The 72,089-nt window shown below is 34.4% G+C and overlaps 2 protein-coding genes and 1 pseudogene across 2 annotated transcripts; 2 read left to right on the top strand and 1 right to left on the bottom strand.

Moving 5' to 3' along the window:
* The first annotated feature begins 25,327 nt into the window (after positions 1 to 25,327).
* On the top strand, positions 25,328 to 26,011 carry LOC120155684 (ethylene-responsive transcription factor RAP2-1-like). Its single transcript, XM_039167181.1, has one exon. The coding sequence runs from the start codon at positions 25,344 to 25,346 to the stop codon at positions 25,827 to 25,829; it is 486 nt and encodes a 161-aa protein (XP_039023112.1). The 5' UTR covers positions 25,328 to 25,343; the 3' UTR covers positions 25,830 to 26,011.
* Positions 26,012 to 30,169: 4,158 nt separating this feature from the next.
* Positions 30,170 to 31,180, bottom strand: LOC120155698 (annotated as a pseudogene).
* A 4,907-nt stretch (positions 31,181 to 36,087) lies between these two features.
* LOC120155683 (protein SRC2-like) lies at positions 36,088 to 37,763 on the top strand. Its single transcript, XM_039167180.1, has 8 exons — positions 36,088 to 36,175; positions 36,226 to 36,278; positions 36,358 to 36,462; positions 36,564 to 36,690; positions 36,779 to 36,850; positions 36,923 to 36,974; positions 37,061 to 37,373; positions 37,516 to 37,763. The coding sequence occupies exons 2-8, from the start codon at positions 36,245 to 36,247 to the stop codon at positions 37,554 to 37,556; spliced, it is 744 nt and encodes a 247-aa protein (XP_039023111.1). The 5' UTR covers positions 36,088 to 36,175; positions 36,226 to 36,244; the 3' UTR covers positions 37,557 to 37,763.
* Positions 37,764 to 72,089: the final 34,326 nt, after the last annotated feature.

A 72,089-nucleotide genomic window follows, 5' to 3' on the forward strand; every position in this document is an offset into this window, starting at 1 on the left:
AAGAGGCCATAAATGCTCACCCTAGTTGTATGAGTTCCTCATAAGAGCTTGAGATTTCAAAGAGAGGAAATCGGAGGCCCTCTCGGCCTTTGGGGGGAACCATCCTCGTATATAGGACTTATCTGGTGGGTCAAGTTAGAAAATGGGTTAGTTTTTGTGTCTAGGTCTTCAAGGGTTATATTCAAGAGATAATCGAAGCTTTAGGGGTCTTTTAGAGTTCATTTGGGGTTTAATGGACCATGGGCGGTGGTCGAAGGGAGGAAGGACCACTGATCCACGTTGCCCATTTATTGAGTTGAGAGTTTTGGCCTTCGGCTGAGAGAAGAGATGAAAGGGGATGAGAGAGAACAAAGAGAGGAAAACATAAAAGGGTGGCTAGGGTTTGAAATGTTTCCAAATTTAGCAAAAATTAGGTTTTTATAAAAAAAATTATGGGATAATATCGCTTAGGACTTTCCAGTTTTAACGTGTTTTATGAAATGGTCCCTCTCTTCCTTTATTTTTCTTGAACTATTTGAACGTACTGCCCTGGTTGTGCAATTTTTCCATTTAATGTTAGCTTAAAATAAAAATGAAAAATCACGTTTAGACACCCCTATTTTTAGCGTATTTTTGCATGTTAATCACTAATCTTGATTTTTTAGGCTTAATTTTAAGTTTTATAATTAGAAACCTATATTTTAGATTCAAATCCTTATATTTAGATTTATTTTAGATTTAATCCCTAATTAGAAATTTAGTTTAGGTTCAATCCTTTAAACATAGAATATTGGATCTTAAACTCTAAGATTAGGGGAATTATTGATTTGGTCCTCGCCTTCATGCCCAATGACTCAAATTGGTTTTTTGAATAAAATAATTAATCAGGTTAATAAGTAGAGCCTTAAATTATAGATTTAATCCCTAAACTTTATACTATCACCATTTTAGTCCCTGAACTTTAAAGTAGATTACCCAATTGACATAATTAATTAGGTTAACTAAAGCCTTCACTTCAGGTTTAGATTTCAATTTAGTCTTTTAATTTCGGGAATAATTTGATTTGAGCTTTCGCATTAAATGTACGATTGTTTAAATCGTTTATTTCAATTCAATAATTGGCTAAAATAAACTAGGATTAATATTAGAGACTTCATTTTCTAGGTTTAGTCCTCTAGTTTCTTCAATTTACATAATTTGACACTTTAAATTAGGAATAAGCCTTTAATTAACCCACCTAGTGTAATTAGGTCTTTAACCGGTTGATTGATTGCATTTGATTTCCAATATAAAGACAATGTTCACTTATTAGGGAGTGAATAGTATATCTCCTGCAATCGTGCTCAGTGGGTGACTACTGGTGATTTCCAAAGTATGTCAACATCCTTTTCAAAACTACATCATAATTTCTCAATTCTCAAGGCAATGCTCGTTTATGGGGACAATAAATTGATCTTCCACATTTATGATGGGGTGAATATTATTGGCCTTACTAAATGAATATCCTCTTTAAACTTTGCATCCATAATGATATATAAATTAAATAAAGTTTTGAACTCAAATTTCCAAATTTTAAATAGTGTAATCGACTAGGTAACAATTTCTCTGGGCATTGTGGGGGTGTTAACCCTTCCCCACGCGTAACCGACTCCTGAACCTATTTTCTGGTTTTGTATACCCCTAAACTTGGTGTTTTAATATAAATGACATGTTTTATTAAATTATCTGATTTTTATAGTTTCTCAATCGCACCTTAAAAGGATTGGTGGCGACTCCCAACATTTCATTAAAATAATTTCAAAATCATATCAAAAACCCCATCGTTGCAACTAGTTGACCTTTCCCCCAAAGGGCCAATTGCAACACTACTCATGTGGGTGTAATATCATTTAAAGAAATTCAATTTTAGTGTTATTTTTTTTTAAATGCTCATTTGTTATAAACAAAATTTTAGTTACTTTAGTTTAAGAACATTTTAAGGTTATTTTCTGTAGAAATAAAGTTTATTTTGGTTTATCCACACTCTGACTTTGGTAAAATCTATCTCACTAATTTTTAAAGAGGACCAATTGGAAATAGACATGTTTGGTTCACATTGCATGTAGTTTTCATACTACACTCCATGATTGATTCATGTCATTTGATTGTGTTTGTATACGTAACCACTGATGGGTCTAGTTATGATTGATATAATGAAGACTGATTTGATCCTATATGAGTATTGATGATGGAAGAGATTGTTATAAAAATATCTATTATATGATAGCAAATTTTGAGCTCATAAGGTTGTAAATTTGTCATGAAATATATGTTTCCCAAGTGGGCACATATGTATAATGTAAATTCTATCGTAAAGTATGATTCAAAATTAAGTGAGCAATTATGTTACGTGTGTCATATATTGATATGATCACAGCCAATAGGAATCCAGAGGAAATTCCTAGTGGACCCATGACTCGTGCTAGGGCAAAGAATTTTAAGAAGCCATGAAAAATGTGTTTTGTCAAATCTGGAATTTGAAGGATGGGACACCAATTTCGATCGAACACTACGATCTTCTACTTGTGCATGAGTTTGCATGAGCATTAATCAATTTGCATGTTTAGTTTTGCATGGTAGTTCATTTATTTCACATGAATAAATATGCATACTATTCATTTTAGCATGTTTAGTTCATTTAAGCGTGTTAGTTTATTTATGTATACTGGTTAATTTAGGTATGCTAGTTCATTTGAGTATGCTAATTCCCTTGGAAGCTCAAAGAGTTCTTCCTTGTAAACAAATGGGTGTTTATATTTGTCCTGGAGTTGTCCACATTCATCCTAGAGTTTCATTAAGTCTTTTCGGCTACCAAGGGAGAAGGAATGACACAAGCTATTATGTGCGTCTTCATTACCATTAAGATTAAGACTTTACTTTTAGTTTGTGACTCAATTCTAGCCTTGAAACTATAAATAGGCATCCCTTTCTCCACATTAAACACAACTTTGATTTATAAAATGCATTGGGAGTGTTCTCTTTTATAGTTCTTCAAAAACTTTATCGGCTCATCAAGCCTAGTCTCGTAGCATCTATTCATCCATTTTGTTATATAGTTGGTTCCTAATTCACTATAATTAGTGGATCACAATCCATCCTCTTCCATATTGGTTCAAGAACATGTAAGGTCCGGGTTAACAATCATTATATTGTTGGTTGTTCCTTGTTTTTAAGCCAACATATACCCGCCAAAACATTTCCAATAACCATTATCTCCTTCACCTTCCATACATTTCCTTTTTCACAATCCATCCATCATATTTACCATCGCATCATACAAACCTCTTCTTAACCTTTTACGAGTCATACCTATCATCTTTTGAACTTGAAGTTACTTGTCAAAATTTTTACTAGAATCGTGGTCCGACAAATTCAAATATAATTCGAGAATCTTCACAATTATATTCATATCATATGTATTAAAGTGTCATGGAATTAAAGATTGACATAATATTCAATCTATAATTTGATGATGAGCATAAGTTGTATTTATAATTTGATGATGGGAAGAATTATAAAAACTTAAAAGATTAACCTATTATTCAATCTATATAAATAGATAGTGGTCCTAAAAAATAGGTTAACTTGCTCATATCCTCATCAGAGAGTTTTTACGGCAAGAGAAAACATATTATCTTGGAAGACCACAACTAAAAAAATACTCAAAGATTTCAACTTATCAATTAATTCATGTACGCTTCCACATCTATTATTTTATGCTCGATGATTTATTCAATATGATAGATCTTAAGTTTTGATTTTATATTTATTATGATTTGGTTCTAACAAAAGCATTGATATCTAAAGTTGGACAAGTTCAAACTTTTAGATGATACACAAGTTATTAGTAGATTATAAGATTAATATTTCACACCTACAAAAGAAGACAGCACAAGCGGGCCATGTCAGTTGAACATTTTGGCTTGGCAGACACGATCCTATGCTGGTTTGTCTATAGAATTAAGACGGTTCGGTTCGGGGGCCAAGCTTTCAGATTCTGATGTTTTGCTTAGAATCGAGTCTAGCTTTCCTTTATGCTATGTGTTGTCTTTCTCATGTCCACCTACTTTGGTTGTAATATTAGTTTCCAATAAAATTTATCATTGCTGAGGAAAAAAATAGAAATCATTTATCTGTGTGTGTGTGCGTGAAGAAAATCAACCTTTAAACTCTTTAATAAAATTCCTTCTCGTGTACAAATATCACAAACTCCACTTTAACATTTACAATATAGAGTTACAAAGTTTTAATTTTTTAGTTGATTGAGTCTTAATTTTATTGTCATTAAAAATCGTAATAGGTAGAATGGATAGTTTTCTTTATTTAAATTCGACCTAAGTTTTAATAAATTTTACTTATTTGAATTCTATTAAAATTTTAATTGAAAATTTAATCTGATTTGACTTCATATAATTTTCATTTTATTCAAATACTTTTTTAAAAACTAAAAAATAATTAAATAAAATGTTAATTTAACAAATATAATAATATAAAATCAAAATAAAAGTTAATTTAATATCATAGTTCGAGTATATTTTTTTTAATATTGCTAAGGCTTATGTATGATTTGATCTCGAAACTATACTTTTTTTTTATTTGTATCCTTTTACTTTGATTAGAGGTGTCATATGACGCGTTCTAAAAAGGTTTTTTTTTCTTCTGTTTATCATATTTTAATTGCATTAATAACGATAGTTTAACTACATTTCTAAAACCTTAATCTTCCTATTATTTTAACCTAGTTTTTTACTTAATATTTTTTACCGCTTTCCTTTCCTTTTGATTTTTTGTCCGTAACATCAATTTTAATGTTAGTTATTGATTGTTAGTGATTATTAATTCTCTTATTTTTTTTTCATTTTATATCTTTTGTTTTTTATTTTTTTTTCGATTTTGAATAATAACTTAGATTCTTGTAATACATTTTTCTTTTCTATTGTGGTACATTTTTTTTTTCTACTCTTGTGGCACGATCCTTTTGGTTTTTAGTTTGTTTTCCGCATACATTTGTGATCGTTTTGGTGCTCACACAAAGATTCTCACGTTATTTGTTTTCTGATTGGTTTGTCAGCGGTCAAATATTGTCATTAGGTAAAAGATTGTTTGCCGACATAATTAAAGTTGTGTAGCGAAGTAGCCTACTATATTTTTTGGTCCGTTCAGCACTCTTTTATCACTTCGTAAAGCATCTCATTCGATAGAGACACATTTTTTGTGAAGGTTATTGGGTTCCTTTTATGAAGGTTATTAAATTATTTTAACGTTTGTCATTATTCTCAAGGAAATATTTTATTTTTCTTCGTATCTTTGGGTTTAGTATTTTTATTTTTGTATTATTTTTTTTGTGATTATTGTCCCTATTTTTCTCTCTTTACTCGATTGCATTATAATTCTATTTTTTTATTATTAATGAATTTTAATTGTTATTGTTAAAAAAAATAATGATAGATTAATTTGAGAAAATAATAATATTAAGTCTTAGTTTCGGAAAAAATTAAACAACCATAATATATTTAAGGGACCTATGCGTTAAGCCTAAAAAGAATTGACCCCATCCACAAAATCTAGTTGCTATTAGTACTTCATAGTCTGTACAGTCCTTGTCCCGCCTTCCCGCCCGTCCGCCATGTACGTTCCTATTTAATACTAATAATGGATGAATTGCCATTATAGTGTTGTAAAAAAAATTGGCTAAAATTATTTTATGGTCTAGTGTGAAAGCTATAATATTTGACGAAAATCGTTAAGAATACAGTATATCTTTGAAAAATCACCGAAAACATAGTGCGTCTCAAGGTAAGTCGTATTGCAGTTATCGGAACCATATTTCAGTTGGATCCGGGAATTAGGCTTCGACGTAGGAAAATGGATTGGGAGTCGCCACCGATCATTTATTTTTATTAAAAATGGGTTGATCGGATACCTTATTTCTTACCTGATCTGCGTCTTACCAGTGATATGTCGGATTCGGGAGTCGATTACAACCAATGAAAGGTTAGCACCCTTAAACTGTCATTTCGGTACTACGTAATTTTCAGTTGTCTTTAATTAAGAAAGTTGTAATTTTCAATTGAAAGGTAAAATAACGATTCAAATTTCTTACCCTATATTGATTTGAAATTGTCCTTAAAAAATCGAGAAACGTGTTGGATAAAAAAATGACAATAACAACAAAAAAATTAATGAAACAAAGAACATAAAATAAATGAGTGAATAAAGCTAAGCTAATAATAATAATAAAATAAAGACAAAGAAGTAAATAACATAGGCAAAATGAAAATAAAGAAACATAAATAAAAATAGAAAATAAATAAAATAAATAAATAAAATAAACACAATCAGACAATAAATAACAATTAAATAAAGACAAGAGGGGAAAAACGAAATGAGTGGAATATAGACAAATATAGTAAAAGTAATATTCGTAATAACAATAAATAAAAGAAAAATAAATAAATAAATAAATAGTATTGGTAAAAAGAGAGAGAGAGAAATGTATATACAAAGGTAAAAACTAGAAAATTAACATAATATAATATAATATTAATAAATAAAAACAAAAAATAAATAGAATATATATATTATATATATATTTATATATATAAAGTTATAAGATATAATAATTAAATAAATAAATAACCATTTAAAAATAATTTAAAATATATACACATATTATAGAGTATAAATAAAAATATAAAAAGGTACGTACCATATATATAACCAAATAAATAATTTAGAAATAATAAAAATAAGAACATAAGGATCGAATTGAATTTAAAAGCAAGCTAGGTGGCCAATATCGGGGTTTTAAAATCGGATTTGGGATCAAAATAATATAACTTTAAAATTGGAGGGACCAAAAATAGGTTCACCCCTTTTTAGACAGAAACACGCGGATCCTAAAGTTATTAGGTTGGGTTATCGGGCCGATATGTGGGTTGGTATAAATGCCAACTTTAATAAACAGGTTTTCATTTTCCATTTGGTTTCAAAACCGATCAAAACACCCCCACCCCAAATTCTCTGCATTATTTTTGCTTGTTCTTCATCTTGAAGAACAGCCACCGCAGCAAAACCCAGCACACGGTGGCGTCGTCTCACCGACCGCCCTTGATCGACGTCGGCTGCCAGTCATCGACGACGATTTAAAAAAAGTTTTGTTTTTCTCGGTAGATCTCGAGTCCCACTTCTCCAAAAACATCTCGATTTCAAAAAATTAGCCTCGGGGGAGCGTGAATCTAAGAATGAAAGTTCGAAAAACTCCCCCTTTATCCTCAGCCAAACACTCCTACGAGTGGTTTTGAGTCAAAAACGCAGCCATCACACGCATACAAGCATAAAAAAGTAAAAGATATGAAGTTTACCTTCTATTGGTTTCGCAAATGTTGAAAAAAAAGCTTTGGTTTTAATTCGTAATCTCTACTTCTATTTCGTATCAATTGTGTGTTACAAACAAATGGATTACATGTATTTATAGCCTCAGATTCGGCTATTTTTTGATAGAGTCCTATTCCGATTATGATGCTTATTTGTTGGTTGTGAATGAATCCTGCTAACACACGTTTGGTTGTGCCTGTTGAAACGTGAGGAAACTGGTTGCGTAGGGCGAGGGAATTGGTGGCAGTTTCGGTTTGTTGGAGAAACGGCATTGAAGAGGATGCGGCGCTGACTTGGAGCGGAAGAGCTACGGTTCTAGAAACCCTTGTTTTCCAATCCGTGCTATGTGTTTGGGTCGCTGTTGGACCACTGAGCATTGTTGGGCCATGTAACGGACTGTTTGAGGGGCCTGTGATATGTAAAATAAATATATGTGAATGTTTGTACAACATATGTAATAAATTATTATATAATATAATCTGTAATATAAGTATATTATATAATATCAAATGACAAAATTTGGTGTCTTCAGTTGCCCCTCTTTGCTCATTATTATGTAACGAAAATGGAGCAAAGATTACAAGACACAAATTTTATCTATACCGAACATTCTCCGTCGTAGAGTTAAAATCCGATATGAGATGATATGTCAAAGTGACTCCCTCGCTGTGAGGTTGAGGAGACCCTCTTTGCTCATTATTATGTAACGAAAATGGAGCAAAGATTACAAGACACAAATTTTATCTATACCGAACATTCTCCGTCGTAGAGTTAAAATCCGATATTGAGACTGATATGTCAAAGTGACTCCCTCGCTGTGAGGTTGAGGAGACTGTTGAGAACGATATCCCTCGTTGTGAAGTTGAAATCGAACTCAAAGCTCTTAGTGAGCGGCCTCTGAATCGTCTTCTGGCTCAAGATACTTCATTGTGAAGGTGAAACTTGGCCTGAAGACTTCGGTGTTGCTGTGTTATAGATGACTTCTTCGTCGTGAAGTTAGGTCAATATGTTGGGGTACAATATCATTTGCTGTGAAGTTGTATATGGCCCCTTCGCCGTGAAGTTGAGCCTGGGAATTGGATATCCTTCGTCGTGAAGTTGAAATCCAATGTAAGTTGTGTTGTTTCGAGACCAATATCCTTCGTTGTGAAGTTGAAATTGACTCTGAAACTGGAAAGTGTGTTGACAGACACTCATTCTTTGATTTGGATATCCTTCGTCGTGAAGTTGAAATCCAACCTAGAGATAGATGCTGCTTATGTGCACGATTCCCTTCGTTGTGAAGTTGAAACCACTAGTGGCCCCTTCATCTTAAAGTTGAGCCTGGTAATTGGATATCCATCGTCGTAAAGTTGAATTCCAAGTAAGTTGTATTGTCCGAGTCCAATATCCTCCGCCGTGAAGTTGAAATTGGCTCTGGAACGGGGAAATTGTTTGTTGACAACCAGTCACCCATTTGTTGTGAAGTTGAGCTTGTGTTGTCTTGAGTCCAATAACCTTCGCTGTGAAGTTGAAATTGGCTCTGAAACTGGGAAGTTGTTTATTGACAATCAGTCGTCCCTTCGTTCTAAAGTTGAGCTTGTGTTGTCTTGAGTCCAATATCCTTCGTTGTGAAGTTGAAATTGGCTTTGAAATTTAGAAAGCCCCTTCGTCGTGAAGTTGAGCCTCAAATGGCATGATATCCTCCATCGTGGAGTTAAAATCGTGGATGTGTGGGTACGATATCCTCCGTCGTGGAGTTGAAATCGTGGATGACCCCTTCGACGTGAAGTTGAGCCTTGACTTGAATATCCTTCGTCGTGAAGTTGAAATCCAAGTATTGTATATTGTGGGTGGACACGATTCCCTTCGTCATGAAGTTGAAACCGTGGATGACCCTTTTATTATGAAGTTTGGCTTCGAGCTAGATATTCTTCATCGTGAAGTTGAAATCTACTCTCGAGCAAATTGTGCCGTTTTGAGTCCAATATCCTTCGCTGCGAAGTTGAAATTGGCTCGAGATAAAACCTGCAAAGATATGCATATATGCTATGTTATGGATGCAATGCTCCTTAGGTATGCATAAAAAGCATATGCAACATATGTTATTCAGGGCTCTGGAGAGAAATCTCGATCTCCGGTTGAATGTCTGAAATCTTGATTATGGAATCTTGAAGTTCTGATCCCTGATCTTGAATTCATCAAACATTCAAATCTGATGTGCACATTCTATTTGTTTCTTGATTTGGGAAATGCTTCTCGACCATCTCAAGTATGTGCATGAGCCTTGATCGGTTTCCGGGTACTTGTACTTTTCAATGAATCTTTGTATAGTAATATGCGATTATCTCTTGCAAAAATAAATAAATCATTAGGTTTAAACTCAATTCAAGATGCTCAAAAGGAATTGATTTAGAGAAAAGATTGTCTTTATTTATAAGGGAAAAAATAACAAATAATACATGACAAACATTTTGGAAAATGAATACATGATGAAGTGTGAATGAATGTCTCAGATCTCGATAATGTGGGTACTTCTGAGCTGAAAAGTTGTTAGGTGACTTTGAACGCAGCCTTTGCCAAGGGATCTTTGAAAATACGACAACATTTTGAAGAGTGCAACCTTTCTCCGACTCATTGAGTCTGTAGAAGATTCAGATGCTGGGATGTTTCCACTGTCTGGATTTCTTGAACTGATATCCAAATCGCCCTTTCGGGTTTTCAACTTGGACCCATCCTTGGTTGCAAGACGCCCTTTGCGGGTTTTCATCTTGAACTCACCTTATTTTTCTTTTCTCTTTTTCTTTTGTTCTTTTTTCTCTTTTTCTCTTTTTTTCAATTTAGAGCGCCCTTTCGGGTTTTCACTCTAAACATTTTCTCTCTTTCTTTTTTTTTGTTTTTTTTTCTACTTAGGACGCCCTCTTGGGTTTTCATCCTAAGCGAAGTATTTCTTGACTGCATCTGAGTTGATGGGATGTGGTAGTTCAGGTCCGTCCATTTCAGCCAGGACAAGGGCTCCTCCGGAGAAGGTCTTTTCACGACATAAGGTCCTTCCCCAATTTGGCGTCCATTTTCCTCAAAAATCTTTCGGAACTGGCCAAATTCTTTTTAGTACCAGATCTCCTTCGTGAAATATTCTCGGGCTCACCTTTTTTTCATGTACTCGAATCATTCGCTTCTGATAGATTTGACCATGATGAATGGTTTTCAGTCTCTTTTCATCTATCATATTAAGCTGATCATATCTGGATTGCTCTCATTTTGCATCATCCAGTTTGACTTCTGCCAAGACCCGGAGTGACGGAATCTCTACTTCAATGGGTAGCACTGCTTCCATTCCATAATCTAGTGAAAATGGAGTTACTCCAGTCGAGGTTTGTACCGAGGTTCGATAAGCGAACAAAGCAAAAGGCAACTTCTCATGCCAGTCTTTGTAAGTTTTAGTCGTTTTCTCCACTATCTTCTTAATGTTTTTGTTTGCTGCTTCTACTGCTCCTTTATCTTTGGTCTGTAAGCGGTAGAATTGTGATGCTTTATGTTGAACTGCTCACAAGAAGCATTCATCATTTTGTTGTTCAAGTTCGCGGCATTATCGGTGATGATCCTTTCAGGTAGACCATACAGATATATGATCTTTTTTTCAAAAACTTGCAAATAGTGGACTGAGTAACACTGGCATACGATGCAGCTTCTACCCATTTTGTGAAGTAATCGATAGCTACAAGGATGAAATGGTGACCATTTGAAGCCTTCGGATGGATTTTCCCGATAACAACCATGCCCCACACAGAGAAAGGCCATGATGACATCATTATATGAAGTGGATGAGGTGAAACATTGATTTTATCTCCGTAAATCTGACATTTATGACATCTTCTAGCATAGTTGATGCAATCACTTTCCAGTGTGGACCAAAAATATCAGCATCTCATTATTTGTCTTGACATCTTATGTCAATTTGCATGTGCTCCACAAACTCCATCATGTACTTCTTCCACTGTCATTTTTGCCTCTTCAGCATCAACGCACCTTAACGGGACTTGATTATGGCTTTTCTTGTATAAAACCTTTCCGTCAAGGACGTATCCAGCTGCCATCCTTCTAAGGGTTCTCTTATTGATTTTGGTGGCTTCTTCTGGATAATTTTGATGCTTGATATACTGTAGAATGTCGAAGTACCAAGGATTAGTGTCTTTCACTTCTTCAATTTGGTAACAATGAGCCGAGTACTCATGCGACTGCATGTTAATTGGCATCATTTCATACTCCCCGCCAGCCTTGAATGCGGCTTCCAAGGTAGCTAAATCGTCAGCCATTTGATTTTCTTCTCTAGGCATGTAGCGGAAGGTGACTTCATCGAATTCTTCGAGCAGATCCAGTATTAGTCTCCGATATTCCATCAGCTTTGTGTCCTTGGTTTCCTATTCTCTGCGGAGCTGATAGATTACTAATATTGAATCTCCATATATCCACAAGGTCTTTATGCTTTGCCCAAGTGCAGCTCAGATTCCCAAGACACATGCTTCATACTCTGCCATGTTATTGGTGCAATCGAAGTTCAGTCTGCTGGTAAATTGGTAGTGATTCCCTTCTTGAGAGATCAGGATTTCCCTAATACCATGTCCTAATGCATTTGATGCACCATCGAAATGCATTCTCCAAGAACTGCCCGTTGAAGTACTTGCTTCTTCTAAGGATATAGCCATCAAGTCTTCATCTGGAAAATCAAAGTCCAATGGCTTGTAATTCTCATCGGTTCTACTAGCCAAGAAATCTGATATGGCACTTCCTTTGATTGTTTTTTGGCTCACATACTCGATGTCAAATTCAGACAGGATCATCTGCCATCGGGCTAACCTTCCAGATAGAGCAGGTACACCCATCATGTACTTCATGGGATCTAACTTGGAAATCAACCAAGTAGTGTGGTACAACGTATTGTCAGAGGTTTTTTGTGGCCCAGACTAAAGCACAACAAACCTTCTCGATAGGAGGATATCTAACCTCGCAATCGGTGAACTTCTTGCTTAAATAGTAGATGTCTCTTTCCTTCTTCCCGGATTCATCATGTTGACCTAGGACACACCCCATGGAGTTCTCGAATATGGAGAAATACAAGAACAGAGGTTTTCTCGGGATAAGGGACATAAGGACAGGAGAGTGAGACAAATACTCATTTACTTTCTTGAATGTAATCTGACATTTTTCATCCCACGCTCCAGCGTTGTTCTTTCGGACAAGACGAAAGATTGGGTCACACTTGTCAGTTAACTAAGATATGAACCGTGCTATGTAGTTCAATCTGCCCAGAAAACCTCTGACCTCTTTTTGTGTTCGTGTTAGAGGTAGACTTTGAATAGCCTTAACTTTATCGGGATCGACCTCGATGCCTTTTCTGCTGACCACGAAGCCTAATAGTTTTTCAGATGTTACCCTGAATGTGCACTTGCTAGGGTTCAATCTCAGTTGGAACTTTCTCAATCTCTGGAAGAGCTTCATCAAATTCTCGACATGTTCGTTCTAGGTTTGTACCTTGATAATCATGTCATCGACATAAACTTCGATCTCTTTGTGTATCATGTCGTGGAATATGGTCACTATAGCTTTCTGATATGTTGCCCCAGCATTCTTCAAATTGAAGGGCATCACTTTATAATAAAACGTTCCCCACATTTAACGAACGTGGTCTTCTCCATGTCTTCAGGATGCATCTTGATCTGGTTATATCCCGAGAATCCATCCATGAATGAAAAGAAAGCGTTCCCGGTTGTATTGTCTACCAACATATCAATGTGAGGTAGAGAAAAGTTATCTTTAGGGCTTGCCTTATTAAGATCCCAGTAATCGACGCACATGCAAACCTTCCCGTCTTTTTTCGGAACTGGCACTATGTTGGCCACCCACTCTGGATACTTGGCCGCTTGAAGAAAACCAGCATCGAATTGCTTATTGACTTCTTCTTTAATTTTAAGGAGTATCTCAGGTCGCATCCTTCTCAGTTTCTATTACACGGGTTTGCACTCTGGCTTAATTGGCAGTTTATGAACTACCATATCTGTGTCTAGTCCCAGCATGTCTTGATATGACCAGGCGAACACATCTCTATACTTCTGAAGTAAGACTATCAGGTTTTGTCTTGCTTCAGCCGAGAGAGTTGTGCTGATTTTAACTTCTCTTTTGTCATCTTCAGTGCCCAGATTCAAGATTTCGATCACCTACTCATGTTGTAGTATTTTCTTCTCTTCTCTTTCTACCATTCTCAACAATTCGGTAGGCAAGTTACACTACTCTTCAGTGTCGCATTCATTAAATTCCCCAAGACAAATGGCCGATTCAAAATCCACTTTCGGATCAAGATCATCAGTGCCTACATTATCGTTATCTGGGGTCCTGAAGGAACAAAGAAGATATGTGTGTGAGAAAGGAAATATCCCACACGAAACAGTCAAAGAATTAAATTTGAAAGAGAATATAATAGAGTACTACAATGAAGAAAATAAACAATGAATTCAAAAAGAAATGAAAATAAGAAAACTTGTTTTCCATAGAGAGGAAAAAATGAATCTTTTATTGAACTTAAACAAAATGTTTATTCACCCTTACAAAAGATCACCTATTGCCCCGGGTATAGAAAAATAGGGATAGTTCGAATATTACTCTGAAAGACTATTGTAAACCACAAGTAGTTCTTCTACCGACCAACTTCTAGGCACGAACCCATGTGGCAGAGGGCATATCCCGGATCTATCTTCGTTGTCAACATCTTCTGTGGTCACGTCATTAATGGTCAGATCTTCTAGAACTGCTTCTAGATCGGAAGAGGTGGTCTCGAACACATAACCACCCAACTTGAATGTATTGTAAAGAGGCGGGAATACCATGGGTTCCCGTTGAAGTTCACCTCCAGTTAACCTGGCTAGTCTTCTTTCTCGGTTCTTTTGGACTTCCTTCCTTTTTTCATGGTAACCGGGCTGAAAATCGAGCCCAAACTGATCTAACTTCAAAACAGGAAGGAATGGATTGATCTTTCCTTATAGAAACTTCCCAAATCCTCTTCCGGTCTTGGCGCCTATTCCTAAGGTTTGCTTGATCTTCATCTTGGTGCACTGGGAGAGTCGGGGTTTAGGAATCCTTCTTCTTTCTTCCACGAATATGACATTCACGAATTCTAAGGAGCGGAATGAGCATTCCACCACTTTCTCATCTACTTTGATGTATGGGGTCCCCGTGGTCACACTTGCCACGATATCTTCCTCACCATTGATAATTACTAAGGCCCCGTTAATAACAAATTTAACTTTTTGGTGCAGCGTGGAGGGTACTGCACCTGCTTGATGAATCCATGGCCTTCCCAACAGAGAGATATAGGACGATATGATATCTATCACAAGGAACTCAACATCATAGTTGGATGGTCCGATGGTCAAAGGTACCTCGATCTTACCGACTACCTCTCTTTTGGTTCTGTCAAATGCTCAAACCACGTTCTGACAGACTCTCATATGAGAGGTATCTATTGGCATCCTCTTCAATATCACTAAAGGCATCACGTTCAAGGCTGAGCCATTGTCAATCAATACACTCGGTAAAGCGTGCCCTTGAAATACGTAGTGATATGCAGTGCCTTTGTTCGGCCTCTTCCTCCGGATGAAATCTCATCATCTGAAAACGAGATGAGATTATCAGCTTGAATATTGTTCACCAGTCGATCCATCTTGCTGACTGGAATTTCTTGTGGCACGAACGTTTGATTAAGGACTTTCAACAGTGCTTCTCAGTGTGCCTCCGAGTTTAAAAATAGTGCTAGTATTGAAGTACGCGTAGGTAAGCTGTGGAGTTGTTCTACAATGTTGTACTCGTTGTGCTTCAAGATCTTGATGAACTCTTTAGCTTTTCCTCCTTTATAGGTTCATTGACAACTAGCACATCTTCTTTGAATGTCTCAAGTAGTCTTGGCCCCACTTTGCTATCACATCCTTTGGAAGTACTCACCTGGCATTCGTACTTCCATGGCACTTACCGATTGTCCTTGTATTGAAAAGGCCGAGGTGTTGTGATCACCACTTTGGCTGTTGTTGTTACTGTCATATTTTTCGTAGGGGTAATTATCAAATGACTACCCCTACTGAATCTTTTGTATGATGATTCTCCGGTGGCACAAACATCTACTACCAAAGAATCTTAAATTTCTTCGTAAAATTCCAGCTCTTTCTGGTCTATCATGAGCTGGACTATCGATCTGAATTCTGGGCACTGTTGCACTTCATGCCCTTCTTCGTTGTGGTAACAGCAATGATTACCACCTTCATTCCTTGCTACATGTGACTGGGGTGCAAGAAGCCCCGCTTTTACCATTTGGCTCCATACCCAAGCCAAAGAAGCTTTAACTTTCAAAACACAAGTTTTGATTCTCTTACCATTCTCAGTAGTGATTGCATTGATTTCTGTCTTCTGATGATTGGGTAAGGAATTCTGGGCGACGTTCGGTGTTCTAGAGTTGAAATGGATCCAGTTCTTGTTCTGCATTCGTTGTACAAGCCTCTTAAATGCGAGAAAATTTTTGATTGAATGTCCCTGCACACCTCCATGATATTCACAGTGGGAGTTCTCGTCAAACCATTTCGGATAGGGGGCTTTATCGGATCCATAGAATAGGGTGACACCGCGTGAGTGTCGAAGAGTTGTTGATATTACTCTTTATATATCATAGGAATGGGATCTAACTGCTCCATTTCCCTTTCTTTCCTTGGTTCTCTCTGAGTTTGGTTAGAAGTACCGGATGGTACAACTGTAATGGTTTTTGAACTTGAGATCGTAACACATTTGCTAGCGTTGTAGGTGTTGACATTGTTGATCTCGCGGTCCTTGTTCTTCATGGAAGGCTTCTTACTGGAGTCCCCTCCTTCGATTTTTCCTTGTTTTATGGCCAGTTTGACCATTTCACCGGCCATGACCAGATCTGAGAAACTTCCCGATGTGATTTCCACCTGATGCCCGAAGTAAGGTGTCTTCAGGGTCTGTATAAACAGCTTTCTAGTTTTCTTTTCATCCAATGGTGGATGAACTTGCACAGATAAATCCCTCCATCTCTGTACGTACTGTCATAAACTTTCGTTATGCTTTTTCTCCAGACTTTGTAGCATAACTCGGTCTGGTCTCATATAAATGATATGCTTATACTGCTCTAAGAAAGACTTGGCTAAGTTTTTCCACGTCTTGATATGAGTTCGGCTGAGCTGGTTGTACCACCGAATAGCTAAACATGATAGGCTCTCTTGGAAGCAGTGGATCAGGAGTTGGTCATTTCCCCCATATCATGTCATCTTCCGGTAGAACATAGTGATATGGGCTAAAGGGCAGCTATTTTAGTCGAACTTCTCGAACTCCGGGACTTTGAACTTTGGTGGAAGCACCAGATCTGGAACCAGGCTCAGCTCTATTGCGTCCACTCCATAATAATCATGGTCCCCTTGGACCATCTTCATTTTATCCTCTAGCATTCTGATTTTTTCTTCCATCTTTTTCGCCTTATCCTCATCGTTAAAATCTGGGATAGGGTATTCGTCCGAGTGAATGTCAGGATTAGTTGCAGAAGTTTGTATATTTACACCCAATACAGCTTTCCCTTTGGTAGCAGATGAGTCCCCTTGTAGTCCGGGTGAAATAACCACCTGTGGGGTCGGTGGTATGGTTACCCCCTCAGACGTACCTACTCCGGGTACACTGGCCTATTACTGTAAACCAGACAGCTTAGCCACGAATTAATCAACTAAGGACTCTTGGCTTTTTGTTATTGAATCCAAAGTACTCTTACTGTTCTGGGCCATTTTGTCCTCCAACTTTTTCTGCAATTTTGCCATGTTCTCTTCGATTTTCTCAATTTTGGCTTCCATTTGTCTCTTCTTTGCTCGAGTATTATGCGGGTGATGCGTATCTAATGCTTGCGGTGGTAAGCTTGGTGTCTGAGACATGTTCTGTTAGTTAATATGAATGTAAAAACATGGAAAATATTTATATAAAAACAAACATGAAATATAAAATGAAAAATATGCAATGTATGATGAATGCAATTTGGAGACATTGATCCAGAAAAGTGTCCATTATTATAAATAATCCTTATTCAGACAAAAATGTTTTATCTTTTAAGAGACATAAAAATAAATTAAAGGTATATCCGGACTAAATCCTCTAGACCCCGAACAGCTTCTAGTAGGTTGACAAGTCTTCTGCCTTCATCTGTCACTGGTTGAATGCCTTGTCGAACCACTCCAGCTTCTCGTGCTAGGCCGTGAAGATGACGAGCTGCCTTCTGCACTTGATCCAGGAAATCTCGGATGGTTGCGTCTCTGGCCTTCACCCTTTGTTGTGCTTGCTCCCAAAGTAAACGCCACCGTAAACCTCCGTCGAAGAGTACTATCTGAAGCTCGTTCACTTGGCTCTTGAACCCATCTACAATAGCTTCTAACTCAACTATTGTTTTCCTATCTTTTCATGTTGTTTCTCTATATGAGCCAACCGGATTCTCAAGCGTTGGTTCTGATGTTGACTATCTGCTAAGCGCCTCTTAACAGTCTTCAATTATTCCTTCCAAGCTCTTTCATCCGGTCTCTCGAACTTTATTTTCAGACTGTGAGCTTTGTATTTCTAGTATTCAGAGGTTACTTTTAACTTGGAGTTATCTTTGCCTTTATCTTGATACCTCTTTCTCAAGTCTTCGAGCTCAAAACATACTCTTTTTTGTTCTCTTTCCAGTTTATCTGCTCGATCTTTCTGAGAGTCGGCATCTAGCTTCCACTGATAACGTTTAGCTTCAAGTTCCCTTACCCTCTACTTCAACTCATTTTCACAGCTTCGAACTCTGCCTTGGCTATCTCAAGTTCATAAGGGACAGACCTGAGATGTTCCTCCATGGTCTGGGTGTCTTCACAGTCTGGCACCGGGATGTTTTCATTTTTTCTCAATCTTCGCCACTCCACATAATCCGGAGTAAGCATGTCTCTGGCAGCTACAACATCCATCCGAAATACTTTCTTCCATGAATCGGCTGCTTCCTTGATCATTCTCTTATAGCTGTCACTGTGATACAAAAACTCTGATCTAGCTAGTCTGCTTGTTGCTGGGACAAACTGACGTGCCCCATATTGTCTAAATGCTAACAACGGAGCATATCCAACTGCGCCCCAAAGTCCGAGTAAGGCCATAGTATCAGAATTTCTACACCGAAAAAGAACGTCACCGAGGAACAACCAAGGGGCTCTCCAGGTAATATCTCGATCCTGAAGATGTGTAAAGACTTTCATCTACTTTTCCTTTGAAACACCTTCATGCCATTTCATTGTGTTGAATTCTCCCAAAGGTGAATAGGTGGTGCTAAATCAGTGGTAGGCAATTCCGTTAGTCTTCCAAAAGTGGCTGTGAATCCAGACTTGAAGGAGCTGAACACACCCAATGAAACTTCCTCCACCAGCTCTTCTGTAATGATTGATAGACCGAAAGGTCTCGGCTAAGATTGTCGGTATTGGGTTGACTCGCCTTGGGAGTTGTTCAAATAGTTCCACCACTGCTGCGTCGATACACCCTAAAGTCTTCGAAAAGATAACCAAACCGTACAGACCTAGTGCAAAAAGGTCTATAGTCTTCTATTCATCAGGGTGGTTCTTCATTAGTTACCTTATGTGGATCCACTCGATTCCTTCCCTGCTACCTTTGTGTCGGAGTCGATTAGTCACCCATTTTTCATCAACTTCTGCAATCTTGGCCAGTCCGTTCTTGAAAGGCTGACTCTTGATGTGTTTGATATATACCCTCTCTAGTCTGACGATTTCGCAGTACAATAGCGTAGTGTACTCTTTGATAATGGGCACCATGTCCTCCCGGTTAAAGGTGAAGCAACTATATCCCGGGTTCCAGAACTGAATCAAGGCTCGGAGCAAGGGCTCATCAGTCTTAACATGAAGTAAGAGGGCAATATCACCATATCGTTGGCTGAACTTCTTCTTTCTGTCATTCTTCCAACTGTCCCAAATGTCTCGAAGATCTTGCACATTGTTCTATTTTAGGCTGATAGATGCGTAGTTAACCAGCTCTGACACATAACTTCCTTGAAGATTGTCTCCCTTTTCCTTCTGAGTCTTCTCAGACCATAGTCGTACCTCGGGTTTTCAAACTCTTGTATTAAAACACCTTTGTCCATTAATTCAGATTATTTTATGTGTAACAAACGCTTTTTAAGGATCAATAGCCTCTTGTAATGATGCAAATGCTAAAAAACAAACACAAAGGCAAACAAGTTAGTAAAATAAAAATAAATAAATAAATAAATAAGAAATGATGAAAGAAAAATAAGAATAGTAAGAAGGGAAAAAATATGGTTATGGTAAAAATGTCCTAGGGTTTGAAATGTGGTTTTGGGGTAGCTCTAATTCTCTATAGTCTCTCGGTTTAGGTTCTAAAAAACGGTACTCGAGTTCTCCTTGCCGGTACCCCCTTAGGCTTGCCAGACCCTTAGTCTTAAACTCATCACAGGCTTGTGTGGACTAAGTTAAACTCGAGAGGACACATTCCCTTATGCCCGCACGATGAATAAATTCACACGAAGACATAAGGTATATGAATCCCGAAGGCTACTTGCTAGGTCCGCACGGTGAATAAATTCACACGAAGGTGTCGCTTTCACCCCTACTTAAAACAAGGTTCGGAGCTCGGGTATAGAGCCTTAAGTGAAAAAAAGCTTTGAAGGCTGAAATCATTAGAAAACGATTAGTACAACTATTTACTCGAAAATATAATCAAAAGTAAGTAATAAGGATCGAAATGTTACCTTAAAATTTAAACTTACCATTTTCGTTAAAAAGACAACTAGAAATTACCTTAGCCTGACTCACTTACCTGTCTCCAGCGGAGTCGCCAGGCTGTCGGAACCGTCTTTCGGTTGGGCCCGGGAATTAGGCTTCGACTTAGGAAAATGGATTGGGAGTCGCCACCGATCATTTATTTTTATTAAAAATGGGTTGATCGGATACCTTATTTATTACCTGATCTTCGTCTTACCAGTGATATGTCGGATCCGGGAGTCGGTTACAGCCAAGGAAGGGTTAGCACCCTTGAATTGCCCTTTCGGTACTATGTAATTTCCAGTTATCTTTAATTAAGAAAGTTGTAATTTTCAATTGAAAGGTAAAATAACGATCCAAATTTCTTACCCTAGATTGATTTGAAATTGTCCTTAAAAAATCGAGAAACGTATTAGATAAAAAAGGGTAATAACAACGAAAAAATGAATGAAACAAAGAAGATAAAATAAATGAGTGAATAAAGATAAGCTAATAATAATAATAAAATAAAGACAAAGAAGTAAATAACATAGGCAAAATGAAAATAAAGAAACATAAATAAAAATAGAAAATAAATAAATAAAATAAACAGGATAAGACAATAAATAACAATTAAATAAAGACAAGAGGGGAAAAACGAAATAACAGAAATATAGACAAATATAGTAAAAGTAATATTCGTAATAACAATAAATCAAAGCAAAATAAATAAATAAATAGTATAGGTAAAGAGAGAGAGAGAGAGAGAGAGAGAGAAATGTATATACAAAGGTAAAAACTAGAAAATAAACATAATATAATATAATATTAATAAATAACAACCAAAAATAAATAGAAAAAAGATATATATATATATATATATATATATAAAGTTATAAGATATAATAATTAAATAAAGAAATAACCAGATAAAAATAATTTAAAATATATACATATTAATAATGAGTATATAAATAAAATATATAAAAAAGGTATACGTACATATATATATATAACCAAATAAATAATTTAGAAATAATAAAAATAAGAACATAAGAATCGAATTGAATTGAATTTAAAAGCAAGCTAGGTGGCCAAATTAAAATAAAATTAGGGTTTTAAAATCAGATTTAGGATCAAAATAACATAACTTTAATATTGGAGAGACCAAAAGCGGGTTCACCCCTTTTTAGATAGAAACACGCAGATCCTAAAGTTATTGGGTCGGGTTATCAGGCCGGTATGTGGGTTGGTATAAATGCCAACTTTAATAAACATGTTTTCATTTTCCATTTGGTTTCAAAACCGATCAAAACACCTCCACCCCAAATTCTCTGCATTGTTCTTGCTTGTTTTCGTCCTGAAGAACAGCCACATTAGCAAAACCCAACACACGGTGGCGCCGCCAAGCCGACCGCCCTTGATTGACGCCGGCCGTCGGTCATCGGCGACAATTTAAAAAAAGTTTTATTCTTTTCGGTAGATCTCGAGCCCCACTTCTCCAAAAACATACCGATTTCAAAAAATTAGCCTCGGGGGAGCGTGAATCTAAAAATGAAAGTTTGAAAAACTCCTCCCTTTGTCCTCGGCCAAATACTCCTACGAGTGGTTTCGAGTAAAAAAACGCAGCCATCACACGCATACAAGCATAAAAAAGTAAAAGGTATGAAGTTTACCTTCTATTGTTTTCGCAAATGTTGAAAAAAAAAGCTTTGGTTTTAATTTGTAATCTTTGCTTCTATTTCGTATCAACTGTGTGTTACAAACAAATGGAATACATGTATTTATAGCCTCAGATTTGGCTATTTTTAGATAGAGGCCTATTCCATTATGATGCTTATTTGTTGGTTGTGAATGAATCCTGCTAACACACGTTTGGTTGTGCATGTTGAAACGTGAGGAAACTGGTTGCGTGGGGCGAGGGAATCGGTGGCAGTTTCGGTTTGTTGGAGAAACAGCGTTGAAGAGGCTGCGGCGCTAACTTGTAGTGGAAGAGCTAGGGTTCTGGAAACCCTTGTTTTTCAATCCGCGTTGTGTGTTAGGGTCGCTGTTGGACCACTGAGCATTGCTGGGCCATGTAACGGGCTGTTTGAGGGGCCTGTGATATGTAAAATAAATATATGTGAATGTTTGTACAACATATGTAATAAATTATTATATAATATAATATGTAATATAAGTATATTATATAATATCAAAGGACAAAATTTGGTGTCCTCAGCAGTCAATGCGTCTCCACTAACAATGCAAAATATATAAATTGATTTACAATTGGATGAAGTGCAGTGCGTCTTCATACATGACCAACCACCAACAATGCTTGAGTGCAATGTCTCTGACAAAGATCCATGAAGTGCAGTGCGATTTTGACCCTGACACATTGAGTGTAATGTAACTCCTCAACTTGATAGGTTGAACTGTAAAAAGAAATTTATTGAAAAACGATTGCATGTATTATATAAAGCAATGTTACAATCCTGATATTGTTAAATATGTTTAAAGAATATTGAATTATTTTTCTTATTTACGATATATTTGATTCAGCGTCGACATGCGATGTAGAAGCCAATTGGAAGAAGCAAACGGTGCCTACCCCTTGCAGAAAACTTTGAGTTTTTGACCCAAAGGAAGATGGAACGTTTTGTGTATACACTGTTCTTGTATTTTGTACGGGTCGAGTATTCGATTGAGTGAGCTCGAGTTAAATCAAAATGTTTTAAGTTACCTGGTTGGTTGATGACTCTTGTTTTAGGTTTTAAATTTTTATTTAATTATTTTAATAGAACTGAATTTATAAAATTATAGTTAGATTTTTAGATTTCATTAAATTCAATTGTAAATATTTATAATGTTAAGATCTTGATTAGTTCAATTTAATGAATTGTTTTAATCATATAAAATATACAAATAGTTTTCTTTATATTTTTCATGTAATCTCATTTAATAAATCAAAAGTCACTTACACTTTTAAATTATATTATAATTTCTTTTTTTAAAGAATATATTTTAGGAAAAATTATTGACGATAGTATAAAGGTGTTAAAGAATTGACGAGAACAAAAAATTTACATTTAGCAATAAAAATAAAATAAAATAAATATAAAGTTGATAGACTAAATTACAAAAAGAGTAAATGGATTACAAAAAATAGAAATTAGAGTACATAGATTTCATATTGTTAGAGGAATATGTGATTTAAATTTAGTCAAAATAAATTTAAAAATGACATATGAATTAAGAGTGAATTTTTAAATTAGTCGAATTTAATCAAATTAAAACATTTTGAATTAGTGGATGAATCAGTTGTTATCATTCAAATTTTAATTAAAATTTTCTAAACCAAACCAATTCAAATTTTCAAATGAATCAAATTTTTATTCACTTTAATCTTATAATTAATTCAAAATACAACAATAATACTCAAATGACTTCAAAGGTAACGTTTTAGGACACGGTGTTAATAGTCAAAGTGTTGGATTGTGGAGTGAATGACATTTTTCTAATACTAAAATCAAACAACCAATTAAAAGATCACACATTAAAATGATGTATTAAGCACTCACAATTGTGGGAAATTGGACCACCACTCTCTTGTTTTTTTATATAATTACCGATATTCGATCTATTGGTCAATTAATTCGGATCGGATACTGCATAGGTAAGAGGGATCTTCCCAATTCAATTTACTCTATTCACAATCGTTAAGATTTAAATCTTTAACTTTACTTAAAGGATCTAGTATCTCATACAACTAAACTAATTGATTATTAGGTGCTATCTTATTTTTAAAAATGAAAAAGGTCTTAAAATATAATCAGATGATTATGATTCACAGTTGACACCCAAAAAAGCCAGTTCAATATGTTTGAAGCATAAAGGAACAATCAAATAATAATAATTAACCAATTTGCTATTTCCATTAAAAATAGATGGATCCATCTTTATTGCGTGGACGAAAAGCCACTCTCAATGTCTATCCACCATCCACCACCGACTTTCTTTCCTTCCCTTTGCTTCGACATAAAAAAATTATATTTATTTATAATTTTAATAGTTATTTTTCTTTAATTATTTTGATTCCTTTTCTAGTTAGACCTAAAATATTAAATTATTATTTATAATCAAATTCAAACGGAGATATTTAATGTCAACTATTATTATTTTATTTAATGTTATAACTAATCGAATAAATTCATTTAAAATTTTAATTTTTATGAGATATTTTGATATTTGATAATAATATGAATTTTAATTATATCTAAAATTAAATTAGATCAAATCTTAAACAGGAAATAAAATTCTCCAGACACTATCTTTTATTTATAATATTAAAACCTGAGATTTCTAATAAAATCTTTCTCCACCCAACTTGGATTGATCCCTTCGCCACTTGACTAACATTATCATCCTAAAGGAAAAACAAAGCGAAATGCTGTTATTTCAGTTATACAAAAAGCAACTTTCTTTCTTTCTTTGATTTATAAAATATTCAAGTAACATATTAGATGTTAACCAAACATTGATATCATCCCATAAATAAAAGAAAAACAAGCTCTAAGTTTTTTTATTATCATCCCTCCTTAATTTTAAAATTTCGCTAAAATTAATTCGAATAAATCTACGTCAAATACTTAAATTGATACAAAGTAGTATAAACGTTAAATAAAAAATAAAATTGGGAAATGATTTGCTTGCCAATAGGATATCCCAGACTAAAAATACGTCGGCTATCACATGCCCAGAACTGAGAAGCCGCTACTTGAGTTGATTTCGGTTAAGTCACCAAACAACCTTTCGTATTCACCAAGAGAAAAGTAGTGTGTATGTAATTTCGTTTATTATGTTATAAGTATATTTATATATAGCATTTATAAGTTACTTAAGAGAAATTAAGAGGTAGAGATGATGGGTTATGTCGGCCAAATTTGGATTTATCTTTAAGGATGATCAACGTGGCGGCCGTGCCCAGACGACAGACTAGCAGCCAAGTGGGAAACTATACTCTCCCCCACTTTGATTTTTGTATATATTTACTACCTTTTGAAGCAAAGGCAATTCCTATTCTATGATTAAACAAATATAGTTATCTTTTATTGTTATGCCTTACAAGTTTTAATTTCTGGGAAACCAAGACCTCGTTAAACGGTTTTCATTTTTATGTTGTTTAGCATGGACGGTGATTGTTGTTTAAGTTCAAGTTCAAGTTGGACAAGCGGGGAGAAGAGGAAGGTGCAAAGGCAGCAGAAAACGGATAAACCATTTAGAGGGATAAGGATGAGGAAGTGGGGGAAGTGGGTGGCTGAAATCAGGGAACCCAACAAGAGGTCCAGGATTTGGCTCGGCTCTTACACTACACCCATAGCCGCCGCCCGTGCCTATGACACCGCCGTTTTCTACTTGCGCGGCCCTTCCGCAAGGCTCAACTTCCCCGACCTCGTTCTACAAGAAGAGGACAAACTTAGGGACATCTCAGCCGCTTCCATACGAAAGAAAGCAACCGAGGTCGGTGCTAAAGTCGACGCCTTGCAGACGTCGCCGTCGCTACATAAGCATGCTTCCGCATCGGAATCACCGGATAGTACTCGTCGAGTTTTCCAGAATCCTGATTTGAATAAGTACCCTGAAAGTTCTGATGAAGATTGAATCCATGTAATAGCGATGATTGATGGAAATAACAGCCCCCTACGGGCAACCCCCGAAAAACAACTGTTCATTTTTTTCTTCTTTTGTGTTTATCTCATCGAAATGGAATCAATGAAAAATGGTTTGATTCTGTTTGATAAGTTTGTATTTTTCTTTGGAATACAATTAAACTTTAGTTTATGGAACAGGAATTTGGCTAAGCATAGGTAGTTAACTGCGTTGGTAATTACTTCAATTTTTTCATCTTCGGCAAACATATACGATACTCTATTTGCATGCGTCCAACAAATTTAATGGTTAGATTCTAAAAACAAACCTATTTTAGTTTTGATATCCGTTAAAATAGGGTTTTAATGACCGATTTATCTGCTGAAAACCTGTTCAATTTCCGAATGACAGTTAGAAAATCCCCTTCAATCTCGACTTTTCGAAATCCTAACTCGACTGTCAACATATTGCCTTTACGTATACCCGCGCATATGCAACACTCTCATGATATTTCCTGTACTGTTGGGAGCTAAAACAAGGGAAATAAAACTCAGGATATAAAACGATGTATCAAAATTTGATGCAATCCGATGTCGGTGGCCTCCATCGTTCTTGCTTAGCCGTTATTTTTCTTTTAAAATATCACGATTCAATCAGAAACTATCAGCACACGTAATAAAAAAAAATATTGTTACACCCCCCGCTGGAGAGTTATCTGCGAGTCTTCCGCACATCTTGTTCGCGCCTCACAATCATTGGAGGTCCTCAAGATTCTTTTGAATATTTTACATCCCGAAATTTTGGAAGACATAAAAAGAACAACTTTGGGGAGGAACTAAACAATTTAATATCCTCAGAAAATCATTCGGAATCAATATGGCCTCTAACAAACCGATGGAACCAATTAGAGTCAAATCCATTGTCACCAAAACGTATCTACCAAACCCGTCAACCAATAGGTAACAATTATAGTCAAGATGCACCCCAAAAGACAAAATACACGACATCATCTCCAACCTCATCCTAAAATCTTCCACGTACTTGGATATTTCTAGTCGATGCCTACGTATTCAATTTGCAGTAATTACATGTGTAGGCGAAGGACCCCTAAAAAATAATGAGGATAACGTGACAGTCTCCTCATCTGGATCACCATCCTAACGAGCACTCGAGAATTGACGTAATAATGTTGACCTTTAAGTCTACTGAGGCTGTTCGTCAATAAGCAACGAATACCACTACCCTGGAAGCTCGTCATAACAGCACAAAGAGTAGAAACTAAGAAAGAAAAACGACATTGACAAAGGAGCTCCCTAGATGTATGCAAAAAGCTCCTTCTAGAAAGCAATACCCGACTACTCGTCGAACGAATAACCCTGCTATATCACCCAAGTAACTTTATAAACTAACCATTGCAGAAGATGCTACCTCAATCACACTAGAGGTAGCTTTAAAAAGAAAGAGAGCCTTATCTTGAAAAGTAATACCACGTATATGATCCCAAAGAATATTTCATGACCACTCCTCTGAAGTAAGCCACGGATGTAACATTGTTTAGCGTTGATAACTCTATGAAAGGAGTATCATTTAGAGCCTTTTTACTACAATTAAACTTGCACTTTAACATTGTTTGGATCATATTTAGGTTACTTTTAGCATATTTTGTATAATTTGAATATTGAGAATGAGTCTGTAATTCTAGGGCTAATTATGATTTTTTGCTATGAATTTTCTACTCTGATGATGTGAAGTTATGTGATGCCGCAGGCGTTGCTGTGAGAAGGCAAAAAGGCAGGATTGTTGAGTTGTTGCTATAGCAACTAAGGACTTAGTAGGCCATTAGAAGGAACCTTCTAGGACGACAAGATGTCCTTTTATGGATAATATTAAGGCTGGAAAATGTAGAAAAAATAGGAATTTTCATATTGGATTCAACTTTGACTATTGGAGCTTATAAATAGGGCTAGCCTTCACACTTTTCATGCTTTCATTATTTGCTGATTTTATTTTCCTAGCCTCCTTCACTTTTCCTCCACCGTAGTAGCCATGACAGCTTGAGCCTCTTGGAAAAGTAGAACAAGGACGTGAAAGTGGGTCGAACTCAAGAGAAGTGGTCGGATGTTGATCGGGCATCAACCTAGCATCGTTGAATCAAGACCGAGAGGGAGATTTACTTTGTTTTGAGTTGAAACGCTTATTTTATATTTGGGATGATTAAACCTTGGATGTTATGCTCTATGTAACACCTTATACCTAACCATGTAGGATGACTCAGATATTTTCAGTCTACATTAGATTTCGAAGCGAATTAGAAAAAAATCCTAATCATGGTACTAAGAGGAAATGACTACGATAAATTTTAAACATGCAACCAACAAAAACAGAATAACACAAAATCAGGCTGTCAACAAACAATCAATCATGCAGTGCAAGAAAATTGAAGTTATTAACTTAAGGGTAAAATAATTATTTCACATGCCATTATCGAATATCGATTAAATGCTAACTATAGAAATTAAAATCACCAATAGTCATTATTAACACCCAATTAAACACATAAAAAATTCAAGATCAATCGAACATCAAACAAGGACCTAATTGAATATGCACTTTTAAGGACCAAAATGTAAAATAAAAAGTTACATATGAATAAAAAACATGCGATTGACTCTCCCCTTATGTAATTCAATATATTAAAGGGCGATAAAACAATTTTCATCAAATTTCGATCTAAGATCAAGTAATAATTAACAATTCAATTTTGGGACCATTTTGAACTCACAAAAACATCTGAGGGTCAAACAAAAACTTTAGAACACTTAGGACCATTAATAAATCAAATTTTAACGTTTTTCATTTAGCACACTACAACACCCTAAACCCAATTGGGCCTAAAATTCCATATTGGGCTACCAAGGTTACCCTTGGTTTTCAAAAACTATTCATTTCATTTCAAAATATACTGAATGATGTCATAAAGACGTAAATAACAATTATAAATACACTTTTATAATCAGAGCCCCGTGACACATTTTCTAAAACCAAATAATACAAAATCAAATTTCGATAAATTAAATACATGAGTAAGGTTATATGAATAATTATGCCCACTAAAGCTACAGTACAGTACTCTGAAGGAGATGCTGGAAGTCTTGCTGCGACAATGTTCCACGAACGGCTCAAGCTATTAAAATGCAAACGAAAAACATCAGAACAATGGGCTTACAAAGCCCAACAGTATAATTGCTATTCTAGAGCAGCATTATGAGTCTCATAAATATAAGCATGCTAAAGACATGGTACTAAGCAGTAGGTACATGCATGATCTTAATCAAGTGTTACCTATTTAAGGTTTAACTGTTCTATCACTGAAGTAAGGGTCTCATGCTTCCCTAAGTCCTCTACTAAGGGCCTTTTCATGAATACACCTCTATTGGGTCTCTACCTACACTAACTGTAGTTGTTGTGCATTCTCTAAATGCGACACATGACACATTAACTTAAGGGTGTTTTAGTCATTTTCTATCTCTAAAGAAGTCTATACGTGTTTCGTGATTTTACGACGATTGCAGTGTTTATTGTTCACTTCCTGAAATACCATATAGCTCGATACTTGACTCAGGATCATTATTGGGTAGTGACACTCTAATCGCTCTTATCGTACTTCTCCTCAATACCCCTTGAATTTGAGGGACGACTCATACGTTCTTGGTTCACTGAAATTCCCAAGTACATGATTTATGCCATCACTTAATATAACTTACTCATTGTATCGCTTTTTGGTACATCATCTACAATAATCTTCGTCCTTAATTATTCAATATGTGCTCGACTGAAGATACTTGAATGTAGCTTGCATAACATAGTTACTTCGGTTATACCCCACTTCTAAGTGTATTTCTAGGCATTTTTTCCATTTAAGTCCCTTACAGACTAAGGCCATCATTACGAGACATCCTTAACTCTTACAAGCCTTAACATAGTCAAATTGAACCATCCAAAATGAGTAGTATTGATACCCTACATGTAGTATTGTTAGGATAGATGAAGCTCAAATTGAAAACCGAAAAAAAAATTGCCAAGAGGGGTGAATTGGCTTTTTGAGAAAATTTAGAGAGTAAGAAGATTTAAAGGATAAGGAAAATGATGCACAAGAATTTATAGTGGTTCAACTCTGTCAATGAAGTCTACATCCACTACCTAAGCTCCCCACTTAGGATCTTCTAACAAATTCACTAATTTGTTCTTTCTTTTTCAATGATAAAGAGATAACTTTTACGAACTCTCTAACATTCCAAAAGCTTAGCTAGAACCAAAACCCCTTTCTACAAATGAGAATTTTAAAAAAAAAATCATGTGACATTTGTGACTTGTGTACGTAAACTTATACGGGAAACGAGTGTTACACCATCAGACTCACTCCTCTCTACTAAAAGCTCATTCACAACACCATCCAATTCACCGACACTCACATTCCCATCATCGAATTTCGAAGCGGAAAACAACCCATCATCACTCCTCATTCTCCTCTTCGGCACCAAATCTTTCTTCGTAAGCTCCCCATTTTCCACCTCGACCCAAGACACCCATGAATCAGAATGTCTCCCCAAACCCCTGTCCCAATCCCCTACAACCACAGTCCCCAAATTCGATTCCCTTGCCCTCCTCAACATCTCCACGAAATCTTTATCGTCCGAAACCGAAAACAACTAATCAATCCCTCTACGCAAAGGATGCTGCATTTGTTTTTCAATGCCCAATCCGCCGCTTGGGGCTTATCCTCCACTGTCTTAACATAAACCCCAGCTCTGCCTAGCTCACTCGCCAAACCATAACCAATCTTCGGCTTAATTGAACTCCTGGCAGCTTCGTTGTACTTAGGGTTTCCACTTATATGCCTTTCCTTAAACCGCTGACGTTTCTTAGCCTTCAGCGATTTCATTCTGTTCGACTTCTTTTGTCGTTCCCTTTAACTGTTTGAAACGTTTCTTCAAATCCAAGTTCGTCTTGCATTTCCGGCCGAAAACTCCACAGATGTAAGGTTCGGCCGGACTTAATATTCCTTTGCGTTCGAGGATGCCGAGGCTTCTCCTCTCGCGGCGTTTTCGTAGGACACATTGAGGCAAATGGATAAACGCGTGACGGTTAGAGTAGGCTGACATGTCAACGACTTCCCCAAACTTCTGGGCAACTGTTTTCAATGCCAACGCCGCCTCGTATGGCGGTCCGCGCGGAGGTTTGTTGTCGAGGTCCTACAAGACGACCACTTTCTTCAGTCTGGGAGCGTAAACGCCTTCTTTTTCCTCACCATATCGATTTCGATGACGTTCACGTTGGCATCGGCTTTGATGGTGAGGCGGCATGGGCGCGGCGAGGATTTAGTTTTGAAGGTTGCGGTAGAAATGGGAGAAAAGGAAAAGTCTGGTTTGGGGGTGAAAAGGAGCAGATCTGGGATGAAGGGAATTTAAGGAGTTGCAAAGAGGATTTTCTCTTATTTTTAAGTTTCGAGTTCGACGAGTGTGTGTTTGCTGAAGATAATTGGATAATCAAAGCCGAAAGTTGTAAATATCAACAACTGGTGATTTTTAACTATCGGGCCATTTGCAGATCCATCAGAGATGCTAGTTTAGGATCCAATTGATATCAGGCCTGTTTATTCGGTCCATCCAATTCTTTTATTTAGGCTCCTCTAATACTACGTGAAAACTATAATTAAAATTGGGTTTAAGAATAAGGAAAAATGTTCTTAGCACAAATCAAATTATATCAGTAGTTAAGAGATTATTATTATTTTTTAAACTCTCGATTTCGAGTATGATATCTGTCGGGATATACGAGTAGTCATTATTAAATGATTGAGCATCTTTTAAATATATATTATTTTATATTCAATACATATTAATAAAAACAATAAAAAAAACACAACATAATATATAGATAAAGGATAAAATATTAAAATATTATCAAATAAGTTAACATTAACTGTTAATTGAATTGTTGCATATATATATATATATATATATATATATATATATATATATATATATATATATATATTCCTCATTATTTGTATTCTTTTAATTTGATCTAATTAGAGTAAAATTGTGAAACCAAAATGGACACCGACTCGAATTAAGATGCATGAGTAAGCTTTGAGAGCTCCAACCGACAATGTGTTTTATTAAAGTTTAGAGTAATTGTACCATATGTCCTTAAATTATGATTCTTATTTCAAATTAGACCTTCAATTTTTTAATATTCTAATTTCATTCTCAAAATATGATTTCATTTTAAATTAGACCCTAAACTTTTGAACAGACCTAATTCATCAAGAAACTATAACCCTCATTCTATATTGATCCTCAAACTTTTAAATATTCTAATTTAAACTTTGAAGTTTTGAATGATATATATGGGGATATTATTAGAATGTTGAAAATTTGGGGACTAATTTAGAATAAGGGTCATAGTTTGAGGATGATATTGGAATGCTCAAAAGTCTGGAGACCAATTTAGAATGGGAGTTATAATTTAGGGATGAAATTAAAATATATAAAGTTTAAGGATCAGTTTAAAATAAGAGTCATAGTTTGGAGATATATATTCGAATTATCTCTAAAGTTTATCTTATTAGTGAAAATAAAAGAAAAAATGACATTAAGGAGAGTAAACCTACAATAACAAAAATAAAGGATTGCTTAACGATTTAGTCAAATTTAGTAGATGATTAACCATTTACAACATATTCTATAACATTTTTTTTACCTTATGAAATGAATTATAATACAAAATTTATTCAAAATCTCTTTTAACTATTGATAATGCATATATATTTTACACCTACATGTATTAAAATCCAGAACTTTAAGAGAAAATAATACCATCTTTAACCACTAAGATCACTTGATGGGATCATATTCTATGTAACTTAAACTGTAGTTAATAAAAATTAATATAATCATATATAATTTTACAGTTTTATAATTTTATTTCAATAATGTATAATAAATTATTAATATAATTTAAAATATTATTTATTTTCATAAAAATATTATTTAATAAATAAAATATATTCATCAAGAATTTTTAATAACTTTTAAAATAAAAATATTATATTATTAAAAATTATTAATGAATATATTCGAGATTGTAAGTCGGATTTAAAATGTTATATATCCCTTGAATTATGTCAATTATCTTTGAAATTATGACATAGACTTTTCTGTAAACTATTACCAAACATGATCATTGTTAAATAGATGATCACTTCTACATTTTATCATGTCACAAGAGCTGAACGATGAAGGATAAGCAACCAGAAACTTTCGTGGGGCTTCTGTAGTTGAGTTATTGGTTTTAATATTGTCACCCACCCTAGTTTCCTTAGTGCTTTGCTAGTGCTACCCCATAAAATACTTAATGAAAATTATATTTTTTTCACATATCAAAATTGGATTACCACAAATGGGTTTCCATTAATATGGTGGCCTCCCACTACCTACCATATGAAACCTTAATTGACTGCCAATTTATAACATGGATTGATGGAAGCCATAAAATCAAAGTCATCGGGAGCTGTTTACATATATGGAATCATTGCTTTTGAATAGAACACCAAGATATCTAATTCCTCAAATCTTTTATTGGTTAAATAAAATATTATTCTTTTTATTAAATTTTAAATTTAATTGTTCAAACTAATTAATGATAATATTAATGATTTTTGTTAAATTTATCTGACGTGATAATTGTGGGCAAAATCATGATTTTTTTTTTTGGTTAGAAAGATAGGATTGCCAAAGCAGTGGAGATGCCAACTCCTCACTCGGTCATGTCCATTGTAAGAAGGCTTCTTACCCCATCAGGTGGAGTCGCTAAGATGCAAAGACCAGTGTGGTTATTTCTTTCTATGTGAGCCAGCACATCAATAACACCATTGATTTCCCGAGGGATATGGGAAATTCGCACTCTCCATTGACGTTGGATCATCATCAACAAAATCGGGAATTTTGAGTTGCACGAAGTAGATTTATGAAATTTAAACTTGGAATACATGTACCGATTATAACTGGAACATGTGGATTAATTTTCCATCTAATATTCACCGAAAGGACAAAATGGGCAGACATGGAAGGAAAATCCTCCGAATCAGAGGTGAAACTAGGACCTCGTTGATTTTTAGCTTCTTACAGTGATACAATTGTGCATAGGTCCTTCTAATAGTGTACGTTGGGGAGTTGAATAATGGACTGCAGTCTGCTGTTTAGGATGGCTGTTAACTAGAGAGAGAGTACAAAAAACGTATGAACTTGTATTATCAGAAGTTTGAGAAATACACAAAAATGGTAGCTATTTAAAGAGTCATAGAAGAGCTACCCTAATTACCATTGAGCTGTTGCAACAACATAACTAACTCGGAGTACACGTGTCAAATACATTCATGTGATAATAAATGCCTAAACAACTATACTCTAACATTCACCCCGTTTCTTACATAACTTCTCTTAATTAAAAAACGCACAGTTTGCTTCTAAACAACTCAAATTTGCTTAGAGCAAGTGGTTTTGTTAACACATCTGCAACCTGACTGTCGGTTGGTACATAGTCGACTTGTACTTCATGTGGTTAATGCAAATTCTCTTTAAAATGCAAACACTTTCCCTACATATACGCAAACCTGAATGCCTGAACCTCCCAAGCCTTTCTGTTGCTTCTTACAGGATAAAAAACTGGAAAATCAGGCTTTTAACTTGCAGGAAAAGTTACACATTGTTTTAAAATCATACTTAACATACATTTTATTGTCTTACTACCATTAAAAAATTAATGGCGAAGATGATGTGAAATTTTAAAATTAATTTTTTACTTTTCACTTAATTATTGTTTTATTACTTTTTGTACAAGATGAAAAAGGTTAAAATTTAATATGTAGCCTTTTATAAGGGAATCATGCCTGTTTTGTGTGAGTAGTTCAATGTTTAATAAATTTTTTTGATGTTTTCTATTTAAAATTTAATGTATTTATTAGATAGTTGATTAAATATAATATAAAAAAGAATAAATTACACCAATCATCATTGAACTTTAGTTTATCTCATATTTCACTCATTGTACTTTAAATCTCATTGAACCTAATACATTTAATTTTTTGGTCACTCCGTTGTTTTCTCACTAACGACGTTATAAATTGGTTGTTATATAGATGCAAAACGACGTTGTTTTGATAAAAATTTCATTTTTTTTGGAACGAAATCGTTTTAATGACATTAACTATTTAATGATCGAGTGACAAAAAAACCAAATGTATAAAGTTCAGTGAGAAAATTGAACGGATTTAAAGTACAGTGAGTAAAATAAGAGAGAGTGTAAAGTTCAGTGATGATTGATGTAATTTACCCTATAAAAGAATTTACAAGCAAATTTATTTAGTTTTGTTTGTTCTTACAATTCAATATTTCCGTACTTATTATTAAATGCCTAATTTTTATTTTCATCCCATGTCACTAAAATATCATAAATTGGCCTGATAACGGTTAGATGAAGTGATATAGATGATATGAAGTTTTAAAGATTTTAAAAAACTAGAAAGAACTTGATATATGAAGAACTATCAACGGATCGGAAAAAAAAATTAAAGAAGGTGTAACAGTTTCAAAATAGAACATCATGTTATATGAATTTTTTAATACAAGTATATTATATTTTTAGATTCATGGTTATGCCTGGCAAAGGAAAGCAATGGGTAAAAACTTGGATATTTACCAAAGCAGCAACTAGGTGTAAGCTATTTCCTTGGCCAATTTGATTTGAAACAGTTGGCGTGGATAAAGTCGTTTGAACCAGTTATTGCCTACGAACATCTCAAGTAAGTCAACGTTTAAAACCCAGAATCGACAAACAAAACTGAATTAGTATGTTGACAACGTGGCCATTGACTTTCCCCCTCCTTCGGAATGAGTTCCAAGTCAACTCTAGAGGAAGTTATCAAGCAATTCTCCTCTTTATTCTGTCGTTAGATCCACCATCTTCAAAATTTTAGCCATTGACTTCATCTACTCTGCACATGGATCTGGAATATATCCTTCAATGACTTCATTTATGAACAGAACCAATCGAGTTTAAAACTCCCAGAATGTAGCTTTAGTCAACCCGTATATGGCTATTTTAAACTGGTTTCCACCTTGCTTTGCTTTGTGGGTTAAGTGATAAAATTTAACAAGTTGATGGTTTTCTCCCATTAACAAGTCAAAGCACCCCTTGATTGATACAGCAAAGAGCAAGACTAAATCAATCGTCAACCCTTACCAAGGGAGAATATGTGTCCTCCATCCCTATAAATGCTAGCCGTACCAGTTTCTGTATTTTCGTAGTAAGAACATCATTTTCATCAGTAATATTCAAGCTAAAGTTGCTATATACTTGCATTCATGTCGATCCAAGGTCTGCCTATCGATGTTACAGGTACGATATATATATATCTACACACACATATATGATGCACCTTACAGGTACCACTGGCTGAGATTTATTTGTTTTGCAGTTGTTGGATGTTACAACTTGGAGGACAAGGAATGGATATCAACACAAGATCCTTATGTTTGCATTGAATACGGAAGTACCAAGTACAGTACCAGAACCTGCACAGGCATCTCTCAGTCTATATAAAATCGATTTTGATATTTATATTTTGAAATTCAAAGTAGATCCCCTAAACTAACAGATCTCTTTCAAACAAATTTTGTTTAGATGGAGGGAAGAATCCTACCTTCCAGGAGAAATTCGTGTTTACGCTCATCGAAGGCCTCAGGGAATTGAATGTAGCTGTTTGGAACAGCAACACTATCACTTCCGATGATCTTATCGGCAGTGGACGGTGAATGATCTCATTCTGCACTCAAAAAAAGGAAAAAAAACCAACTTCAACTCACTGTATAACAGAGTTGTTCCTGTTAATGTTGCAGGGTTCAACTCCACAAAGTCCTCTCCCAAGGCTATGACGATTGTACCTGGTCACTTCAAGGCAAATATGGCAGGTTAGCAAAATACAAGCCTGTATAATCTTTAATACATTTTACTGCCTCTCTGATAGATTTATTTGGGCACAGGCACTCGGGAGAAGTAAGACTCATATTACACTACTCTAACGCCAAAGCCACTGTAAGTTAATTAATACATTTGTATATATGTATAATGAATACATACATATCTGACCATTGACAATATACCATGGTTTCCAATTTTAGGCACACACACAACCACAAAAGTGCAAGACAAAATCAATTTCAGAACATGCACCGTCTGCCCCCTTCAGCCAGGTTTCACCATACGGTTACCCACCGGCAGCGCCGCCGAATCCTTACCCGACAATGCCGTATGCAGCTCCGACTGAATACAAGTCATCATATCCTACTGCCACAGCGCCGTATCCGCCTACTCCGATCGGTGGTTATCCTCCACAGTTCCCTGCCGTAGCTTATCCTCCACAAGCCCCTCTGACTGGTTATCCACAACAAACATACCCACCTCACCCTCAGGCCTCAACTATTTATCCACCAGGTACGTTTTTACCATGTAATAGTAACTATATCATTTTTCTTCCATTATTATTATTATAGTTTGTGATAATCAATGCTAACGCTTTTATTTTGCAGCAGTTATTTTACTAACACTTGATCTGAACTTCTGGTTATCGCTGCAGCTCCAGGCGGAATTTATCCTCCTCCACCGCCGCCCTATTGAGCTCCTTCAATCACATCGATAGAAGCATCAAGAATTCCTGGTCTGAACCACAATGGTTCTGCGGTTATTATGATCCATGAAGAAAATATCGTTGTATTGGATGAATATATTTTCCTGTTTTGATCTGTTTCAAGCATCATTATGTTTCTCTTGATGAATTGGTTTCTTGCATTCTACTGTCTTCCTGCAGTTCTATATAATAAAAGAGCGCCCTTTTCACGTTGGTGGTATTGGTATTAATGTACTACATTATTTATAAAAGGGTAAATTACGCATTTAGTATATAAATTATTAGTTTTATTCCGTTTAGTATTTAAATTTTTAATTTTTTAAAAAATCATATTTAACATTTTTTTTGTTTCGTTTTAGTACCCCGCCGTTAAAAAACTTAACGGATTATTTGCATGTGGCACCTTTCTATGGGTAAATTGCATATCACTCAACTATCTTCTCACTCCTATTTTGATCACTAAAGTTTACATTTTTTTAATTTAATTAGTTAACTTTCAAATTACTCCTAATTTAATCACTCTAACTTTCAATTTTTTTATTTTTAATTATATATTAATAAAATAATAATAAAAATGTCATGTCATAAAAATTATTAATAAAATAAATTAGAGTGATTACAATAAAAGCAATTTGAAAATTGAGTAGTTAAATTAAAATTTTTAAAACTGTGGTACCAAAATAGTAGTGAAAAGATAGTTGAGTGATGAATGATATAATTTACTAAAAAAAGATAGTGTGGTTAGGTTTTTAATGACGAGGTATTAAAATGAAACAAAACCTAAACATTAAATATGGTTTAAAAATTGAAAGTTTAAATATTAAAACGAGCTAAAATTGATAATTTAAATATTAAATATGTAATTTTCCCTTTATAAAAACTAATTGTCATGTTATGACATAAAAGGTTTCATCTCTATTAAAAAAATTAAAAAATACATAACATTTTAGTAACTTCTCTTGAAAACTTTTAATATAATGTTGAAAACATTTTTTCATGTTTTGATATAACAAATAAAATATAAATGAATTTTAAGATTTTATATCCGATTTTCAAAAATTAGATTAAATTATTCGAATATCAAAAATATTACTTCAAGATTTTCAAATGTCAATTTTAATCCTTACTAAAGTGTAAAATTATATTTTAGTCTTAAAATATTTTTGAAACAATTTTTACAAAGTATTTCGAACCTTACTCGAGCCAAAAATAATTTTTATTAAGGGATGTACCGATACACTCTTGGATGTATCAATACACACCAAACATCGAATGCATTTTGTGTATCGATACACAACTAATGCATCGACACACTCCTGGCTCAGAGAAACATCGAATGTAATTAGTGTACCGATACACCTCAAGTGTATCGATACACTAGGTCAATCAACTGTCGAAATATTTGAATTTTACACGCAGTGTACCGATACACCCTTGAGAGTGTACCGATACACCTACGCTCCCAACAAATTTTTAAATGATAATTACACCATAACGACTCTATTGACTTCACCAATGATCCCCAACATTCAGAATCAATTGAAGGTGTATTTAAACAAGTTAAGGAGCCATTGATCAACAACAATTGTGAGAGACACAAAAAGAAAGCCTTAAACATCAAGTTTGAGCAATTCAATCCAATTTTCATTCAATATTCATTTTTGCTTTCAAGAACACTACTTGTACTCAATTGTATTATTCTTTAGTGTTATTTCTTTGTTCTAGAATTGTTCAAACATCTTGCCTAGTGAGGTTTTTCTGTAAGTTTGCGAAATTTGTATTCTTCTCTTTGGGAGAGAGTGTTCTCAAGAATTTGTTCTATAATTCTTGAGAGAGTTGTAAGGTTACTTTTTGTCCTCAAAAGAAAGAACAAATTAGTGAATTTGTTGGAAAATCCTTAGTGTGGATAGCTAAGGTAGTGGACGTAGACTTTGGTTGAGAAAGTTGAATCACTCTAAATCGCTGTGTAAATATTTTCTATTTTCTGTAAAAGTTTCCACCAAAATTTTAATTGTTAGTTCACCCCCTCTTGGTTATTTCGTCGATCGATTAACTCAATATATAATTTTAATAATATTTTTCCTAAGAGCTCATAATTTTAATAATCTTTTGAGGAGCCGCTTTTTTTATTTTAAATAAACATTTTCTTGAAAAATACATTTAATCTAATTTTATTAACCATTAGGCGGATTTGAATCTTGGATATATTTTACTGAATATAATATTATCCAATTTCTTTATTATTTGCATTAAAATGTGGACTGAGTGCATTAAACTCACTTTTATTCATTTCTATATTATTTTATCCCTCTATTATTTTAAACAAATAAATTTATGATCTTTCTAGATAGAGACGCATTACATTAAAATATCAAGATTTAAATATTCATAAAAATAGGATAATATGAACATCCTTGATTATTTGACAAATTAATATATATCATAAATGTATTTTTTTTATGTGTGATTAATTTTTTCTCTTTAAAACTTAGAGATTATACTTATATTTGAGTTTTTAAATATACTTTTGGTTATCTGAATGGGACAATGGTTTTATTGATTTCTTTATGTGTATTATGATTTGATCAAAGCCCAATCGCAAAATCTAAAGATGTCTTCATGTTGCTGCCTTTTTATTGATTGCTTGATGGTATACGTGTGTTATGATTGGATCAAGGCCCAATCACCAAAATCTAAAGATATCTTCATGTTGTACCCATAGCTTTATGGTATATGTATGTTATGATTGGATCAAGGCCTAAACACAAAATCTAAAGATGTCTTCATGTTGTACCATTTTCACAAATTACTAGTTATACTCGTTATATATAAACTAATGCATTCAAATGATCCCTCAACTATGAGATGTGGTATTGTTGAATCATCTGATTATTAAATGTTATAAAATGATCTTTCGATTGTAGAGTATTGTTTTGTTAAGTTCTCATACTATTAGAAGTTACAAAATGGTTATTCGACTATTCATATGTTCCAAACTTGTCTTTTTTCGTTAAAAATTGGTAATCGTCTGAGCTAGACGTTAACCTACTGACTGAGATATGATAAAATCATATCCTAATACCACCATTTGATTTGTATTTTGGATCAAGTCTTCATTTATATTATGCCATTGAGTAAGTGATTGGAATATTATATCATCGAGCTAATGCTTAAAAGCAACGATAGTGTCAATAAATATCATTAAAATATAATTTTATCATATCTCAGTCAACAAACTAACATTTAGCTTACACAACAACCAATTTTTTTTTAAAAAAATCCGAGTTTGAAACATATGGAAAGTCAAGTAACCATTTTATAACTTTTATTAGTCGAGAGACTTAACAAAGCAATGCTTTTTAATCAATGAGTCATTATGTAATTTTTAATAGTCATGAGAATTAATAAAATAATACTCTATAGTGGAAATATAAATTGTATATTTTACCCTTATATATATTAAAAAATAATTTAAAGAATGTATTTTAGATTATTTCAATGATAAATGTAATATTCAAATTTCAGTCATAAGGTACGAGCTAGGTTTATGAGGTTATATGTTTGGCCAAAATTCACGTGTAAAATTCAAGGGGTCTTTAATCTAGGTTGTAACGTGGCTAAGGTACGAGTTGGAAAGTTTTTAAAAATGCCAAAATAAGAGATCAAAATAACTAGGAATAATTCATGAATTAACATGAAGCACAATGAAAATTAAAACAAGGAAAAAGAATAGATGAAAGACAATTCAAACAATCAAAAGTGTCTATTTTTTTATTTTCTATTTTTTATTTGCTGTTCGAAACAATGAGCACTATACATTTTTTTACGAAATTGTTTTTTTCATTTCCTTTCTTTTTTTTCGTGGAACAAGAATGATACAAGATCTCAAGTTTCGGCAAAGGTGTAAAAAAGAGAGGGAAAAATAAAAATAAAGGCTTCGGGTTTAATTTGGAAAGTTGAAAATCAAACAAAGGGAAATATGCTCAAATGTGGTTCACTAGTGGATATATAAATGATTAGGTTTTTTTAGGAAAAAGTGGGTTTAATCCTAAGTGTCTCTATCACATTAAAACATTATGTCCAACATGTAGTCTCGATATGCATTGTGATTACAAGATCTAGAATATCATAACTAGTCTGGTACACTCAAGTCAAACAATGAACAAGAAAGAAAATGTATGCTCATCAGGCTTGAATCTCACAAGAAAAGGCTTATATGTACTGAGTCAAGTTCATCTCCATCAACAAATGCATGAAATATCAATACTTAGCAGAAAATCACCAGCTATACTAATCACCATCATGCGAATTAAATTCAATCAAAACATGGTCACAATCCAAAAAGAAGCAAGAGTATAAAGTAAATTTCAAGAATAGAAACTAAAGATTCCGACACAACAATATCATAACAACTTAATTCCAAACAATCAAATAAGCAAGCAAAGAATTTGATAGCTTCTACCCCTCCACTTAAACCATATTGTCCCAATATGAATATTAAAACACAAGAGAGGGAACATAATTACTCCCCTGATTTAATGGTGACAGCGGCCACGACCACGACGAGATAAACTATTGAAGAGTAGATTGTCCGATCGAGAAGCCACCAGAAGATATATTAAAATTTTACTGCACTGTTATGTTCGAACTTTTCTGCACTGTTTGAACCAAAACTATTTTTTTGCACTATTTTTTTGTACTGCATTGTTCGAATTTGCTGTGTATTTTTCGGTACTGTTCGAACCAAATCAATTTTTTCTGCACTGTCCGAACAGTGTATTTCGAAATTCTTCTTCCCTTTTTTCGAATGATTCTTCATTTTTTTTCTGCCTCACGATCTCTTCACGCCTTGGGGTCTGGTTTTTTTTTCTTCCATTTTTTCGCTTTCAGTTTGAAGAATTATTGATTGTATCTTGCTTAAAATTCAAGTAGGAATAACGGGGTACCTAAAAAATCAAAGAAAAATAAAAACAAAAATAAATCAGAAAAATAAAATTTAAAATAAAAGTAGAAATTGAACAAATGGAAAATAAAAATAATAATGGGTTGCCTCTTATAAAGTGCTATTTTTAACGTCGTTAGCTCGATGGCCTGATTCAGACTATAGGTTTCGATAGAAATACTTCCTCCACTTCATACGCTTTTTCCAACTAATAACTTCCTTATGAGAAATTCTACAACCGTATAATTCTTTTATTTTTTTCTTGTAGATTTTGACATTCTCATAGGCTTTTCTACAAATCCTTTTCATCTTGTCCGAAATAATTACTGGCAAAATATCTCTTTTTCCCAAAAATGTGTTCTTCAATTGGTTTGACAACTTCTTCAAACCGATTTGAGGAACCTACAAAACATAATGTAACATTTTGGGATTTAAGAGAGTAAAGTATGAATCAGAATTAACCTAAAATATTTTCTCGAACTTCTTGATTTCATTTTCAAATTCCTCCAATTCCCTGCATAGATTATCAATACAGTTAGATTCCATTTAATCATCAACGAGAGGCTCAATAATATCAACAAAATTAATGCTTGCCACTTTGTCTGTGTGTTTCATTTTCTTGTACACATCAAATTTAACGATCTCACTATCAAACTCCATGGTTAAAGTCTTGCTTCTTACGCCAGTTTTTGTATTTGTTGTTCTAAGGAATGGACGACCCAAAAGTATCTCAGAAAAAGTATTCGTTCGGTCGTTTTCCATGTTAATGACATAGAAATCTATTGGAAATATAAGCTCATTTACTTTAACCAAGACATCTTCCAAGAGTCCTTCAGGATATATTATCGATCGATCCGTCAGTTGTATTGTTACTTTTGTATCCTTCAAAGGCTCATTAGAAAGCAAGTTGCACACAGATAAAGACATAATATTAATAGAAGCTCCTAAATCACACATTGCACATTTAATTCCAACTTTACAAATTTTGCAAGGTATAACAAACATACATAACTTTGGTGGAAGCTTTCGTTGGAAAACAAATGAAACATGCTCTCCCAAATTCACCTTTTATGTTCTAGTAAGCCTTCTTTTCGTGGTAAAAAGGTCTTTAAGAAATCTAGCATACCTTGGTATTTTTCAGATTACGTCAATGAAGGGTATGTTGATTTCAACCTTTCGAAACACCTTTAGAATTTCATTCTCTTAATCTTGTTTGTCTCTTTTTAATAACCTTGAAAGAAAAGTTGGTGGAGTTTCATAGGGAGATGGTGTCGGTTAAGGCTTTGAAACTTCTTTCTTCTTTCTTTGGGGATTTGCGTCAATCACATTTTCCTTAGGGGGATCTGTGCCAATTGCTTCATCTTCTATTTGTGATTTCAGATCTTCTTTATTCTTTTGTGGGTTTGCACCAACATCCTATAGGACTGGTTGTTCGACAACTGTAACGCTTCGGAGAGTGATGACACTTATATTCTCTCTTAGATTTGACTATGTTTGAGAAGTTAATTTCCTTTGTGATTCTAATCTTCCCAAGGTTTGAGCCAGTTTTCTCATTTGTTTATGCAATTCTTGTAGATGAGCCTCGGTTTGATTTTGGAACTTTTCCTAGGACATGGCCAAACGTTCAACAATGGATTCTAGAGAGGACTTTTATGGTTGAAACATTTATGGGGGCCTTTGCTGATAGACTTGATTCTGCCTTGTGTTTTGTTCATAACTCAAATCTGGATGATATCTCCATCCCGGATTATAGGTATTGGAGTATGGGTTATAGGGTCTCTGGAGAGGTCCTGAAAAGTTCCCTTCAACATTTACATCCATGCCAACTTCCTCCTGAAGCATTAAACAACAGTCTGTTGGATGATCTAGCATTGTGCATATTCCGCGTACTTTTGCTGATCCAATTTTCCTGCAACCAAAGAACTAACTACATCAGTTAATTTATCGATTTTGTTTTCTAAGGAAATAATACTTATCTAATGAACCTGTCGGCTGGGTTCACTTGAAGTGCCAAACTGTTGAGAGTTGGCAACCATTGTCGAAATTAATTCCCTTGTTGCAGCTGGTGTTTTGTTCACAAGAACTCCTCCACTAGCAACGTCTATAGTTTTCATCTCCATTGGAAGCAACTCTTCATAGAAATATTGGATGAGTGTTTCTCGGATAATCCATGTTGGTGACAACTTGCACAAAGCTTCTTAAATCCCTAACAGTAATCGTAAAGCGATTCTCCATCTTTTTGTCTTATTCCCAAAATGCTTCTTCCTAATTTATTTGCTTTTGCTGCTGGGAAAAACCTATCAAGAAAAATCCGAGTTAAATCAGCCCAGTTATTTATAGATGGGAGGTAAATAAAATAGCTATTCTTTGGCTAAACTAGATAAAGAAAAAAAGGAAATATCGTAGTTTTATTTGGTCTTCAGATAATCCTTGAGGTTTAATGCTTGAACAGACCATATGAAACTCTGTGAGATGTTTGTGTGGACTTTCATTAGGAAGCCCATGGAATATAGGAAGAAGATGAATATGTACCATTTTCAAAGTAAACGGAGTTGCACCTTGAGGAAAAGTGATGCATAGAGGTTGTTGTACAGCAGGTGCCACATCTAACTATCGAATCGTCTGATCTGCCATTGGTTATGATGTGTTCTTTGCGCCTAGTGTATCTTCGGTTATTAGTTCTTCGTTTATATCAAAGGAAGATGATTATTCCAGATTGAATTCTGGATCTAAATGTTCCAGTTGTTGTTTCCTTATTTCTTCTCGAAGCATTTTTGCATGAATTCGTCTAGCTCGAGCTTCGATTTCTGGATCAAATTCTACCAAATCACCTCGATTACTTCTGGTCATAAATAAAAAGTAACAACTTTACCAGTTACTATTGTCGAAGTCCTCGACAACGGCGCCAATTTTGACAGGTGTCGTTTTACTGTCAGAATAATTTCGACTTCTTAAAAATAAATAAATAAAGAAAAAAGGAAAATAGAATAGGGAAGCAGAGTCGGTCCATAGGGACTCTGGTGTTTCTGATGAAGTGGGTAGAGTTTTGGATGAGATTAAATAGGGGTTTAAAGTTGTTTTTTTAAAAAATTAAATAAAAGAAAACAATTAAATGAATAATTTAAAAAGATTGAGATAAAGAGAAATTTATAGTGAAATTAGCTTTTGGCTTCAACTTTTGCCTCAAATTCCTATTGATCCTCGGAATATATTTTTTCTTCGGTTATTCGTTGGTTATAGTTCTTAGGGCCCAACCCTTATAACTTATTTCTCTCTCTTGTGAATCGATAACCCAAAATTTATTTTTGGATATTAGTCCTTTACGGAGACTAACTACGACTATCGTCGTTAGCACCAAACTGTTTTATAGATATGGAAAAACCCGACTCGGACTATGTTGCATCGATGAGAATCGAGCCCGATCTTAATTTCCCTTAGCAGACCGCCGCTATGTGTGTTCACAGGAAGTCAAACTTGCTACCAGCCGATTCTTCTTCCCAACTATAAATCAGAACAACTTCCGAATCAACGAGCTCTTTTTGATTTGAAAACGTTTTGATTTTAAAAAGATAGGTTGATTACCAATCTTATTCCCCTATAAAATTGAGAAAATAACTGTAAGTTATTTAGCGCTTTTCAATCCTCACAATAGGGATTGAGTTATCGCTTCAGCCTTTGGTTTTAGATAAATTAGCTAAGTATGTCAATCATACTTAGCATTTTTGAAAATAAAAATAAAAATAAACAAAGAAGAACTTTGAAAAAAAAAGAAAAACTTTTATTAAAAACTAGAGAAATAAGAAGAATGGTTTCCGAATGTGTTTTAGGCTTACCTTGAGAGGTTATTTATAACTTTTAAAATCCTAAAAATAAGGAAAATATAATTTCTAAAATAAAGAGATAATTCCTAATGAAAATACTAAAAAAAGATAAGATAAAATATAATATTTAAACTAATATCCTAAAAACATGAGTTTAACTCAAATTCGAATTGCAGAAACAAACGGCTGATCCATTTGTCCTTCTAGAAGCACTGACTGGACCTTCTAGAAGCTGTTGAATCATCGCATCGTCAGATGCGTCATGTATGGAGTCTTGCCTACTAATCCAGCCTTGATTTCGAAAAAAATTGCATAATTCTGTCATTTTAGTGCAATTTCCAGAATCTAGTATCCTGCACAGAAAATGAATCAAAACGAACAAATCAACCACAAAAACCAACGATTAATGAGCAATTTAAAATCGAAATAATAACTAAATAAAACACCTAAGACTCCTCTTGGCAAAGTACTTTGAGTGATCATAAGGACAATATCAATCAGATCAAGCGATAATAGAAATCTATCCAAACGACATGTAGTGATACTCGACCTCGTTCTTAACCATGTATAAGAGCTGTCGGATGGAGGAGATATACTAGATTATTTCTTTGAATGAAATCCACAAGAACCTTCGTTGTTCAGGCATTAACCTCTCCACCAAAATATTCTTCATTGGAGATTACTTATTTAAAATCTCCACCCATGATCATCGGAATATTGTGTTCTTCAATGAGGCCACACATTAGGTGCATAAATGTTTAACAACCCACACAGAAAGTTCATCTTGCTTATAGAACCAACCATTAGAATAAATATCTCATGAATAAATGTTCGATCAACCTGAAAATTTAGAATCTCATAGTGATATAATATTGCCCGACGCTCCAATAGATGGCGATACTACCATGTTCCCATATCTCTCTCCCTGTAAATTCTTCAAGAGCCTTAGTATTTGTATACTCAATTTCATTTCCTGGATGAAGATTATACTCGCCTTGCTTGATAACATAACTTTTCTAACTCCCCTTAGTTTCTCTACTCTTTCAAGACATCTAACATTCCAAGAAATCAAATTTATATTCATCAAAATTCAGAACAGAAAACTCACAGTGGCAACAACGGGCTAGCAAATCTCTATTGTTAGAATGCATCCTCCTCCTCTGACTCTCTGATGCGTTGAAGTACACGATCATCTGATGTATCGAACTCGACACCTAAAATCTACTAGTTTCAAAGATGGCTTCAGCTTTTGATTGTTTCTCACCACTGTCGCACTCAGCAATGCCCCGAGTGAAAACAGGAACTATATCGAATTGATTCGCATTGGGCCTTGAAATCTCTCTTTTGTTTAGTTTTTTCGCGATTATTTTGTGATTATTCTTTTTTGTAGAGGTGTGAACCTCCCTCTTTGTTTTTTTATGCTGACCGCTTTAACCATTGAATCCGACCTCGCTCAGTGAAATGGACTGACTCCAAACTAGAAGCCTCATAGATTCTAATGGGGCCTACAACATTTGATGGCCTACAAGGAATACGAGAATCTGCCCTAACAAATTTAATGACGACCTTTTGCAGATTAGAGGCATTGGAAATATACCTTACAGGGGCCTAATTGACCACTTGATTGGAAACCAGCTCTCTTACATCGTGACCACACCTAAAAAATGGGCATTCTCCAAAGTTTATGGGGACATCATTAAGCTTTGCACCAATAGAGTAGAAAGGATCTCCACGCGGAATACTATTTTCTGGGTCCACACGTTCCTTAATAAGCACTCCTGAATTATTACAGCAGACAATAACTCCATTTCAAGGGATACAATGTTAGGACTACTGTGATCTTCTAATTCGTAATTGTATGTGTAACGCCAGGATGTTTAGGTTAGTAGTTTCGAGTAAATCCGAGTAGGTTTTATTTAGGCCAAGAGTTCATTTAGAAGTGTTGGGTTAAAATTTGGCTTATTATAGTTTGGACTTAAGCCCATCAAGGCTTAAAAAAGGTTGTTTCTAATTAGAACATGAAAGGAAGAGGACTAGGAGAGCAATTAACCCCCTAAATGTTTCAAAGTTGAAACCCCATTCAATTTTGTGATGTCACTTAGAGGAAACAAGGAAAAGTAAGAGCCTCATTTTCATCCCATCTTTTTCTCTGTCATCACTGAGAGGAAGAGGACACTTTAGGAGTGTTTTGGGAAGTTTTAGATGAGAGAAATAAAGTTTTCTAGGCCTAGGGTATCGGTATTGTAAGAATAGTACCTATATTGCTCGTCGTGAATGGGAAAAATTTAAAGAGGTTTGTGAGGAGAGTATCGATACCCCATCAAGGAGTATCGATACTACTCGGGTGGTATCGGTACTCGGGGCTTAGTATCGATACTTAAGGACTTGATCATATTCCAATAGGCCATTTTGGCCTCGTTACTTATTAGAGTATTGATACCTAAGGTAGAATATCGATACTCCTAATAGAGGTATTGATACAAAGGTATTTTTCAAAACATCGAAGGTAAATTTGGTATCGATACTCGGGGAAGTATCGATACCCTAGGAGATGAAGCACCGATGCCCACGGGGGAGTTTTGGTACCTTCGTAAATATTTGGGCTATAAGATTAGCTTGAATTGGAAGGATGAAAAAGGGGTCTTAGGTTGAGGAAAACCTTACAATAAGCTTACAAGTGAAAACCTTGATAATTTTGTGATAACATAAGATCTTTATGAGGTGAAATTCTATAAGACTTATACCTTTCTTGATGCTCGAGAAAACATTGAGGACACCCAAGTTACTTATGTACGCGTTGATATATTTGAGTAAGAGATTATCCGGATATATCCGATCTAGTGCTTGTGCACTTTAAATGCCAGGTCTTGTAAACTCTATTTTACAGTTGTGTATTTTTTGAGACTGTTGTGAGAGCTCCCCTATATTTTAATACACATATTTTTTATTGTATGTTATATCAAATTTTATATTATGTTCGGATGTTAAAATTGGTTAAATGTTTTCAAAAAAAAATAGTTAGCTAGTTATGTGGTTTCGTGTGACATTCTAATCCTATGGATTTCAGGTCGGAGTGAATTAAGGTGTTACATTTAGTGATATCAGAGTGTTAGATTCAGTCTTTCCTAGGATCCCCAAGTTAGAGTCATTAGGTGTCAATGATGTACATGCCTCTAAATTGTCAAGCATACTTAATTATTTAGAAATGGTGATGATACTCTTCTCATTTCTTGGAAAATTGTAGGCTATGACAGATGATCTTGCGTATAGTTAGGAGGGTTGTGAAGAGGGTCGTGCCTCTCTAGCTAGGGACACGGGAGATGTGTTCATTTTAGACTCTGAGGATGCAAGCATCCCGAAGAAAGCATGATAGATAAGATGACATTTTTAAAGACCTCACGCAGGCATTGAGACATATAGTTAAGGTTATCCCTAGGGAACACGCTGCACTCACTTCATCTGTTCCAACCCTGATAGCCCCTCAAGAGTCCCCCATCAGAGACTCCACCGTTACAAGACAATTAACTTTCTGGGTTCAATTGAAGACAACTTTATAGCCATTGACTAATTGCTTTGCGAGACCCTTCACATCTTGTGATAGCTTTATCTTACCCCCGAGGGGAAATTAGAGTGCATCACTACCTAGCTAAATGGTGATAGAATAGACTGGTGAGAGATCATAGAGTTGAAGCTAAAGCTTGAGTGACAAACTTGGGAGTTATTTCTATCAACGTTCAAGCAGAAGTACATTGACGAGACCTACACTAATGAGAGAGACCGATTCTTGCATTTAACCTTGAGTGCGCTCCGTTTATAAGTATGAGAGTGAGTTTTTATGCTTGAGTTGATATATACAGAGTTGGTTACTATAAAGGAGCATCGCTATAGAAGGTTTAGGGAATGCCTCCATATAGACATCTTTAATCATCTAACAACTGATCCATCCAGAGTCTTTTCTGAGCTGACCCACCAAGCAAAGGAGATTGAGTGAGTCTTGAGTAGGAGATTCAATCTGTCAAGTGGTATTGTGGGATATAGCCGTTGAGTTCTAGACATCGTCGAGCCATCCCAGATGACAACCAAAAGGGATAGAGACTCTCAAGGGTCGTAGAGACCTTCCCCTTCTTATTTCTAGAGGTCGAACTAGGGATCAGTTCGTAGACATAGAGTAGAGGGCCGCAAGAGTCTGTTAGCTTTACCTTTTTTTGGCGAGCACAAAAGGATCAACCAAGACCATGCAACCCCTAACTTGTAGACTTTGTGGCAGGAGATACTCGGGGAAGTGTCATCAAGCCTCCCGATCATGCTATGAATGTGGGTCGTTTGAGCACCTTATCAAAGACTACCCTGAGTTAGGGAGTGTATTGCCATCAGTTGTTTAGAGATCAATTTAGATTAAGCAAAGGGGTTAGGGATCCTTCCAACGAGGAGGTAGTTTGACTTCTAGAAAACAGAGCAGAGGTACCTCCAGATCCATAATCGATCATGAGGCTGGGGTCATCTTTTGTCAGTACATCGTTCGAGCTCAAGAGATGTGTGAGGCAACCGATGTCATCTTAGGTATCTTTATAGTTTTTGGTATGCTTGTTACTGCATTGGCAGATATGGGTCAACCATTCTTATATTTTTGCGATCTTATTCGAGAGATAGATATCCCAATCAAGGACTTAGAGGTCAAGGTTCAAGTTTTGAGTCCTCTAAGACTAGATGTGTTAGTGGACAAGGTCCACCATAGGTGCGCGGTAGAGATTTGAGGATAAATCTTTCTAGTCGACTTGATGAAATGACTATGACGATAGTTTGATGTGATCCATAGGATGGATTGGTTATCCAAGCATGATTCAACTATAAGGAGTAGGGCTAGATAACTTAAACTTTGCAAGTTAGATGGAACCAAGATTGTGATGGCAAGCGAGGAGCTCAATTATACCTCGAGGATTATTTCAGCCTTAGAGGCCCTTAAGTTTTTCCTGATGTTTTTCCGGATGAGTTGTTGAGTTTACCACCCGTTAGAGAATTAGAGTTTGAAATTGAGGTCATGCCATGTTTAATGATTCTAAGTGGCCCCTAGCTACACTATGATGCTTACTTTTGTTGTCGTACTCTTTAAATGCCAGGTCTTGTAAACTCTATTTTATAGTTGTGTATTTTTTGAGACTGTTGTGAGAGCTCCCCTATATTTTAATACACATATTTTGTATTTGTATTTTATATCGGTTTTTATATTATGTTCAAATGTTAAAATTGGTTAAATGTTTTTTTAAAAAATAGTTAGCTAATTATGTGGTTTCGTGTGACATTCTAATCCTCTGGATTTCAGGTCGGAGTGAATTAAGGTGTTAAATTTAGTGATATCAAAGTGTTAGATTCAGTCTTTCCTAGGATCTCCAAGTTAGAGTCGTTAGGTGTCAATGATGTACATGCCTCTAAATTGTCAAGCATACTTAATTATTTAGAAATGGCGATGATAATCTTCTCATTTCTTGGAAAATTGTAGGATATGGCGGACGATCTCGCGTATAGTTAGGAGGGTCATAAAGAGGGTCGTGCCTCTCTAGCTGGGGACACGGGAGATGAGTTCGTTTTAGACTCTGAGGATGCAAGTATCCCAGAAGAGGCATGGATAGATAAGATGACATTTTTAGAGACCTCACGCAGGCGTTGAGACATATAGTTAAGGTTATCCCTAGGGAATCTGCTGCACTCACTTCATCTGTTCCAACCCTAATAGCCACTCAAGTGTCCCCTATCAGAGACTCCACCGTTACAAGACAATTAATTTTCTGGTTCAGTTGAAGACAACCTTGTAGCCATTGACTAGTTGCTTTGCGAGACCCTTCACATCTTGTGACATCTTTATCTTACCCCCAGGGTAAATTAGAGTGCATCACTACCTAGCTAAATGGTGATATAATAGAATGGTGAGAGATCATAGAGTTGATGCTAGAGTTTGAGTGACCAACTTGGGAGTTCTTTCTGTTAAAGTTCAAGAAGAAGTACATTGATGAGACCCACACTAATGACCTGAGAGACCGATTCTTGCATTTAACCTTGAGTGATAGCTCTATTTATGAGTATGAGAGTGAGTTTTTATTCTTGAGTCGCTATGCGTAGAGCTGGTTACTACAAAGGAGCATCACTATAGAAGGTTTAGGGAAGGCTTTCATATAGACATATTTAATCATCTAACAACTGATCCATCCAGAGTCTTTTCTGAGCTAACCCTGTAACACCCCAACCCGTATCCGACCCGAATACGAGTCCGAGATGTCACATTGACTTTTCAAAACCTTTTTCTTACAAAATATCAACACATTTGAACTTATATTAAGAAAATATGATCATATATTGTTCAAATGTATTTGGTATAAAATTTTGAGATAAAAACATATTTATGAACAGTAAAATATGGTATGAATAGTACCGTGAACAGTAATAAAACAGTGCCATGAACAGTGCTACAGTGATTTTCGTAAAACATACATAAAACTAATAAAAATTTAACCGTTCATTACTATACATTTACATAAATACGTTTAACATTAGAAAACTCATTCATATGATTTTACAGACCAATTAAAGCATAGCGTATTCAAATCTTTATTATATGCCAACCACTATAATTATTACAAAATACATATTATTAACTTCTATTCTGATCTGATCTTTGGAAAGGAGAAACTAACATGTCTTGTATAACTTTATCAATCTTTCTCTTCTCGAAACCTACGTGTGAAACAATCACACGTTAAGTCATAGACTTAGTGAGGCATATTAAGCATTTAATAAAAAAATCATAAAACGTCTCACATAACATAATACATACATGTATATATACCAACATTATCATGATCTCTATCATATTCATACACTATTATCATTCATATTTCTTATCTCTTGTTCATATAATCTCTAATGCTCTTATCATGTATATTATGTCATTCCATACAATTCATATCATATAGAAACATATATCATCATATAATTCTTGTAACATTTCATATCATCAAAAGCATATACATCATATATATTATATTTAATCTATTTATTAGCCCATGTACACTGTTGAGAACTGAAGGTATGTGAGTACACTGAGGTTGTGCACAAATGCTGTCACCACAGCTCGTATAAATTACACCGAAGTGCCACGTAGAATTTGCACCGAAGTGCCACGTAGAATTTGCACCGAAGTGCAGCGTAGAAATGCACCGTAGTGCCATATAATATTGTCCATAAGGACCACATATAAATTCCTTAAGAATCATATACATATACCAAAGATCAAGTAAGTGTCTCAAAAGACCTCATACATGCTCCAAAGAATATATATACGTCCCGAAGGACCACATAGAATTTGTCCCGAAGGACCGCGTAGACCCTCTACTCTTGGCATGCCAACTATACCTATAGCTCTCGTATCATATATCATGGGCATTATTCTTATGTTTCATATATTCATGTACTCATGTAATTTCTCTTGTAATCACATATCACAGGTACATATAATCGCGTAGTTTCCTTTCATGTCACTTTTCATATGAATTCATATTCATATGTCACATAGTTCATATCACTTTGCATGGATTCATATAAATATACATATGAATTGTATTTCATCACTTATTCTCATATCATATAACATGCTCTATCCTCTTATGTTCACATAACATATAATGCATAGAAATTACATTCAAATATGCTTTTACTCATGAATTCATACATACTACAAATCATCTCATATCTTGTTCTCATATGTTTCCAATACCTCACATATATCACTAGTGCAATTTCATGAAAACATGTAAATCAAGTAGCATATAAGAATATATACTAACACACACATAATAATACTCACATAACATTTTAAAAGTTACTTCTTACCATAGTAACTCCATCATTGGCTCATCGCAAGCTAATGTTTGTTCAAGAACCTATGTACAAAATAAATTGCACTCACCTTAACCTTGCTTTGATTCGATCCTAATTCTTTGATTTTTCCGAAACTTGTTTAGGCTCAATTTCTACATAAACATAATTTCCGAGACGATTATCAGAACCCTAAACCTTATAACTTGATGTTAATAACTTAGACTAATTTAATAAACCAAATTTCAGCTTTTCCTTTAAGAGTGCATCGATGCACTATGGGTGCATCGGTGCACCAAAATAGCTTCGAAATATCCATGCATCGATGCACCCCTTAATGCATCGATGCACTACCCAGAAATAACTATTCATGCACAAAAATTCACTATATCACTTAAATTCTTCATGTTTCATTCCTTTTCATATTCTTAACTCACATACACATATTTAAACTCATTTATATCCATTTATCTCATCTTAAATCCCAAAATTACATATTTCATATGGAAATCAATAATCATACCAAATTTTCCATGTTATCCAAACTTAATTCTAACACTTCTATCTTCTTATTCTCATAGATGACAAGTCAAATTCATCCTCCAAATTCATTTAAATCTCCTTATTCAAAATTTCACTTAAAAACCCATTTTCTTTAATCTATCATAACTCATTTATCTTTTGATTTTAAGATAACTTGAGCTTTCCTTAAGCTTAGTTATCATCTAAGGATCAAAACCCAACTTAAATTTCAGCTAATAATCAACAAAGAAGAAATCTTACCTTGACTTGGGTCTTCACGTTGGAGAAGAGAAGAAGCTGAGAATTGTTTGGAAACTTTGTTTCCAAACATGCTCCACATGGGTTATTATAATACCCATAAATTCTTATTTAATTATTTTCTTGTCCAAAGACCCATTTGCCCTTTAATTCCTTTAATAATTACCAATAACCCTTCAGATATTATTTTCAAGTATTGAACTTTTCAACTTTTCCACTTTAATCACCAAATTCTTAAATTTTATAATTTAATCACTAACCCATAGTTTGGGATGTTACAAATCTCCCCTCCTTTTAAGAAAATTCATCCTCGAATTTTCATTGCCCACATTGATAAGAAAATTTCTAATATTCTCATGTTGCTTTTTTTACTTAAACTTTCATATTCATCGCTAACAGACTTATCTTTTTCTCTTACTCATTAATCTATTGCCGTTTATCATATAAACAATAACCAATAACCTCATCCATTTCCTTCTTTCTCTCATTCGATTCTACATTTTTCTTTGACCTTTCTAAAATTCCATATTATATCTCTCATCACGTATACAATAACATCCAATCCTTACTACTCAATATTATGAGTCAATTTATTTCCTTTATCCTCCTTTAATTGCTTTACACCATAACCCAAATCTTTACTCATTCCTTAATTCTTGTCCGTATTACCATACACAAAATCTTTTCATATAACTCACGTACTTGTTCAATGAATAATCAACTTTTATAATCAAATGTATTAACTTTAAATCTTCTTCAAACATACTTAAACATATACTTCATAGAATCAAACAATCTTTTCACATCACCTTACACACTTTTCATCTTTCTATATCAAACTTATCATCTACACTTGCATATAACCTTCATCACATTTGATCATTGATACTTCATCATTTTATTTCCTTATTCCATTATTCTTTTAAAATCAAAATCTCCATATACATAGATCATATCTTTTCATTCATGTTCACATACTTTTTTCCTATCTTACTTATACTTATCCCTGATTATCAATCTTCGTCGCATCTTAATAACTTTGATAAGCATATTCACTTATACAGAACCTCATTCTTTACCATCTCTTGTACTTGGTATTATTTTTTTCCTTCCTCAAAACTCCCTTTTGAACGTGTAAATACTTTTCTCATTGCCTTCATCATATCTATATGCTCCAAATACCCATATTCAAATCCATATCATACTTGATTACTTCACTTTATCTTTTCTTCCAATCTTATAACTTTATCACCTTTACTCTTACGGCTAATCGATAACAACTGTTCAATCTAGGGCACAAACCCTAATTAATTAATTAATTAATCATTTACCCTTATTTTTCCAATCATAATTATCTCAACAATAATTTACTTAACTCATCAAATCCACATTCATTCTCATGCACCATGAAATTTTCTTTGTTCACTTTCAACATTTCAACGTCTTCCATCTTATAAAATAATCTCTGACGTACCTATTTCTTAAACTTTTTCCGAAACAATATTCACATCAATGAATCTCTCATTATTCCCATTATAACATTTGTTTACCATATTTTAGTTCAACCGCATAGCAGCTAAATTATTTCATCTAACTTTTCATCTTTAGGATAGTGGAGATCCTCTAATATTATTCGGTTGTACATTAAATTTTCTGAATGAAATCCTTAACTTTTTAATCTAGGGTACAACCCTTATCAACTTGATCATATACATTCCTTCCATTGAAATTTCCCTTAACGATATCTTATGCACACATAGTATTATTCATCTATTTCAAAATCAAACGTTGTAACTTCCTTTGTCTTATAAACTGTTCACCGACATACTCATTCTTAAACTTTTCTATTACTCTTTATATTCTCTTGAACATTCAAATCCTTATCTCCTTCACTACATCACATCACATAATTAAAATATACATTGTATTCGAATCCATTTCATATTTGGCTATCATAACCTGACAATATCTTATAATTCCAATACATTTCCATCACATAATTTTGTCAGCCATTGCTAACTCTTTCCATCTATAATGTAAATCCCTTATCATATCCACACTCTTGCTTATACACAATACTATTTACACGCCTACTATTCCTTTTTATATATCATCTCTTCGATAAATCTTTCGTGCTATCATAAACTTCACTTCATTATTTTAATTCTTTCATTACCTTTTTCCCTTATACTTTTACCTTCCTTTCATATCATTTATACTTTTCCTTCTTTATCCTTTTAACTTTTCTATCAATCCTTATTTTCCGTCAAACATACAAATCCTTTATCTTTTAATACATTCACTATCACACTACTTTATTATTCAACTTATTTCTTTCAATCAAAACATAAACCTTCATCAAACTATCCATATATTTATTCTTCCCTAGTCAAAATAATTCATTCACTATTTCCATTACTTATCAAACCTTTATTCTCATTCGTCCATAATAAAATTCCTTTGGTTCAAATTCAACTATTCCATATACCTTTGTCTTATAATCGATCACTGATATTCATATTCTTGAACCATTCCTTGGTCTTTATCCATTTATCCTTTTATAATCTGCATTGTCTTATACATAACTAAATCATATCCTGTCCTTCATACCCCCATGCTCTTATATATTTCACATACTTATCCTTAACTATCACTCCTTATCACATTTTCAGGACTTCGATAGTCAACTTTACTTGGACAGAACCTTATTATTTATCATTCTTATATTTTATCCACTTGTTTCAACAATCACTAAATTTCAATACTCATATAATCCATTTAAATTTTTTTTTTCTGCTTCAATTTTCATAACTTCTAACAGAGCTTTTAACCCAATTCCAAAAAGGTTGTCTTTAACCCTGACTTATTATCAATTAACTCCTGGTTTAATCTTTCAAGATCAAACCCTACTACTTGAGTCTGTCAGACTCTCATCTGATTTAATTCCCTGGCGGATAATACAACTAATTCACATTTGGTTTAAAGTTGAAAACCAAAATTCTCTATCTTCTTTGACGGTGCTTAACTCTATGAAGCACTAATTCTCTTAATCATTTGAGATTTTTTTAAGGCGCAAGCCCTAAACAGCCAATCACATGTATTCTTCGTATCCTTATTAATCTGAATTAACTCAATAATAAATCTACTTAACTTATTAAAATTATATACTCATACACATACATGTGTAATTCCCTTTCTTCAAACTCATATATTCCAACTTCATTTGTCTTATGAACTGGTCATCGATTTACTTATTCTTGAATTCTTCTACAAACAATAACCGCGTCACTTGGTTTTTTTTATGGCGACATTTGTCCACCATATTTCTAACTTTCCCACATAGTAACAAAACTACTCAATTCAAATTCTTCAATTTGGAGAAATGAAAATCTTCTAACATTATATTCCTATCATTTAATCAGATTTCCATAACAATGGAACATTTCTCAAATTCACCCTTAAACTCGGGTGTTCTCAACTCTTTTGATACATTCATTCTATGAATTATAGAGGTAGAAAATTAAAATACATCATAATATCATTTAACATCATGAAACATTCTCTAATCTTGTACAGGCACGCCCTGAGATTTTTCGCACTTCTCTCTGCCTGGCCAGGGCAGGTGAATGCTATTACCTTCAGTCTATTGTCTTGTGCTTCATTTTGAAAACTCTTATGATCATACATCTAGTATAACTTTTTATAAGAATCATACATCTAATATAACATAATAATTTAACTCTATTTACAAGACAATATACTCCTTACACTATCAGATCAGAAAGTTTTTCACTTTATGTTGGCATGTATACTTTTTAAAACACTTTTGACTTCGTTTTTAGCCTAGAATCGGCTAAACCGTAGCTCTGATACCATTAAATGTAACACCCCAACCCGCATCAGACCCGAATACGAGTCCGAGATGTCACATTGACTTTTCAAAACCTTTTTCTTACAAAATATCAACACATTTGAACTTATATTAAGAAAATATGATCATATATTGTTCAAATGTATTTGGTATAAAATTTTGAGATAAAAACATATTTATGAACAGTAAAATACGGTATGAATAGTACCATGAACAGTAATGAACATTGCCATTAACAGTGCTACAGTGATTTTCGTAAAACATACATAAAACTAATAAAAATTTAACCGTTCATTACTATACATTTACATAAATACGTTTAACATTAGAAAACTCATTCATATGATTTTACAAACCAATTAAAGCATATCGTATTCAAATCTTTATTATATGCCAACCACTATAATTATTACAAAATACATATTATTAACTTCTTTTCTGATCTGATCTTTGGAAAGGAGAAACTAACATGTCTTGTATAACTTTATCAATCTTTCTCTTCTCGAAACCTACGTGTGAAACAATCACACGTTAAGTCATAGACTTAGTGAGGCATATTAAACATTTAATAAAAAAATCATAAAACATCTCACATAACATAATACATACATGTATATATACCAACATTATCATGATCTCTATCATATTCATACACTATTATCATTCATATTTCTTATCTCTTGTTCATATAATCTCTAATTATCTTATCATGTATATTATGTCATTCCATACAATTCATATCATATAGAAATATATATCATCATATAATTCCTGTAACATTTCATATCATCAAAAGCATATACATCGTATATATTATATTTAATATATTTATTAGCCCATGTACACTGTTGAGAACTGAAGGTATGTGAGTACACTGAGGTTGTGCACAAATGCTGTCACCACAGCTCGTATAAATTGCACCGAAGTGCCACGTAGAATTTGCACCGAAGTACCGCGTAGAAATGCACCGTAGTGCCATAATATTGTCCATAAGGACCACATATAAATTCCTTAAGAATCATATACATATACCAAAGATCAAGTAAGTGTCTCAAAAGACCTCATATATGCTCCAAAGAATATATATACGTCCCGAAGGACCACATAGAATTTGTCCCGAAGGACCACGTAGACCCTCTACTCTTGGCATGCCAACTATACCTATAGCTCTCGTATCATATATCATGGGCATTATTCTTATATTTCATATATTCATGTACTCGTGTCATTTCTCTTGTAATCACATATCACATGTACATATAATCGCGTAGTTTCCTTTCATGTGACTTTTCATATGAATTCATATTCATATGTCACATAGTTCATATCACTTTGCATGGATTCATATAAATATACATATGAATTGTATTTCATCACTTATTCTCATATCATATATAACATGCTCTATCCTCTTATGTTCACATAACATATAATGCATACAAATTACATTCAAATATGCTTTTACTCATGAATTCATACATACTACAAATCATGTCATATCTTGTTCTCATATGTTTCCAATACCTCACATATATCACTAGTGCAATTTCATGAAAACATGTAAATCAGGTAGCATATAAGAATATATATACTAACACACACATAATAATACTTACATAACATTTTGAAAGTTACTTCTTACCATAGTAACTCCATCATTGGCTCATCGCAAGCCAATGTTTGTTCAAGAACCTAAGTACAAAATAAATTGCACTCACCTTAGCCTTGCTTTGATTCGATCCTAATTCTTTGATTGTTCCGAAACTTGTTTAGGCTCAATTTCTACATAAACATAATTTTCGAGATGATTATCTGAAGCCTAAACCTTATAACTTGATGTTAATAACTCAGACTAATTTAATAAACCAAATTTCAGCTTTTCCTTTAAGAGTGCATCGATGCACTATGGGTGCATCGGTGCACAAAATAGCTTCGAAATATCCATGCATCGATGCACCCCTTAATGCATCGATGCACATACCCAGAAATCACTATTCATGCACGAAAATTCATTATATCACTTAAATTCTTCATGTTTCATTCCCTTTCATATTCTTAACTCACATACACATGTTTAAACTCATTTATATACATTTATCTCATCTTAAATCCCAAAATTACATATTTCATATGGAAATAAATAATCATACCAAATTTTCCATGTTATCCAAACTTAATTCTAACACTTCTAACTTCTTATTCTCATAGATGACAAGTCAAATTCATCCTCCAAATTCATTTAAATATTCCTATTCAAAATTTCACTTAAAACCCCATTTTCTTTAATCTATCATAACTTATTTATCTTTTGATTTTAAGATAACTTGAGCTTTCCTTAAGCTTAGTTATCATCTAAGGATCAAAACCCAACTTAAATTTCAGCTAATAATCAACAAAGAAGAAATCTTACCTTGACTTGGGTCCTCACGTTGGAGAAGAGAAGAAGATGAAGAAGATGAGAATTGTCTGGTAACTTTGTTTCCAAACATGCTCCACATGGGTTATTATAATACCCATAAATTCTTATTTAATTATTTTCTTGTCCAAAGACCCATTTGCCCTTTAATTCCTTTGATAATTACCAATAACCCTTCAGATATTATTTTCAACTATTGAACTTTTCAACTTTTCCACTTTAATCACCAAATTCTTAAATTTTATAATTTAATCACTAACCCATAGTTTGGGATGTTACAAAGACACCAAGCAAAGGAGATTGAGTGAGTCTTGAGTAGGAGATTCGGTTTGTCAAGCGCATTGTGGGACATAGTCGTTGAGTTCTAGACACCGCCGAGCCATCCCAAACGACAACCAAAAGGGATAGAGACTCTCAATGGTCGTAGAGACCTTCCCCTTCTTATTTCTAGAGGTCGAACTAGGGATCAGTTCGTAGACATAGAGTAGAGGGCCGCAAGAGTCTGTTAGCTTTACCTTTTTTGGCGAGCACAAAAGGATCAACCAAGACCATGCAACCCCCAACTTGTAGACTTTATGGCAGGAGATACTCGAGGAAGTGTCATCAAGCCTCCCGATCATGCTATGGATGTGGGTCGTTCGAGCACCTTATCAAAGACTACCCTGAGTTAGGGAGTGTACTGCCATTAGTTGTTTAGATATCAATTTAGATTGAGCAAATGGGTTAGGGATCCTTCCAACGAGGAGGTAGTTCGACTTCTAGAAAACAGAGAAGAGGTACCTCCAGATCCATAATGGATCATGAGGCTAGGGTCATCTTTTTTCAGTACGTCGTTCGAGCTCAAGAGATGTGTGAGGCAACCGATGTCATCTTAGGTATCTTTACAGTTTTTGGTATGCTTGTTACTGCATTGGTAGATATGGGTCAACCATTCCTATATTTTTTTGCGATCTTATTCAAGAGATAGATATCCCAATAAAGGACTTAGAGGTCAAGGTTCAAGTTTTGAGTCCTCTAAGACTAGATGTGTTAGTGGACAAGGTCCACCATAGGTGCACTGTAGAGATTCGAGGATAAATCTTTCTAGCCGACTTGATGAAACGACTATGACGATAGTTTGATGAGATCCTTAGGATGGATTGGTTATCCAAGCATGATTCAGCTATAAGGAGTAGGGCTAGATAACTTAAACTTTTCAAGTTAGATGGCACCAAGATTGTGATGGCAAGCGGGGAGCTCAGTTATACCTCGAGGATTATTTTAGCCTTAGTGGCCCTTAAGTTGTTGAGAAGGGGTTGTGAGGTCTTCTTAGCTCATGTAGTTGACACTCGTATCCTGATCTAGAGCTTAAAGAAATTCATCCAGTGAAAGACTTTCCTGATGTTTTTCCGGATGAGTTACTGAGTTTACCACCCGATGGAGAATTAAAGTTTGAAATCGAGGTCATGCCAGGTTTAATGATTCTGAGTGGCCCCTAGCTACACTATGATGCTTACTTTTGTTGTTGTGATAATTTATACAAATGTTCATAACTATACTTGTATCATGCTTATTTGTGGGATGCATGTAGTATATTAGGGTTATTTGTATGTCACTGAGCTTGTGAGCTTAGTGTATGAAATGTGTTTTCGTGCGTAGGGTTCTTAGGTGTCAATTGAAGAGCTCATTTCCAAATTTGGGATTTCCATACTTGTTCTTCTTACAGTGTATATCTTGAGTATTATAATCGGCATGGACTCTCATTGACCCTGTTATTTATTAGAGTCGTAAACTCTATTTTATTTTTGTGTATTTTTTGAGATTATTGTTAGAAGCTTCCCCATTTTTCAAATACTTATATTTTGTATCCTTATTTTATATCGATATTTATATTATGTTCGAATGTTAAAATTGGTTAATTTTTTTCAAAAACTGGTTAGTCACTTAGGTGGTTCTGTGTGACATTCTAATTCTTTGGATTTCGTATTAGATTGGATTATGTTGTTACAGTCTGAGCGAGAAACCGAGGCGTTAGCCGCCTCTTCCCTGCCTGACTAGAGTGGAGATGTCTCATCGATGAACACTCTATCACTGTTAGACTCTTCAATGCTTATCCTCATTCTATGGACAATTCAATTAACAAGGATAGAGACACTGCCAGGGATCAAAGAAACCTTTTGGACGGACAACATAACCTTTTCATGATCAAAACATTTAAGATTGAGCCTGTCCTCCTTAACCTGTAGTACATCTCCCCACCTTCATGTTAAACCCTCAAATATTACCCCTTAGTCAATTCTTTTCAATTCGACTCAAGCGATGCTTGTGAGGGTAACATGCAAGAAACATGCAAAAATTAAAATTAAATAAAAATAGGACTAAAACATAAATAATACAACCAACATGTCAAAATTAAAACAAAATAAAGTATATAAGTGACTAAAATGAGCATTTTTAATATTGGGTACTAAAATTACAAAGACTAAAAGTAAATAAAACATGGGAATAAATTAAAATAAATTAAAATTACATGGACAAATTCAAATAAAAAATAGATTCGGGTTCGAAATATAAACATGCAGAAACTACAGGGGCTATTTTCTAAATATTCCATTTTTCCTAGCATAAAATATACATTCGAAATAAAAAAGGGAAATTTCTAAACCAGCCCCAAAGTATTTTAAAAAGAAAAAAATAAACAACCACTACACATGACCAAAATGCAAAACACACATAAATATACAGGGACTAAATAGTAAATAATCCTAAAAATATTATAACATGCATAAAAGTGGGTAAATTACAAAAATAGTCCTTATATATGACTAAAATGCAAAATACGCTAAAGTTAGGGGGACTAAACAACACTTAAAGAAAAAATTTATAACATGCACAGGAAAACTGGTAAATTATAAAATCGGTCCCTATAGATGACCATTTTGAAAAAAACACGCATAACTTAGGGGGCGTAAGTGCAATTCCCCCTAAAGTTTTCTATAAATATCATCTTTTTCTTTTTTATTATTCTATAAAAACCAGTCACCTTTTCGGCCACCGCCGATCGTTTCGCCACCGTCCGTGCTGTGGTCGTCGGCCACCAAATTTCACCTAGAGGCTCACCTTGACCTCTTTGCCTTTGATCTAGGCTCGGTTTCACACGAAATGACATCCAATGCCGTAAAAATGGCCGAGAACCTTTGACTTTCCAGGGCTTCGATCGCCACCACTCACCGTTGGATCGTCTTGATTTTTTAGTATGTTGCTCACCATCCTCTTTTCTACATCTTCACATTTCGGATTCCAGAAAAGAATCACTATCGTCGACGAGGAGCTCCGGCCGAGAGGGTAAGCTTTTCCTCTATTTTCTTTTCTTGTTAGTGTTTCACTCACTCACTCCTTTCTTTCCTTCAACTCTTCTCCTCCAGTGATGCTGTCCCTTGAAGCCCAAGACCAAACACTACTGATAATCAATGATTACTGGTGCCTAACCAAACGACGACTACCGACGATCAAATAAGGTAAACGAAATACTCTCTTCCCTCCCTCGTATTCTATTCTGAAAAATGGAAAATAAATGGTTGTTGCAAAAAAAAAAAAACTTTTGAGGAAAAAAGTTCTCTAATATTTCTTTGTTCTTGCTTCGAATGAGGAAGAAGAGAAGAGATAAGTTTTTTTTACAAATTCTTTTTTTTAGAGAAAACGAGCCCCTTTTTACATTGTTTTAATTTTCGGGTTATATACCCATTATAACTTTTCGACACCATTTTTCGCCCGGGCGGGGAAAAGCGATACCGACTTGGGGGGTTTTCTCTTTGAAAATCGTTTCAAAATGTGATGATTCGCCACCAATCATTTAAAGTGAGATTGGAACACCGTAAAAACTGGGTGATTTTAATAAAACATTTTATTTTTATTAAAATAACGAGTTTTGGGGCGTGCAAAAATCTAGAAATAAGGTTTAGGAGTCGGTTACGTGTGGGGAAGGATTAGCACACCCACAAGCGCCCAAAAATTGGTTCCTAGTTGATTACCCTATATTTAAAATCATAAATTTTGACTTCGATCTTTATTTAATTTAAAAATCATTAGGGATGCAAAGTTTGAAAGGGTATTCGTTTATCGAGACCGAGAGCGTTCGCCCCCGAGCGTAAATACGAGAGATCAACTACTGTTCCTAATAACCGAACATTGCCTCATTTTTAGAAAACATTATACGATTTTGAAAAGGATATCAACTTATTTAGGGAATCACCAGTAGTCACCCCCTGAGTATGATCGCGGGAGATATACTATTAATTCCTTAAATAAGTGAATAGTGCCTTAAAGTTAAAATAAAATGCAATCAAACAAAATTTTATTCAATCCTAATTAATCTAAAGTAAATTAAGTCTTTTTCTAACTTAAGGTGTCAAATTATGACAATTAAGGAACCTAGGGGCTCAAATCTAAAAATGTAGGCTCTAGTATTAATCCTATATGATTTTAAATAATTATTGAATCGAATAACCGATATGGTCCCTCGAGCGTTTACGTGAGGGCCGACTCAAATTATCCCCTAAATTAAAAGACTAGATTGAAATCTAAGCTAAAATGGAGGCTCTATTCAACCTATTTAATTATGTCAAAATTAAAAGTCTAATCGAAGTTCAGGGACTAAAAGTGTCAAGGTCTAAAGTATCGAGTTCTAAAAGATTCAAAAGTATAAGGACCTAAATAGGCATTTTCTAAAGTTAGGAGGTAATTAAAGCCTAATTATTATCTAAATTATTATACTGAATTTTTAGAAAATATTAATTATTAATTAATTTTAGAATCGAACAATCGATTCGAGTAATCGGGCGTATAATGTGAAAACTCGACTCGAATTGCTCCCTAATTAAACTAAAGTGTCATCCTAATTTCTAAGTATGATTCGAGTGTTAATCTAATTTAAAAAATAAATCTAAGAATTTATACTATGAAAAATGAAACATTTAATAAACTTAATTAAAAATAAAACAATAAATAAATAAATAAGAAAAAAAACAACATAAAATAAAAATAAATAAACCTAAATATAAGGACCTAATTGCATAAATATTAAATTACTAAACTAAAAGGAAATAAATTAAACATAAAAATGGGGCTAAATTAAAACAAATTAAAATTTAAAGCCTAAATTTAACATGGTACCAATTACACAAACTTGAAGTCATAAACTAAAATAAATAAATAAATAATACCAAAACTTATGAAACCAGCAAATGATAAAAAAAAACTCAAGATAAATAAACAAATAATAAATGCAAAGAAATAAAAGAATAGCTAACGTAAAGAGGAAATGAATTTAAACTAAATTAAAGTAAAATATAGGTAGAAATTAAACGGTAAAGAAACACAGTAAAATGAATCAGTCAAATCCTAAAAAAAATTAAATGGAAACTAAATTAAGGAAAGAAATTATGATGGGCAAACGGTTATATTAAGAAAAAAATTAAAATATGGAAAACAAAATCAATTAATTTTAAATCTGTTTAAAACGCTAAAAAAGATTAAGAAATAGTAAACTACCATAAATAAAATACGTACATTTGGAAAAACAGACACAAGAATAAATTATAATATAATAATCCATGTAATTATCACAACTTTATTCAAAGAATGTATCCTATTCGAACCTTAAATATAAAACAAAACCCAATAATCAGTGACCCAAGTGTAAAACACGTCTAAATCAGAGGATTAAACAGTGATTTTCCCTTTTTAATAAGACATGCATGCATTAATAAACAAAAAATGAGAAAATTACAAAATTAGTCCAACATGGTTAAAAAAAAGGTCACTACACATGACCAAAGTGTAAAAACACGCTAAAAATAGGGTGATTAGAAAGAAATTATACAAAAATTTCAAAGCACAAGCAAAAAATGGAAAATTATAAAAATGGTCCCTCTAGTGATCATTTTGTAAAAACAAGGGAATTGTTGAGGGACCTAAAACATGATTTCCCCCAAAATTATTTTATAAATACAAACATTTTTCTTTTTCTTTTTATAATTTCATTTTTTCAGTTTTTTAAAAAAAGAAGAGAGAAAGGCTCTCCCCTCTCTCTAAAATCCGACCATCACTGGCCGCTGTCCTAATCGCCGTATCACTGCCGCATCCGATGGCTGTTGGACACCAAACTTCACGGGGAGGCTCATTTCGGGCTCCTCATCACGAATCTAGGCTCGGTTTCACACGAAATGGCCTCCATCGCCATAAAAACGACTGAGATCGTTCGTCTTTTCAGGCTCCGATGACTCCTCCGACGATTCAAGGTATTACTCGAACTGTTTCCTTTTAATTTTCACATTTTTTCTTTAAAAAGATGGTTTCCTTGATGTTGTTTGAAAGAAAAAAATTATTTATTATTTCATATATATATTAGCGTTTTAAGAAACTAAAAGCTTTTGGTTTTTATTTTGAAATCTAGAAAAAAAATTATTTTGCCAAAATCTACAACCGAAAACAAGGCACTAAAGATAAAAGAGGAAATAAATGTTATTCAAATACTTAGAGAAGGAAAAAAAAACCTTGTTGTTTTATTGCTTTTGGATCTCTCAAAAATAGAGTTTACACTACTTTTTGTTATTTCTGGATGTCTCTAAAAAAACGACCCCTTTACATGATCTTTCATTTGGGTTTTATACCCGTTTTTAAAGAAAAATGATGATGATTATTCTTGTTTTTTCCCCTTGTTCTGTTGTTGTGCAGAAGTGGCGTGTGTGGGTAGCTCTTCCTCTGGTTGGTGCAAAGATGAGTGGCCTGGGATTGGGGTCAGAGCAGGTGGCTCCTGATTGGGGGAAAAAGGTGGGTTTTGATTGAGTAATTTGGGTGGTTGGTTAGAGGGGTCGGGTCTGTTCTCCGGGTCAGGTTTGGGGCTGTTGGGTTTAATTTTAGGGTTTAAGCTCTAGGCCCAGTTTAGAGTTATGGTGTGGGTTGGTTCGACTGGGCTAAAAAATGGTGATTACAGCTGCACCTCTTTGCTTATTGCTGTGAAACAGGAATGAAGCAAAGATAATAAAGCACCATTTTTCAACTTTGTCTTTTCTTGTCACGCTACGAACTCTTCACTGGGAATGTCAATTATTCTCTTTATGTGAAATTGTCGAGTCCTTGCTGCAAATGATGTCATCTTTGCTTAATTCTCTTGGTTGAGTCTTCATCTTCAGTTCCTCAGGTTATGGGTTCTTCTCATCATGATCTTTCCGCTATAAATGTTGATCTCTCGAGTAATGCGTTGCTGATTCGAAGTGTGGTGAATCGAGCAAAGGAAATGTTGAGAACATCCTGCCCGAAAGTCTTATGGATTGCCCGAAGGACTTATCATCTTGCTCAAAAGACTTATAGATGACCCGAAGGATTTAAACATCATGATCGAAATACTTATTGATAGCCTGAAGGACTTACTCATCAAGAAACCCTTGAAAATCAAGCTTAGTTTCATAGTTGTCAAGGAACCCCTAAGGCTTAGCTTTATTTTTTTAAAAAACTCTTTGGAGATAATCATCAAGAAACCCCAAAAAATGAGGCTTAGTTTCTAAAACTCATTTGAAATCATTCTGCCCAAAGGTCTTATGGATGGCCCGAAGGACTTATCATCTTGCTCGAAAGACTTATAGATGACCCGAAGGATTTAAGCATCATGCTCGAAAGACTTACTGATGGCCCGAAGGACTTACTCATCAAGAAACCCTTGAAAATCAAGCTGCGTTTCTTAGTTGTCAAGGAACCCCTAAAATTAGGCTTAACTTCTTTTTTTTTTTAAAAAAATACTCTTTGGAGATAATCATCAAGATATCCCTGAAAATTAGGCTTAGTTTCTAAAACTCATTTGAAATCATCCTGCCTGAAGGTCTTATGGATGGCCCGAAGGACTTATCATTTTGCTCGAAAGACTTATAGATGGCATGAAGGATTTAAGCATCATGCTCGAAAGACTTACTGATGGCCCGAAGGACTTACTCATCAAGAAACCCTTGAAAATCAAGCTTAGTTTCTTAGTTGTCAATGAACCCTTAAAAATTAGTCTTAGCTTCATTTTTTACAAAATTCTTTAGAGATAATCATCAAAAACCCCAAAAAATCAGGCTTAGTTTATTAGTTGTCAAGGAACCCTTATAAATTAGGCTTAGCTTCCTTTTAAAAACTCATTGAAAATCATAAAGAAACCCCTGAAAATCAGGCTTAGTTTATAAAAAAACTCATTTGAAAACATCAAGAAACCCCTAAAAATTAGGCTTAGTTTCTTTTATAATTTTCTTTGAAAATATCATGTTGTTTGGGTTACGTGTAGCCATGTCAAAGTAATGATTCTTCTTGGATTGGGCTCCTCAATTCTTGAGGTTCTGCCAATCGAAATATAATTCACTTAATTCAAGGCTTGAATTATGTCATTTTTCTTCTATTCTTTTCTTGAAAAATCTGTAAAGATATGCTTTGATGTATGAAATGTGAATGCAACATGTATCTAAATGTAATGCATGACTTTCTTATGTGGAAAAATATTTATCATTAATCATCTTTTGACTTCAAAATGGAGATCTCGGTATTCCTTCACTTGATCACTCTTGTATGGAGTCTTCCCCTAACATCGGCATGGTCAAACTAATCCTCTGGAACAATCATGTCCCTCTCATCTTATATCTTTTGTCTTGCTTCTTCAACTTGATTCTAGAAGAAGTGCTTCCTCTTTTGAATTCTCGTTGCGATAAGGTAGATGACTGGGCACCTTACATGTCTTTGACTCAATTTTTCAATCAGAATTATTTCTCTAGAGTCCTTGGGTAACTGGAGCGTGAATGAGTCAATTCAAGGTGAGCACTTTTTGTTTTCATCCTTCACCTTGGCACTCCAAGAGACGGGGGTCATTCACTTGGTTTAAATCTCATGATCTTAATGACATCTGGTTTAAGTAATGCCTCAATATGAGTGCTCATGGCACTCTTCGTGCCAAAATCTTAATCTCAAATGGCCTCACTCTTGTGTCGCTAATCAACAATGTTAACGAATAGCTTAAAGGCTTCTCTTCATGATGCCACAACCAGGTGGATAATCGTCTTTCATTTCTTTCTTTTGCTTGGATATATGCCATCCTCAACTAAGGCAATCATCTACCTCTGAAAACATCACAAAGAAGTGTTAGAAGTTCTGTCTTCTAGTCCTTGTGATCTCTCAGACTATTTGCTTTCAAAAAATGTTTCATTTTTGCTCTTTTTCTTCGATAGAGGAAAAATGAGCCTCATAAGCTTCAATGACCATTTTCACTTGAGATTGTTCTATTTAAAAATGTTTCTCTTCATTCTTTTATTTTGGAAATGTGAAAAAAGTTGAATAAAATTAAAAAATGTTGTCATTTTCTTTCGGCGCACAATCAAAACTAATTGTAAAACAAGAGTTCATTGAATATCTAATAAGTTAAAATTTCTTTTAATCCTTCAAAAATTATATATATTTGAAAAATGTAAAGACTAATGCTGATATAAAGCTTAGGCTGACTTAGGAAGGTAATGTGTTTCAGGGTTGACTTCTTTTGCTAAAATCTTGTATCTTTTATTCTGGTGTTTATTGATCTGATGAAGCAACCGTCATGCTTCTCTTCTGGAAATGTTCAGTGGTTCCCAGCCCTCGCGAGCGCCTTTTGGTTATGTAGTGTTGTATCAAAATGATGTATAAGATCGTCATTCTATGCACTGGTTGACAATCTTAGTGTTCGAGCTGCCTTTTCAAGTTTTCAACTCCAATTCTCCTTTGGTTTCAAGACGTCATCTAAAATTATACGTCTTGAACCCTCATTTTATTATTTTTCCCTATTATGCATTAAAAATTTTAGAAAACTAATTTTTGCAAATAAAATTAACCCTGAGGGGAGGAATGAAATCTGAAGATAGTCTCTCCACTTAGAAATCCATGTATGATTAGAGGGACTTTTGAGGCACGTAATGTAGGTCGGGGCTCACGATTATTAAAGAAAGGGATAAATAGGCCCAAACAAGTGTCTAAGGGTTAGCGAACCAAGGATCAATTCGTTCTGCTGTCTTCAATCTGCTCGCATGTCTTTTATTCTCTTTTTATTTTCCTTTGGTGTTCTCTGATCTTCTGGCAAATTGGATCTAGATCTTTCAACCTCCCGTATTGAAGTATTTGTTCGGTTTTCTTCTCTTTTTCTCTTTTTTTCTTTTTTCTTTTTTCTGTTTTCTGTTTTCTTCTTCCTTCTTTTTTTCTTTTTTCTTTTTCTCTATTTTATCCTTCTTTTTTCTTTCTCTTTTTCCCCATGTCTTTTTTTGCTATATCTTTTCTTATTTCTCTCTATGTCGTCAACATGATTTGATCTTCGAATGCTTTGTATTTGATCCACCTTGTGACATCTTGTTATTTCTTACTTTATTTTATCATGACTTGCTTTTGTAGCGAAATATGGATTGATGGTCTTCACTCATGCGAGCATATGTCCTTCATCTTTGCCCCTCAGTGTGGAGGGTATTCCTTGGTTAGGGTTGAATCAGAAGAAAAACACTATAGGCTGAAAATGGGAGAACAAGGGATATATATATATGAAAGGATAAATAAAACAAAGTCGTTCATCATCTCATACATGGAAGTCCTTGTAAGAAAGGTATCCCCGGGGGACGAAGTATTCAAGATTTATCTTATTTACATGAAAACAATGTAATTAATGTGTCGACACTATTTTTCTTTGAAAAGGTTTTTAAATGTTTTGGAGTTGCCATCGACCTTTTGGGTTAAGTAGGTCGAATACCCATAAACAACCTTTTAAATGAGTTTCTAAGAAAACATCACTTTAAAAGATAAATTAGAGTACGTATA

This window comes from Hibiscus syriacus, unplaced genomic scaffold (assembly GCF_006381635.1).
Source record: "Hibiscus syriacus cultivar Baekdansim isolate YM2019G1 unplaced genomic scaffold, ASM638163v2 tig00111201_pilon, whole genome shotgun sequence".
NCBI lineage: Eukaryota > Viridiplantae > Streptophyta > Magnoliopsida > Malvales > Malvaceae > Hibiscus > Hibiscus syriacus.

What these genes read in the sequence shown, in the direction of transcription:
- LOC120155684 (XM_039167181.1), top strand. Translation starts at nt 25,344, where the DNA reads ATGTTGTTTAGCATGGACGGTGATTGTTGTTTAAGTTCAAGTTCAAGT.
- LOC120155683 (XM_039167180.1), top strand. Translation starts at nt 36,245, where the DNA reads ATGTCGATCCAAGGTCTGCCTATCGATGTTACAG. An exon ending in GATCTTATCGGCAGTGGACG is followed by an intron (nt 36,691 to 36,778) that starts GTGAATGATCTC and finishes TTAATGTTGCAG; the next exon opens with GGTTCAACTCCACAAAGTCC. An exon ending in CTTCAAGGCAAATATGGCAG is followed by an intron (nt 36,851 to 36,922) that starts GTTAGCAAAATA and finishes ATTTGGGCACAG; the next exon opens with GCACTCGGGAGAAGTAAGAC.